This window comes from Somniosus microcephalus, unplaced genomic scaffold (genome assembly GCF_052327205.1).
Source record: "Somniosus microcephalus isolate GS21.2 unplaced genomic scaffold, FLI_Smic_1.0 scaffold578, whole genome shotgun sequence".
Taxonomy (NCBI): domain Eukaryota; kingdom Metazoa; phylum Chordata; class Chondrichthyes; order Squaliformes; family Somniosidae; genus Somniosus; species Somniosus microcephalus.
Window position 1 is genome coordinate 14,450 of NW_028225765.1, and position 71,531 is coordinate 85,980.

The following is a 71,531-nucleotide window of genomic DNA, read 5'->3' on the forward strand; positions in this document are numbered from 1 at the left end:
ATACATTTGGCTTGTAATACATTAACACAAACATAACCATAATAAAGTGCATTGGCAGATGTGCAGGCTTTAGAGTTTATTTGTGGAGTTCAGTAGGATGACAGCCCTGGGAAATTATTTATTTATTTATAGTTGATTTAAATAGTGTGATTTTTTCCCAAATTTATTTTAAGGTTAAGTACTGTTTTGGGCGCCTGGAGTTTTCATGAGTTTGACAGTTCTTTCTGTCAAACTCATGAATGGAGCTTTCCCTCCTCCGATTGGTTGCCCAGTGCTCACGTGATCCCAGCCGACGTATCGCACTAACTACGTCGCTGGACCACGCAAGCACAGCGCGCCGGGAGCTGGAGCGGGCCACAGACCGGAAATGCACGCAGGCCCAGGCCTCAACGGCCGGCACGCTAGGTAAGTGCAGGTCGGGGGCTTGCACCCGCGGGAAGCCCCCGACCTGAATTTCTGGGCCTCTGAGTTCTCCTCACAGCTTACTGTCCCACCTAGCTTTGTATCATCAGCAAACTTGGATTCATTGCACTCGGTCCCTTCATCTAAGTCATTAATATAGATTGTAAATAGCTGAGGCCCAAGCACTGATCCTTGCGGCACCCCCACTAGTTACAGCCTGCCATCTGGAAATGACCCGTTTATCCCTACTCTGTTTTCTGTCCATTAACTAATCCTTTATCCATGGTAATATATTACCCCCAACCTCATGTGCCCTTGCATTGTTCCACGGAAGCTCAGCGTAAACTCGAGGAACAGCACCTCATCTTCCGATTAGGCACTTTACAGCCTTCCGGACTCAATATCGAGTTCAACAATTTCAGATCTTAACCTCGACCCCCGTTACATTTTTACTTATTTTTTATCCCCACCTTTGTTTTGGCCCTTTCCTCCCCCACTTTTTTTCTTCTCTCTCTCCCACATGGCAGCTGTCTCCCATTCTGCCAGCACATTTCACACCTAATCTAGAGCCGTCTTCTGTCTCCACTAGTCCTATCACCATCTCGTCTCATCTCGAATACCTCTTAATGTCTCTTCAATTCTCTTTTGTTCTCTCCCAGCCTAGCCTTCAGTCCATTTCATTTCCTGTGCCTTTCCAGTCTTGACAAAGGGTTTGATTCGAAACCTTGACTCTATTTTCTCTCCACGGATGTTGCCTGGCCTGCTGAGTTTTTCCAGCATTTTCTGTTGTTATTTCATGTGCCCTTATCTTGCTTAAGAACCTTTTATGTGGCACCCTGTTGAATGCCTTTTGGAAATCCAAATATAATACATCTACTGGTTCCCCTTTATCTACCCTGCCAGTTACATCCTCAAAAACCTCTAACAAATTTGTCAAACACGATTTCCCTTTCATAAAACCATGTTGACTCTGCCTAATCACATGATTTTCTAAGTGCCCGGTTACCACTTTCTTAATAATGGATTTGAAAACAAGGATGAGCATTTTAAAAATCGAGGCATTGCTGGACTGGGAGCCAATGTAGGTCAGCGAGCGACAGGGGGGTGATGGGCAGACGGGACTTGGTGCGAGTTAGGACACTGAGCAGCCGAGTTTCAGATGAGCTGAAGTTTAGGTGGGAGGCCAGGAGAGCTTTGGAATAGTCGAGTCTGGAGGTAACAATGGGCACAGAGCAGATGAGGAAGTCCTCTTACAACTGTACAGGGCATTGGTGAGACCACACCTGGAGTACTGCATACAATTTTGGTCTCCTTATTTAAGGTGAAGGGATAATTACTAGTCTTAGCCGCTTTAGGGCTACCCCAGATCAGGCATATTCCTCAGACGTTCACTTTCAACTAAAGTTTGAGGTAGCCGAATCCTAAAGATGCTTAATTGGGTCTAAAGGTCCGGACCATCTCCCCCTAAAGGAAAGGAACAACCTGAAAATGTTACCGCCCTCGAGATAGCACTTTTAATAAGTTTAGCTAGACTGTAACGTTTCGGATATTATGAGGGTCTGGAAAATTCCCCCAGAATTCTGCAACCCCTCACCAAAGAGTGTACAGAGATTGAGTTCGCAAGTTTGATACAGAAGTCTTATGTGAGACAATTCTAAAAATATATAGGTTTAAAGAACCGACATATAATTTACAGTTGGTGAGTCAATCGCAACATTTACAGTTCCAAAAAGAGAAAGCTTACAATTCTATTATCAGAGAACCCACTGTCAAATCTTAACTTCGCTACAGTTTTACAGTTCTTAATTTTCTACAGGATAGCCACCAAAATCAAATACCTTTGAAACCCGAGGTACAAAGAGTTGGAGACTTACAGAGCTGCCTCTGAATCACCTTGCCCCTTTAAAGCGAGTCTACTATCCCATTTGAGAGTTCAATATTTATACCCTTTTCCAGTGGTATTTCCTTTAAGGTTTTCTGCTGATGTAAGCTAATTATCTCTAGTCATTTTTCTGCTGACCCCTGCAATCTTTACAGTCACCTCAGCTGGTAGCACTACAGAATCATGTCTCTCCTCTAGGTGTTCTAAGTTTATCATAAAAAATGGTGTAACAGCAGCTGCGTTTTACTTGATGTCATTTTTACAAAGGCAGATGTTTGTGCTTCTTTACGAAGTGTAAATTAGAACACCTTGTACAGGGTGAACTATTGTCTTGTTCCCAAAGGTTCAGACTGTCAGGAGACTTTAACCTTCTGTTTCAATAAGGTTATTGATTCAGTGTCAACAACTTATCTTATCCTAATAGCCAGAATGCTATCCCAGCTTTTTCATAGTTAGGTTTCTAGATTTCCAGACCCAGTTTGTCATGTTTTAATAAGACCAGAATTCTTTCATAGAATGGTGTATTTTTCTGAATGGGTTATATAGTTTATTCCTTCACAAAGAAAGGATATACTTGTATTGGAGGCAGTTCAGAGAAGGTTCACGAGGTTGATTCCGGAGATGAAGGGGTTGTCTTATGAAGAAAGGTTGAGCAGGTTAGGCTGATACTCATTGGAGTTTAGAAGAATGAGAGGTGATCTTATTGAAGCATAAGATTCTGAGGGGGCTCGACAGGGTAGATGCAGAGAGGATGTTTTCCCTCGTGGGGGAATCTAGAACTGGGGGCATAATTTCAGAATAAGGGGGCACCCTTTTAAATCAGAAGTGAGGAGGAGTTTCTTCTCTCAGAGGGTCGTGAATCTTTGGAATTCTCTTCCCCAGAGAGCTGTGGAGGTTGGGTCATTGAATATATTTAAGGTGGAGATAGACAGATTTTTGAACGATAAGGGAGTGAAGGGTTATGGGGTGCGGGCAGGGAAGTGGAGTTGAGGCCAAGATTAGATCAGCCCTGATCTTATTGAATGGCGGAGCAGGCTCGAGGGGCTGAATGGCCGACTCCTGCTCCTACGTCTTATGTTCTTATGAGCGGAGAAAATATAAAGAGAATCAATCACAGTATAACATTCACAGACTTCAGGATATTCTGATTAACCCTTTCTCTACAGAAGCAAAAAAAAACACACAAGCATAAATTATTAAATAACAAGATTAATAAATTAACGCTGTTCCAAGGCTGATTTGAGAGCTGAATGCTCCAGAATAACAGCACAGAATTATCCCTTAAACAGCATCGAATGAGGAGGTCAGTGGACCAAGGTCCCTCTGCGTGTATCGCCCAGGACTGTGGCGAGGAACAGTAGAGGCCAATTCATTAAATATATTCAAGAAGTGTAAGGATTTGGGGTTTCTTTAAACTGGTTTAAAGTAATTTTCCTGGTCTGCAGCCTATGCCTGCACTCAGACCAATTTTAAAATAAAACCAATTTTAAAACAGCGGTTTCAAATCGCTACCCCACCTTCCAGTTCTGACTGCAGGGCTTATAATTATTGATATTAAAACAGACACGTAGTTTGGATGAGAGAAAAAAATCAAGTTTTATTAACTAAAAGAAACTATAATCAAAATATCAAACTATCCCACACGAACACAGTAAAATTGTAAAACTATACAGCAGGGGGGTTGCAGACGGTGAAAACAAGGGATGCAATGGCTACAATGTTATTTAAACAATCTTAGCAATTCCCTTAAATCACCACCCATTAACTCCTGCTCGGTTGCCTTGTTGAGGAGTCAGAAACTCTGCTCACCTGTGGTCCAGCGAAGAGAGAGAGAGAGAGAGAGAGAGAGAGACTCACCTATGGTCCCAGGAAGTCAAGAGAGCGAGATAGCTTCAGCATCTATTTTTATACCTGGTGAGCCCCCCCTGCCGTTCTGCCTTGCAAGGGCTGTGTGCAAAATTCCCAACCCAAAAGGGTCCAATAACAAAAGGGAAATACAACTGCTCTATTGTCCAGCGCTGGGTGATTTAAAACCCATTCAAATCTTGAACGATTCCCATTCAAGGTGCAAAAGTCTCTTCTGCAGTTTCCTTTGTATCCACTCGATATACAAACAAATGCTAATAGCATTCAGTTGCTTTGTAAACAAAGCATTGTCCTTTGTCTTCATTGAACCTTACTTCCAGACACAGAAAGCTGCATTCCAAGCCTCTTTGTCTCGGCCATGTGGTGACTGCCATTTTATCCCTGGAAATTTAAAAGCACATCGCTCAGGGATCCTTCAATCAAAAAAATGAATCTTCAGAACTGTAAACTATTGCGAATTCTTACAGAAGGAGTTGGATATATTTCTTAAGGCTAAAGGAATCAAGGGACCCTGTCTGTGTGGAGTTTGCACAGTCTCCCCGTGTTTGCGTGGGTTTTCTCCGGGTGCTCCGGTTTCCTCCCACAGTCCAAAGATGTGCGGGTTAGGTTGATTGGCTATGATAAATTGACCCTTAGTGTTAGGGGGATTAAATACATGGGGTTACGGGGATAGGGTGGGATATGTGTTGGTGGAGGGGTTATGGGGATCGGGTGGGATATGTGTCGGTGCAGGCTCGATGGGCCGAAATGGCCTCTATCTGCACTGTGGGGTTTCTGTGATTCTGTGATATGGAGAGAAGGCAGGGACAGGGTACTGAATTTGGATGATCAGCCATGACCTTATTGATTGGCGGAGCAGGCTGGAGGGGCCGAATGGCCTACTCCTTCTTCTATGTTTCTATGTTTCTATGTTTCCTCGCTTAACTCCCTGACCCATTCCCCGTCCCTAAGGGCGAAAGGCTGCCAGAGTGACAGAGCGTGGTGTCTGGGAGCGATCGCGTCTCCACACAGCAGCGAACCCCAGGGGTGTGAGGCACACCAGAGGACAGCCGGTGAGTTTGATCCCCGGACAGCTTCCTGCTCCCACTGGCTGTGGCGTGTCTGGTTCCCAGACCCATTGCCCCAGATCAGGAGCCCCCGGTTTAGCACATGGAAAGAAGCAAAGAATGGGAATGATCCCCCACACCTACAGGAGTCACTGGGCAGTGAGTGCACAAAGGCACACACACACACACACGTACGTGCATACAAACACAGACCCTTCTACTTAGGCGGCCCCTCGGAACCGAGGATGACTTGCTTCCACATTAAAAATGAGTTCTCAGGTGACTGCTGAGTCCAATGCGGGACCTACAGTCTCTGTCACAGGTGGGGCAGATGGTGGGTGGGGTGCTTGGGTTGACGTGCGCTCCTTCCGCCGTTTGCGCTTGGCTTCCGCTTGCTCCCGGCGAAGAGACTCGAGGTGTTCGGCGGCTTCCCGGATGCTTCTCCTCCACTTTGTGCGGTCTTGGGCCAGGGATTCCCAGGTGCGCACTTATGCACACGTATATGCACGCACTACCTCACAGACTCCTGGTAAAAGTTAATTCTCTGTGAAGCCCTGAGTGGTGGAGATGATGAGAGAGAGAGCACGATGTGAAAGATTTTCACCCGATTATTAAACCCGCTAACCACCGATCTTGGAGCCAATCCTGGCAACTTGACGATCTTCTGAATGGTGAGCAGGACAGTCAGTGGGAGTAGGAAAAGTCCCAACCTTCTTCGATATATATCCCTGGCACCTTCTGGTACTCCGTGAGTCCCAGAGTGACGTCAGATTGTGATTGGCCAGTGACTTGACGTCTTGGTATCTGATGGCTGGAGCTTCACTCCCGACGACACACTCACTTCCTACGTATCCATACAAGTGCCATTTAGTCAAGGCAACACTTCCATTGCCTCCTGACCCTCAGTCAATGTGAACTGTCCGGGCGACCCCTGACCTTTGGCCTCATTGATGAGATGCACACCATTTTCACCAATGTGATGTGCTGGCTATGAATATTCAGCAAAACCAGCAACAGTCGGGGAATAAAGGTCATTCGATCTTGAACAGCCCATGGACACTCTCCCCTATCACGGCCTCTACCCACCCATTAAATCTCCTCCCACAGCCCGTGTCCACTCTCCCCTATCACGGTCTTTACCCACCCATTTAATCTCATCCCACAGCCAAGAACACTCTCCCCTATCATGGACTCTACCCACCCATTTAATCTCCCCCCACAGCTCATGTACACTCTCCCCTATCATGGACTCTACCCACCCATTCAATCTCCTCCCACAGCCCATGTACACTCTAACTTATCATGGACACTACCTGCATTGATTTCTTTGTGAGTTCAATGACGAGACATTTATGAAAGAGAATGAGTTTTAATCTAAAGTCTGTTCAACTCTTTCTGCAGCTTTACAGGAGACACGATGCTTGTGATGCATCTAGAATGAAACTGAAACCAAACTTAACTGCCTTGCTTGTCTCTGTCACATGCCCTCTGCTGGTCAGGCACAAGCAATCAATACATGCAATTATGCTGGTAAGGCATGATAATCAAACAGGCAAATAACATCACTATTTGCTGATATCATTACATCTCCCTTTCTTAAAACAAAAGTATTTTACTTTTAACTAACAACATGTTTTCTTTGTATTAATCTGCATTTTAACTGTAACACTTAATGAACTTACATTATCATTATCATGATCAAGGTTTTTTAACCTTGTTTTGTGTGTTCACATGAAATATGTCAATACACTAGAACTTGAAGAAAGAATAAGATAACATTACTTCCTTCTATAACAATAGTCCTTAAATTTGCTCAATGAGTCTCTCAGGAGGCTTCACATGTCTTGAGGATTTTCTGATTGATTGTCTTTGAATCTGAGTTGTTGCCTCAGATGATTGGTTCTCAGCTGTGTGATCAGGTTGTTCAACAGTATCAGTCTCTTGACCTGCTGTGGCTGGTCCCATGAGAAGATCTCGACCATTTCTTCTCAGAACAGCACCCTCATCTGTCTGAATGGTGTATGATCTTGGTTGAACTTCACTCAGGACAGTTCCCTTCTGAGTCCATGTGTTTGTTTTGTCTTTCAACCTTACTTGGTCACCAGTGTGGAGTTCAGGTAAGTTTTGTGTTCCTCTGTCATAGTAGTACTTTTGCTTTTCTTTCTGTTGTTACATAGATACATAGATACATAGAAGATAGGAGCAGGAGTAGGCCATTCGGCCCTTCGTGCCTGCTCCGCCATTCGATGAGATCATGGCTGATCCTTTAATTCAGTATCCCGTCCCCGCCTTCTCTCCGTAACCCTTAACCCCTTTTGCCCGTAGAAATATATCTAATTCCCTCTTAAATATATTTAATGAGCTGGCGTACACTGCCCTCTGTGGCAATGAGTTCCACAGGTTCACCACTCTCTGAGTGAAGAAATTCCCCCTCATCTCTGTCCTAAATGGTTTAGCCCTTATCCTTAAATTATGTCCTCTAGTTCTGTTCTCACCCGCCAAGGGAAACATTCCTTCTGCATCCAGTCTGTCTAGACCTGTCAGAATTTTATACACTTCTATGAGGTCCCCTCTCAATCTTCTAAACTCCAGTGTGTACATCCCTAAACTACATAGTCTCTCCTCATAGGTCATTCCCGCCATTCCTGGTATCAGCCTGGTGAATCGCCGCTGCACCCCCTCCATGGCAAGAACATCCTTCCTCAGATGAGGCGACCAAAACTGTACACAGTACTCGAGGTGTGGTCTCACCAGTGCCCTGTACAGCTGCAGCAAGGTATCCCTGTTCCTGTATTCTAACCCTTTTGCTATGAAGGCCAGCATACCGTTTGCCTTCTTGACCGCCTGTTGCACCTGCATGCTCGCCTTCAGTGACTGGTGTACAAGAACACCCAGGTCTCTCTGTACTTCCCCCTCTCCCAATCTATTGCCATTTAAATAATAATTTGCCCTCCCGTTCCTGCACCCAAGGTGGATAACTTCGCACTTGTCCACATTATAGTGCATCTGCCATTTATCCGCCCAATCGCCCAGTCTGTCCAAATCGCTCTGGAGCTTCCTGGTCTCTTCCTCTGAGCCCACCCCCCCTCCTAGTTTAGTGTCGTCTGCAAATTTGGAAATGCTGCATCCGACTCCCTGATCCAGGTCATTAATGTAAATTGTGAACAGCTGGGGGCCCAGGACAGATCCCTGTGGTACCCCACTTGTTACTGCCTGCCATTCAGAAAATGAGCCGTTTATTCCAACTCTCTGTTTTCTATCTGACAGCCAGTTCCCTATCCACGCCAAAACTTTCCCCTTTATCCCATGAGCCTCAATTTTCCATGCTAATCTTTTATGTGGGACCTTATCGAAGGCCTTTTGGAAGTCCAGGTACACCACATCTACTGGCTCTCCCCCATCTATTCTACCAGTTACTCCCTCAAAAAATTCCAATAGATTAGTCAAGCACGATTTACCCTTTGTAAATCCATGTTGACTCTGTCCTATCCTGTCCCCATTTGCTAAGTGCTCCGCTATTTCATCCTTAATGATGGACTCCAGCATTTTGCCCACAACTGATGTAAGGCTTACAGGTCTGTAATTACCTGCTTTGTTCTTTGAACTTCCTCACTTTCTCCCCCTCTTTTGTTTTCAGGAGGTTCTCCGGGATGGATAGGTTTGACTTTAGCTGACGTCCCATCAGGAGTTGGGCTGGTGACATACCACACTCGAGCGGCGTTGTGCGGTATACAAGCATGCTCTGGTAGAAGTCAGTTCCACTGTCTTTTGCCTTGTACATCAGTCTTTTCACTGTGTTTGCGGGCTCTCCTGGGTCAACAGCTCTGGACAACGTGTCTGCTGTATACATCAGCTTACCCAGTGTGTACGCAACATTCAGTTCATCATAGACTGTCTCTCCTTCGCTTTCCACAACGAGGACTCTCTTTACCAGGTTCAGTCTCTCACAGGCTTTTAAACCTAGTATGGCTTGCACATCCTTTGGCACCACGATTAATGCTAGCGTGTGCTCTCTGTCCTTGTGTGTTACTTTGACAATGCACCTTCCTTTCACTGGTATTTCAGTACCTGAGTATCCTGTCACTTTCACTTTGATTCCATGTATCTTTGGTCTGGGTCTAATTTTCTTAAAATCAGTCTCTGATATCACATTAACTTGTGCTCCAGTATCCAATTTAAATGGAATGTGTATGTCATTCACTTTTAGTGTCAACATCCAGTCTCTTTCTTCTTTTTTGTTTTCAAACACAACATCTACATAGAACTCCTCTATCTCGCTTTCATCTACTGTATGGACCTTGCTTTGTTGCACTTGGTTCTTGCAGCAACGGGCATAATGGTTGTTTTTGTTGCAACTATTGCATTTTTTACCATATGCTGGACACTTTTTTGGTGGATGCTGTGTACCGCATCGACTACATGACTTTCGATTGTCCCTTTCATTTTCATTCGCTGGCCACGCCTCTTTTTTCACATTGGCGCTCGTTTTGTTAAACGGTTTGTATCCATTCTTTCTCACTGCATCCACGTTGCAGCTATTGTCACTGAACAGCTCCTTTGCCTGCAACTTCACAGTCTCTGTAGCCCTACACAGTGCTATGGCTTTTCCCAGGTCTAGATCTTGCTCTCTTAGCAGTCTTTCCCTTAGACCATTATCCGGAATACCACACACCAGTCTGTCTTTTATCAGCGAGTCTGTCAGTCCCCCAAATTCACACAATTTGTTTCTGTTTCTCAGTTCAGTCACATACTGATCAATAGTCTCACCCGTTTTCTGTACACGTGAAAAATCTGTGCCTCTCAAACGTCACGTTACATTTAGGTATGCAGTAGGCCTCAAACTGTTCCATTATTTTATCTAGCTTCATTTTGTCTCCATTAGCAGCGAATGTGAAGTTATTATACACCTCCAGCGCTTCATCACCCACGACATGTAAGAACAGTGACGATTTCCTTTTATTACTTTTCTCGTCAGCTCTGATTGCCGCTAAATACAACCCCACATGTTGTTTGAATCTCCTCCAATTTTCAGCCACATTACCTGTTAACTGAAGCTTCGCCGGTGGGAGTAAACCTTCCATTTTTCACTTCGTTAGCTATTCTCTAATGGTAAGTAACGATGTTCTCTTTTGGCTTGCTAATCTGTGGAGAGCTGATTTAACTTCAGATTTTTTCTCTTCATCTCTTTCAGTCACTTCTGACACCATGTATTGATTTCTTTGTGAGTTCAATGACGAGACATTTATGAAAGGGAATGAGTTTTAATCTAAAGTCTGTTCAACTCTTTCTACAGCTTTACAGGAGACACGATGCTTGTGATGCATCTAGAACAAAACTGAAACCAAACTTAACTGCCTTGCTTGTCTCTGTCACATGCCCTCTGCTGGTCAGGCACAAGCAATCAATACATGCAATTATGCTGGTAAGGCATGATAATCAAACAGGCAAATAACATCACTATTTGCTGATATCATTACACTACCCATCCATTTAATCTCCACTGCAGACAATCCCAATAGACCCAAAACCCTTCCCATTCACTCCCACTGTACACAATCCCAATGGACACAAACCCCTTCCTGTTCACTCCCACCTACAGCCCATGTACACTCTCCCCTATCATGGACTCCATCCACCCATTCAATCTCCTCCCACAGCCCATGTACACTCTCCCCTATCACGGACTCTATCCACCCATTTAATCTCCTCCCACAGCCCATGTACACTCTAACTTATCATGGACACTACCCATCCATTTAATCTCCACTGTAGACAATCCCAATAGACCCAAAACCCTTCCCATTCACTCCCACTGTACACAATCCCAATGGACCCAAACCCCTTCCCGTTCACTCCCACCTACAGCCCATGTACACTCTCCCCTATCACGGACTCTACCCACCCATTCAATCTCCTCCCACAGCCCATGTACACTCTCCCCTATCACGGACTCTATCCACCCATTTAATCTCCTCCCACAGCCCATGTACACTCTCCCCTATCACGGACTCTACCCACCCATTCAATCTCCTCCCACAGCCCATGTACACTCTCCCCTATCACGGACTCTAGCCACCCATTTAGTCTCCTCCCACAGCCCATGTACACTCTCCCCTATCACGGACACTACCCACCCATTTATTCTCCTCCTGGAAGATTCTATTTATCACTCTTGATGATCTCCGAAGATTATCAATCAATATTAGTCTGTCCTCAACATCTCTGCTGTTGATCCTGGTTTCCTAACCGCCACACACGGAGCGCCTCCTTCCATGTCACACGTTACTATTCCACCCAACCCTCAGAACGTTAGATCGTGGATTGGATGACTGCCGCCTCACTTCCAGACAGGCAGAGGTGCCCAAGTGAATGAGGCTGCTGATCATATCGTAGGCCCGTTCCTTCCAAACCCATGCCTTGGGGATCAGGTCAACGTAGGTCAGATGCTCCACCGCATAGTGCATGGGTGTCAGCCCTAGAGTGGAGCAGCAAGATACAAAGTGTTTCACTTAGTCATACAGATGTTCAACATATCTTCTTAATGCAGGCTGACTTTTGTAAAACCCCTTCTCATTCACTCCCACTGTACACAATCCCAATGGGCCCAAACCCGTACCCATTCACTCCCACTGTACACAATCCCAAAGGACCCAAACCCCTTCCCGTTCACTCCCACTGTACACAATCCCAATGGACCCAAACCCCTTCCCATTCATTCCCACTGTACACAATCCCAATGGACCCAAACCCCTTCCCATTCATTCCCACTGTAGACAATCCTAATGGACCCAAAACACTTCCCGTTCACTCCCACTGTACAGAATCCCAATGGACCCAAACCCCTTCCAATTCAATCCCAGTGTACACAATCCCAATGTACCCAAATTCCTTCCCATTCACTCCCACTGTACACAATCCCAATGGGCCAAAACCTTTCCTATGCACTCCAGTGAGAGTCAGTGTGTGTGGAACCCGTACTCCAGTGAGAGTCAGTGTGTGTGGAACCTGTACCCCAGTGAGAGTCAGTGTGTGTGGGACCCGTACCCCAGTGAGAGTCAGTGTGTGTGGAACCTATACCCCAGTGAGAGTCAGTGTCTGTGGAACCTGTACCCCAGTGAGAGTCAGTGTGTGTGGAACCCGTACCCCAGTGAGAGTCAGTGTGTGTGGAACCTATACCCCAGTGAGAGTCAGTGTCTGTGGAACCTGTACCCCAGTGAGAGTCAGTGTCTGTGGAACCTATACCCCAGTGAGAGTCAGTGTGTGTGGGACCTGTACCCCAGTGAGAGTCAGTGTGTGTGGAACCTGTACCCCAGTGAGAGTCAGTGTGTGTGGGACCCGTACCCCAGTGAGAGTCAGTGTCTGTGGAACCTATACCCCAGTGAGAGTCAGTGTGTGTGGAACCCGTACCCCAGTGAGAGTCAGTGTGTGTGGAACCCGTACCCCAGTGAGAGTCAGTGTGTGTGGAACCTGTACCCCAGTGAGAGTCAGTGTGTGTGGAACCCGTACCCCAGTGAGAGTCAGTGTGTGTGGGACCCGTACCCCAGTGAGAGTCAGTGTGTGTGGAACCCGTACCCCAGTGAGAGTCGTACCCCAGCAAAGATCCAAACATCAGGGACCCAAAATAAATTTCACAGTAGGAACAACCAAAATTGAACAAACCACTAACTACACATACTTGGGCTTAAAAATCAGTTCTACGGGAAACTTCAAACTGGCTGTGAATGAACTGAAAGAGAAAGCAAGAAGGGCTTTCTATGCCATCAAAAAATCAATCCAAATAGAAATCCCAATTAGCATTTGGCTCAAAATTTTCAAATCAGTAATTGAACCAATTGCACTCTATGGCAGTGAAGTATGGGGACCACTAACTCAACAAGAATTTGCAAAATGGGACAAACACCCAATTGAGATCCTACATGCAGAATTCTGTAAAAGTATCTTCCGGACTCAAAGGAAAACAGTAAACAATGCATGCAGGGCGGAACTAGGCCAATATCCATTAATAATCACTATCCAAAAAAGAGCCACCAAATTTTGGAATCACCTACAAATGAGCAATCCCCAATGCTATCACTACGACGCCCTGAAATGCCAAGAGCTGACCATAAAGAAGAATACCCTCAGTCAACTAGTCCTGGGACTCAGTGAAGTAACTACTAACAATACTAACAATAACCAGCCCCAGGACAGTGACAGGGTAACACAAAGAATTCGACCCAACACAATCGTCGCTAAGCAAAAGGAAAAATATCTGACATACTGGGCAGAAACAACAAAAACCCAAAGCAAACTCAATTGCTACTTGGCCCTAAACAGACAATACAACATAGCTGATTACCTGACCATGGTAAAGGATAACAAACTGAGAAGAACCTTGACAAGGTACAGACTTAGCGAACATAGCCTAGCGATCGAAAAAGGCAGACACAGGCAGACCAGGCTGCCAAGAGAGGACAGGATATGCTCTCACTGCAGTCAGGGAGTGGTGGAGACAGAGATGCACTTCCTCACAGCTTGTGGAAAATATCAGGGCATCAGGGAGAATTTCTACCAAAAATTCTCACAAATATGCCCTGATTTCAGAAATCTGAGTGACAACCAAAAACTCCCATTCCTACTGGGAGAGGAGAGAAACTGTATAACACTGGCGGCACACTATGTTACAGCTTGCCATGAACAGAGGGACAACCAGTAAACTAAGAAAAGAATATATATAAACAATGCGAATGTATATTTATACACTCAGGGATATACCTGTTTATACACTGTATGAATAGAACTGCGTTTATGTGCTAAACCATAAATGTATTTTGATGCTTTGGCAACATAAGATGTAACTTATCATGCCAATAAAGCGATTTGAATTGTGAATTGTGAATTGTGTGTGGGACCCGTACCCCAGTGAGAGTCAGTGTGTGTGGAACCAGTACCCCAGTGAGAGTCAGTGTGTGTGGGACCCATACCCCAGTGAGAGTCAGTGTGTGTGGAACCTATACCCCAGTGAGAGTCAGTGTGTGTGGAACCTGTACCCCAGTGAGAGTCAGTGTGTGTGGAACCCGTACCCCAGTGAGAGTCAGTGTCTGTGGAACCTGTACCCCAGTGAGAGTCAGTGTGTGTGGAACCGGTGCCCCAGTGAGAGTCAGTGTGTGGAACCCGTGCCCCAGTGAGAGTCAGTGTGTGTGGAACCCGTACCCCAGTGAGAGTCAGTGTGTGTGGAATCCGTACCCCAGTGAGAGTCAGTGTGTGTGGAACCTGTACCCCAGTGAGAGTCAGTGTGTGTGGGACCCGTACCCCAGTGAGAGTCAGTGTGTGTGGAACCCGTACCCCAGTGAGAGTCAGTGTGTGTGGGACCCGTACCCCAGTGAGAGTCAGTGTGTGTGGAACCCGTACCCCAGTGAGAGTCAGTGTGTGTGGAACCCGTACCCCAGTGAGAGTCAGTGTGTGTGGGACCCGTACCCCAGTGAGAGTCAGTGTCTGTGGAACCTGTACCCCAGTGAGAGTCAGTGTGCGTGGGACCCGTACCCCAGTGAGAGTCAGTGTGTGTGGAACCCATACCCCAGTGAGAGTCAGTGTGTGTGGGACCCGTACCCCAGTGAGAGTCAGTGTGTGTGGAACCTGTAGCCCAGTGAGAGTCAGTGTGTGTGGAAACCGTACGCCAGTGAGAGTCAGTGCGTGTGGAAGCCGCACCCCAGTGAGAGTCAGTGCGTGTGGAACCCGTACCCCGGTGAGAGTCAGTGTGTGTGGAACCCATACCCCAGTGAGAGTCAGTGTGTATGTGGGACCCGTACCCCAGTGTGAGTCAGTGTGTGTGGAACCCGTAGCCCAGTGAGAGTCAGTGTGTGTGGAACCCGTACCCCAGTGAGAGTCAGTGTGTGTGGAACCCGTACCCCAGTGAGAGTCAGTGTGTGTGGAACCCGTACCCCAGTGAGAGCCAGTGTCTCTGGAACCCGTACCCCAGTGAGAGTCAGTGCGTGTGGAAGCCGCACCCCAGTGAGAGTCAGTGCGTGTGGAACCCGTACCCCGGTGAGAGTCAGTGTGTGTGGAACCCGTACCCCAGTGAGAGTCAGTGTGTGTGGGACCCGTACCCCAGTGAGAGTCAGTGTGTGTGGAACCTGTACCCCAGTGAGAGTCAGTGTGTGTGGAACCCGTACCCCAGTGAGAGTCAGTGTGTGTGGAACCCGTACCCCAGTGAGAGTCACTGTGTGTGGGACCCGTACCCCAGTGAGAGTCAGTGTGTGTGGAACCCGTACCCCAGTGAGAGTCAGTGTGTGTGGAACCATACCCCAGTGAGAGTCAGTGTGTGTGGGACCATACCCCAGTGAGAGTCAGTGTGTGTGGAACCATACCCCAGTGAGAGTCAGTGTGTGGAACCCGTACCCCAGTGAGAGTCAGTGTGTGGAACCCGTACCCCAGTGAGAGTCAGTGTGTGTGGAACCCGTACCCCAGTGAGAGTCAGTGTGTGTGGAACCCGTACCCCAGTGAGAGTCAGTGTGTGTGGAACCATACCCCAGTGAGAGTCAGTGTGTGTGGGACCATACCCCAGTGAGAGTCAGTGTGTGGAACCCGTACCCCAGTGAGAGTCAGTGTGTGTGGAACCCGTACCCCAGTGAGAGTCAGTGTGTATGTGGGACCCGTACCCCAGTGTGAGTCAGTGTGTGTGGAACCCGTAGCCCAGTGAGAGTCAGTGTGTGTGGAACCCGTACCCCAGTGAGAGTCAGTGTGTCTGGAACCCGTACCCCAGTGAGAGTCAGTGTGTGTGGAACCCGTACCCCAGTGAGAGTCAGTGTGTGTGGAACCCGTACCCCAGTGAGAGTCAGTGTGTGTGGAACCCGTACCCCAGTGAGAGTCAGTGTGTGTGGAACCCGTACCCCAGTGAGAGCCAGTGTCTCTGGAACCCGTACCCCAGTGAGAGTCAGTGCGTGTGGAAGCCGCACCCCAGTGAGAGTCAGTGCGTGTGGAACCCGTACCCCGGTGAGAGTCAGTGTGTGTGGAACCCGTACCCCAGTGAGAGTCAGTGTGTGTGGGACCCGTACCCCAGTGAGAGTCAGTGTGTGTGGAACCATACCCCAGTGAGAGTCAGTGTGTGGAACCCGTACCCCAGTGAGAGTCAGTGTGTGGAACCCGTACCCCAGTGAGAGTCAGTGTGTGTGGAACCCGTACCCCAGTGAGAGTCAGTGTGTGTGGAACCCGTACCCCAGTGAGAGTCAGTGTGTGTGGAACCATACCCCAGTGAGAGTCAGTGTGTGTGGGACCATACCCCAGTGAGAGTCAGTGTGTGGAACCCGTACCCCAGTGAGAGTCAGTGTGTGTGGAACCCGTACCCCAGTGAGAGTCAGTGTGTGTGGGACCCGTACCCCAGTGAGAGTCAGTGTGTGTGGGACCATACCCCAGTGAGAGTCAGTGTGTGGAACCCGTACCCCAGTGAGAGTCAGTGTGTGTGGAACCCGTACCCCAGTGAGAGTCAGTGTGTGTGGAACCCGTACCCCAGTGAGAGTCAGTGTGTGTGGAACCCGTACCCCAGTGAGAGTCAGTGTGTGTGGAACCCGTACCCCAGTGAGAGTCAGTGTGTGTGGAACCCGTACCCCAGTGAGAGTCAGTGTGTGGAACCCGTACCCCAGTGAGAGTCAGTGTGTGGAACCCGTACCCCAGTGAGAGTCAGTGTGTGTGGAACCCGTACCCCAGTGAGAGTCAGTGTGTGTGGAACCCGTACCCCAGTGAGAGTCAGTGTGTGTGGAACCCGTACCCCAGTGAGAGTCAGTGTGTGTGGAACCCGTACCCCAGTGAGAGTCAGTGTGTGTGGAACCCGTACCCCAGTGAGAGTCAGTGTGTGTGGGACCATACCCCAGTGAGAGTCAGTGTGTGGAACCCGTACCCCAGTGAGAGTCAGTGTGTGTGGAACCCGTACCCCAGTGAGAGTCAGTGTGTGTGGGACCCGTACCCCAGTGAGAGTCAGTGTGTGGAACCCGTACCCCAGTGAGAGTCAGTGTGTGTGGAGCCCGTAGCCCAGTGAGAGTCAGTGTGTGTGGAACCCGTACCCCAGTGAGCGTCAGTGTGTGTGGAACCCGTACCCCAGTGAGAGTCAGTGTGTGTGGAACCCGTACCCCAGTGAGAGTCAGTGTGTGTGGAACCCGTACCCGAGTGAGAGTCAGTGTGTGTGGAACCCGTACCCCAGTGAGAGTCAGTGTGTGTGTGGGACCCGCACCCCAGTGAGAGTCAGTGTGTGTGGAACCCGTACCCGAGTGAGAGTCAGTGTGTGTGGAACCCGTACCCCAGTGAGAGTCAGTGTGTGTGGAACCTGTACCCCAGAGAGAGTCAGTGTGTGTGGAACCCGTACCCCAGTGAGAGTCAGTACTCTCGGGATGGGAGGGCGGAATGGGGACAGCAAGGGTCTAATCCAGGTGCTCTGTGTAACTGAGCCAATTCCCTCTCTGTGGTAACTGTGTGTGAGGTTGGGATGTCTACTCACCATTTACATCCTCTGTGTTCACAGCCACCATCGCTCCTTCCAGTCCCGCCGACTGGATTGCCTGAAATTAAAAATATAAAACTTCCTCAGTCTCACCGCCTTGTTATTGATGCAGGAATTGGCCCTTCTGCCCAGGATCCAGTCCCCACGGAGCAGGTTAGGCCTGGTCTGGCTCAGTGAGTTGATACACTGCCCAGGATCCAGTCCCCACGGAGCAGGTTAGGCCCGGTCTGGCTCAGTGAGTTGATACACTGCCCAGGATCCAGTCCCCACGGAGCAGGTTAGGCCCGTTCTGGCTCAGTGAGTTGATACACTGCCCAGGATCCAGTCCCCACGGAGCAGGTTTGGCCCGTTCTGGCTCAGTGAGTTGATACACTGCCCAGGATCCAGTCCCCACGGAGCAGGTTAGGCCCGTTCTGGCTCAGTGAGTTGATACACTGCCCAGGATCCAGTCCCCACGGAGCAGGTTAGGCCCGGTCTGGCTCAGTGAGTTGATACACTGCCCAGGATCCAGTCCCCACGGAGCAGGTTAGGCCCGTTCTGGCTCAGTGAGTTGATACACTGCCCAGGATCCAGTCCCCACGGAGCAGGTTAGGCCCGTTCTGGCTCAGTGAGTTGATACACTGCCCAGGATCCAGTCCCCACGGAGCAGGTTAGGCCCGTACTGGCTCAGTGAGTTGATACACTGCCCAGGATCCAGTCCCCACGGAGCAGGTTAGGCCTGGTCTGGCTCAGTGAGTTGATACACTGCCCAGGATCCAGTCCCCACGGAGCAGGTTAGGCCCGTTCTGGCTCAGTGAGTTGATACACTGCCCAGGATCCAGTCCCCACGGAGCAGGTTAGGCCCGTTCTGGCTCAGTGAGTTGATACACTGCCCAGGATCCAGTCCCCACGGAGCAGGTTAGGCCCGTTCTGGCTCAGTGAGTTGATACACTGCCCAGGATCCAGTCCCCACGGAGCAGGTTAGGCCCGTTCTGGCTCAGTGAGTTGATACACTGCCCAGGATCCAGTCCCCACGGAGCAGGTTAGGCCCGGTCTGGCTCAGTGAGTTGATACACTGCCCAGGATCCAGTCCCCACGGAGCAGGTTAGGCCTGTTCTGGCTCAGTGAGTTGATACAGTGCCCAGGATCCAGTCCCCACGGAGCAGGTTAGGCCTGGTCTGGCTCAGTGAGTTGATACATTGCCCAGGATCCAGTCCCCACGGAGCAGGTTAGGCCTGGTCTGGCTCAGTGAGTTGATACACTGCCCAGGATCCAGTCCCCACGGAGCAGGTTAGGCCTGTTCTGGCTCAGTGAGTTGATACACTGCCCAGGATCCAGTCCCCACGGAGCAGGTTAGGCCCGTTCTGGCTCAGTGAGTTGATACACTGCCCAGGATCCAGTCCCCACGAAGCAGGTTAGGCCCGTTCTGGCTCAGTGAGTTGATACACTGCCCAGGATCCAGTCCCCACGAAGCAGGTTAGGCCTGGTCTGGCTCAGTGAGTTGATACACTGCCCAGGATCCAGTCCCCACGGAGCAGGTTAGGCCCGTTCTGGCTCAGTGAGTTGATACACTGCCCAGGATCCAGTCCCCACGGAGCAGGTTAGGCCCGTTCTGGCTCAGTGAGTTGATACACTGCCCAGGATCCAGTCCCCACGGAGCAGGTTAGGCCTGGTCGCCACGCCCGCCCTGTGCTGAGTTACCGGATCTCAGCCACGGTCTGGGGGCCCTTTAATTGCCCTCAGTGCCCCTGGGTTAGCGAGGAGGAAGCACTAGTGTCTGCGTTGGCATGTGTCTTTACTGTGCTCTGATTGGCTGCTTGTTTCAGGTCTATACCCATGCTGTGATTGGCTGGTTGTGTGCGGTTTGTACCTGTGCAGTGATTGGCTGGTTGTGTGCGGTTTGTACCTGTGCAGTGATTGGCTGGTTGTATGGGATCTATACCTGTGCTGTGATTGGCTGGTTGTGTGCGGTTTATACCTGTGCTGTGATTGGCTGGTTGTGTGCGGTTTATAACTGTGCTGTGATTGGCTGGTGGTGTGCGGTTTAGATCTGTGCTGTGATTGGCTGGTTGCTTTGGGTCTATACCAGTGCTGTGATTGGCTGGTTGTATGGGGTCTATACTTGTGCTGTGATTGGCTGGTTGTGGGGAGAGTGATCTATACATGTGCTGTGATTGGCTGGTTGTGTGCGGTCTGTACCTGTGCTGTGATTGGCTGGTTGTGGGGAGGGTTATCTACACCTGTGCTGTGATTGGCTGGTTGTGAGAAGGGTGATTTGCACCTGTGCTGTGATTGGCTGGTTGTGGGGAGGGTGATCTACGCCTGTGCTGTGATTGGCTGGTTGTGGGCAGGGTGATCTACACCTGTGCTGTGATTAGCTGGTTGTGGGCAGGGTGATCTACGCCTGTGCTGTGATTGGCTGGTTGTGGGCAGGGTGATCTACATCTGTGCTGTGATTGGCTGGTTGTGGGCAGGGTGATCTATACCTGTGCTGTGACTAGCGGTTGTGCGGGATCTTTACCTGCAGTACGGAGATGAGGCTATTCTCTGCACAGGTGTGCAGTGGTGTTTTCCCAAAGCCATCCTGGATACAGACACTCGCCCCCAAGCTGAGCAGATCATGAACCATCAGCGGCTTGTCTCCCTCTGCAGCCAGGTGTAGAGCGCTCTGTGGGAAAAACAGACATTTCACAAACACATCATCAACCTCCAATCCCCTCCTCACCCACTCACACTGACACTCACTGGGGTACGGGTTCCACACTCACTGACTCTCACTGGGGTACGGGTTCCACACACACTGACTCTCACTGGGGTATGGGTTCCACACACACTGACTCTCACTGGGGTGCGGGTTCCACACACACTGACTCTCACTGGGGTACGGGTTCCACACACACTGACTCTCACTGGGGTACGGGTTCCACACACACTGACTCTCACTGGGGTACGGGTTCCACACACACTGACTCTCACTGGGGTACGGGTTCCACACACACTGACTCTCACTGGGGTACGGGTTCCACACACTGACTCTCACTGGGGTATGGGTTCCACACACACTGACTCTCACTGGGGTACGGGTTCCACACACACTGACTCTCACTGGGGTACGGGTTCCACACACACTGACTCTCACTGGGGTACGGGTTCCACACACACTGACTCTCACTGGGGTAAGGGTTCCACACACACTGACTCTCACTGGGGTAAGGGTTCCACACACACTGACTCTCACTGGGGTACGGGTTCCACACACACTGACTCTCACTGGGGTCCCGGTTCCACACACACTGACTCTCACTGGGGTAAGGGTTCCACACACACTGACTCTCACTGGGGTACGGGTTCCACACACACAGACTCTCACTGGGGTACGGGTTCCACACACACTGACTCTCACTGGGGTAAGGGTTCCACACACACTGACTCTCACTGGGGTACGGGTTCCACACACACTGACTCTCACTGGGGTCCCGGTTCCACACACACTGACTCTCACTGGGGTAAGGGTTCCACACACACTGACTCTCACTGGGGTACGGGTCCCACACACACTGACTCTCACTGGGGTACGGGTTCCACACACACTGACTCTCACTGGGGTACGGGTTCCACACACACTGACTCTCACTGGGGTACGAGTTCCACACACACTGACTCTCACTGGGGTACGAGTTCCACACACACTGACTCTCACTGGGGTACGGGTTCCACACACACTGACTCTCACTGGGGTACAGGTTCCACACACACTGACTCTCACTGGGGTACGGGTTCCACACACACTGACTCTCACTGGGGTGCGGGTTCCACACACACTGACTCTCACTGGGGTGCGGGTTCCACACACACTGACTCTCACTGGGGTACGGGTCCCACACACACTGACTCTCACTGGGGTACGGGTCCCACACACACTGACGCTCACTGGGGTACGGGTTCCACACACACTGACTCTCACTGGGGTACGGATTCCACACACACGGACTCTCACTGGGGTACGGGTTCCACACACACTGACTCTCACTGGGGTACGGGTTCCATACACACTGACTCTCACTGGGGTACGGGTCCCACACACACTGACTCTCACTGGGGTACGGGTCCCACACACACTGTCTCTCGCTGCACCTACCTTCCCGCTGACATCTTGGTCGTCTAGTTTGCGCAGTTCTGCCATCTTCTGAGCCAGTGCGTACACCACAGTGCGGTTGCTCATCAGGACCGCTCGGTGCAGGAGTCTGTGGGAGGAAAGGGGAATAAGGACATTACACACAGTCCTGGGATCCTCCATTGGTCTCCCACACCTCTCTGCAACACGGCCCGCACCCTACATTCAGGTTTCGACACGCCAAGGCATCCCAGAGGCCATTTCCCCAAATCATAGAATCACACTGCACAGAAAGAGGTCATTCGACCAAACGTGTTTAAATCTTAGAGGGTTTGACAGGGTAGATATAATGTCCAGTTCCACCAATAGTTATAATGTAATTGAGCTGTTTATGAAATAGCTGACCCCCTTGATTAGATTACCAGCTTTTAATCACAGCGTTTTGAATTGTTCTCACTTGAGAAACCAGTTACGTAGCAATTTCATCTTTACAGAACTAGCCTGTAATAGAGCTGGATGCAGTCCCTTGCAGTCATTTTACAAGCAATTACATTGCTCTCTCACAGCTGCCTGGGACCAGCTAGGGGCAGTTTTCGTGGGTGATTCTCTGTCTCTCTTTTTCCTCCTTCAAGTTACCTCTTAGACTAGGTGCAGGGAGGATGTTCCCGATGGTCAGGGAGTCCAGAACCAGGGGTCACAGTCTAAGGATAAGGGGTAGGCCATTTAGGACAGAAATGAGGAGGAATTTCTTCACCCAGAGAGTGGTGAACCTGTGGAATTCTCTACCACAGAAGGCAGTAGAGGCCAATTCATTAAATATATTCAAGAAGGAGTTGGATATATTTCTTAAGGCTAAAGGGATCAAGGGATATGGGGAGAAAGCAGGGACAGGGTACTGAATTTGGATGATCAGCCATGATCGCATTGAATGGCGGAGCAGACTCGAGGGGCCGAATGGCCTACTCCTGCTCCTATCTTCTATTTTTCTATGTTAAATCTTTCTGCTTAGGCCCTGCTTTTGATCGCCTGTCCTAATACCTCCTTATGTGGCTCGATGTCAACTTGTGTTTGATAATCTTCTCAGAGGGCTTGACAGGGTAGATGCGGAGAGGTTGTTTCCCCCTGGCGGGAGAGTCTAGAACCAGGGGTCACAGTCTCAGGATACGGGGTCGGCCATTGAGGATTGAGATGAGGAGGAATTTCTTCACTCAGAGTGTGGTGAATGTTGTGTATGTAACCTGTTCCACCTTAAGAGAGCTTAAGCCTGTTCCACCTTAAGAGATGTACTACTTTCTCAGGCTGCTGTAGACGTAATACCGGGGGTGAACACACCGGTATATAAGCACTGTGCAGTAATCTTGTATTCAGTATAGTCCCTACCTCCAACCAGTAAAGACCTGTTTTTATTGTTACTCATTAGTCTGTGTCTTAATTAACTAAATAATTCACAGACTTAACAGTGAACCTGTGGAATTCTCTGCCCCAGGGGGCTGTGGAGGCTCAGTCGTTGGGTATATTCAAGGCTGAGATCGATAGATTTTTGGATTCTAGAGGAATCAAGGGATATGGGGATCAGGCGGGAAAGTGGAGTTGAGGTCGATGATCAGCCATGATCTTATTGAATGGCGGAGCAGGCTCGAGGGGCCGAATGGCCGACTCCTGCTCCTAATTCTCATATTCTTATGAGCCTGTGCCAGCGGGTTCAAAGAGCTCGCCAATTAGTCCCACCAGTCATGGTGTTGACACCGTCGGCACTGAACACCCTCCTCTAGGAGTAGGAAGTCTCTAGAATCCATCGCCCAGTCCCTGTTATTAGCGGACATCTGAGTTATTGGGGGTTAGAGAGAGGAGGAAATCAGCCAGGGTTCCTGCTCCTGATCATTGTCTAGTGACCCCTGGGTTAGAAAGAGGAGGAAATCAGCCTGGGTTCCTGCTCCTGATCACTGCCCAATGACCCTTGGGTTAGAGAGAGGGGAAATCAGCCAGGGTTCCTGCTCCTGATCACTGTCCAGTGACCCCTGGGTTAGAGAGAGGGGAAATCAGCCAGGGTTCCTGCTCCTGATCATTGTCTAGTGACCCCTGGGTTAGAGAGAGGAGGAAATCAGCCTGGGTTCCTGCTCCTGATCACTGCCCAGTGACCCCTGGGTTAGACAGTGGAGAAATCAGCCAGGGTTCCTGCTCCTGATCACTGCCCAGTGACCCTTGGGTTAGAGAGAGGGGAAATCAGCCAGGGTTCCTGCTCCTGATCACTGCCCAGTGACCCCTGGGTTAGAGAGAGGGGAAATCAGCCAGGGTTCCTGCTCCTGATCACTGTCCAGTGACCCCTGGGTTAGAGAGAGGGGAAATCAGCCAGGGTTCCTGCTCCTGATCACTGTCCAGTGACCCCTGGGTTAGAGAGAAGGGAAATCAGCCAGGGTTCCTGCTCCTGATCACTTTCCAGTGACCACTGGATTAGAGAGAGGGGAAATCAGCCAGGGTTCCTGCTCCTGATCACTGTCCAGTGTCCCCTGGGTTAGAGAGAGGGGAAATCAGCCAAGGTTCCTGCTCCTGATCACTGTCCAGTGTCCCCTGGGTTAGAGAGAGGGGAAATCAGCCAGGGTTCCTGCTCCTGATCACTGCTCAGTGACCCTTGGGTTAGAGAGAGGGGAAGTCAGCCAGGGTTCCTGCTCCTGATCACTGTCCAGTGACCCCTGGGTTAGAGAGAGGGGAAATCAGCCAGGGTTCCTGCTCCTGATCACTGTCCAGTGACCCCTGGGTTAGAGAGAGGGGAAATCAGCCAGGGTTCCTGCTCCTGATCACTTTCCAGTGACCCCTGGGTTAGAGAGAGGGGAAATCAGCCAGGGTTCCTGCTCCTGATCACTGGCCAGTGACCCCTGGGTTAGAGAGAGGGGAAATCAGCCAGGGTTCCTGCTCCTGATCACTGCCCAGTGACCCCTGGGTTAGAGAGAGGGGAAATCAGCCAGGGTTCCTGCTCCTGATCACTGACCCCTGGATTAGAGAGAGGGGAAATCAGCCCGGGTTCCTGCTCCTGATCACTGTCCAGTGACCCCTGGGTTAGAGAGAGGTGGATCGGGGGCTCTGGGAGGGTGGGTTGAAGGGGTGGTGGACAATACGAGGAGGCTGAGTTAAGGAGGGTGGAGAGACTCACGTTCGTTTGTTGGAGTCGGTGGTGAGGATCTGCTGGTGACTCATTTGCTCCAGGTTGAGTTTGACCTGCTGAAGCTGTTGCAGGAAGTGAGAGTCATTGGGAGGGCACACTGGCTGCCGGTCAATCGGTGGGTTGTGGGGGTGCGAGAGGTCAGCGGCCGTCACCCTGGGGTCCGGGAGGCACTTGTCCAAGACTCTTTGTGCGGTGACTGTCATGGCGTTGTGGAGAACGGAGATGTGTTGATTCACCAGGAGCTGGGAGCCCTGCGTACAATAAAGAAAGAGACTTGCATTTCTAGAGTGCCTTTCACAACCTCAGGACATCCCAAAGTTCCTCACAGCCAATGAGTTACACAGAATTAGAGCGAGTCCGCAGCCCAGAAACAGGCCATTCGGCCCAACCAGTCCGTGCCGGTGTTTGTGCTCCACACCAGCCTCCTCCCACCCTTCTTCATCTCACCCCGTCAACACCAGCCTCCTCCCACCCCTCTTCATCTCACCCCGTCAACACCAGCCTCCTCCCACCCCTCTTCATCTCACCCCGTCAACACCAGCCTCCTCCCACCCCTCTTCATCTCACCCCATCAACACCAGACTCCTCCCACCCTCTTCATCTCACCCCGTCAACACCAGCCTCCTCCCACCCCTCTTCATCTCACCCCGTCAACACCAGCCTCCTCCCACCCCTCTTCATCTCACCCCATCAACACCAGCCTCCTCCCACCCCTCTTCATCTCACCCCGTCAACACCAGCCTCCTCCCTCCCCTCTTCATCTCACCCTGTCAACACCAGCCTCCTCCCACCCCTCTTCATCTCACCCCATCAACACCAGCCTCCTCCCACCCCTCTTCATCTCACCCCATCACCATATCCTTCTATTCCTTTCTCCCTCGTGTGTTTATCCAGCTTCCCCTTAAATGTATCTCTGCTCTTCTCAACCACTCCCTGTGGTAGCGAGTTCCCCATTCTCCCCACTCTCTGGGGAAAGAAGTTTCTCCTGAATTCGCTATTGGATTTATCAGTGACTCTCTTATATTGATGGCTCCGAGTTCTGGTTTCCCCCACAAGTGGAAACATCTTCTCTACGTCTACCCTATGGAAGTACTTTGGAAGTGTGGTCGCTGTTATCCTGGAGAAAGCAGGGTAGACATTCTGGGATGTCCTTTCTGAGGAAGGGTCAGGTCTCAATGCTTCAATAGGGTGCAGGCTCAATGGGACACCTGTTGATTCGCTGCCCGTTACTCTCATGTGTTGCTCTATGATTGAGGAGCGTGTACTGTACCTGGGCTCCTGGGGCTGGAGAGGGCCGGCAGGCGTGTGTGTCCGATGGGGTCCATGGTGTGACTGGAGCAGTCACTGCGCCAGAGAGCCGAGGGAAGGTGCCTGACCTCAGCTCATTCACGATCACGTCGTTCACTATCTCCAACTCGTCCAAAGCAGCAATGTCTTCAGCAATCAATGAGTCCTTAGAAAAGGAAAAGTAATCAGAGATATGTTCACAATTAGCAATTAAATTCAATCATGAGCAGCTAATAACTTGGGAATAGATACAGAGTAATGCTCCCTCTACACTCTACTGTCAAACACTCACAGGGCAGGTAAAGCACGGGTTAGATACAGAGTAAAGCTCCCTCTACACTGTCCCACCAAACACTCCCAGGGCAGGTACAGCACAGGTTAGATACAGAGTAAAGCTCCATCTACACTGTCCCCATCAAACACTCCCAGGGCAGGTACAGCACGGGTTAGATACAGAGTAAAGCTCCCTCTACACTGTCCCCATCAAACACTCCCAGGGCAGGTACAGCACGGGGTTAGATACAGAGTAAAGCTCCCTCCACACTGTCCCATCAAACACTCCCAGGGCAGGTACAGCACAGGTTAGATACAGAGTAAAGCTCCCTCTACACTGTCCCATCAAACACTCCCAGGGCAGGTACAGCACAGGTTAGATACAGAGTAAAGCTCCCTCTACACTGTCCCATCAAACACTCCCGGGGCAGGTACAGCACGGGTTAGATACAGAGTAAAGCTCCCTCTACACTGTCCCATCAAACACTCCCGGGGCAGGTACAGCACGGGTTAGATACAGAGTAAAGCTCCCTCTACACTGTCCCATCAAACACTCCCAGGGCAGGTAAAGCACGGGGTTAGATACAGAGTAAAGCTCCCTCTACACTGTCCCATCAAACACTCCCAGGGCAGGTACAGCACGGGATTGATACAGAGTAAAGCTTCCTCTACACTGTCCCATCAAACACTCCCAGGGCAGGTACAGCACGGGTTAGATACAGAGCAAAGCTCCCTCTACACTGTCCCATCAAACACTCCCAGGGCAGGTACAGCACGGGTTAGATACAGAGTAAAGCTCCATCTACATTGTCCCACCAAACACTCCCAGGGCAGGTACAGCACAGGTTAGATACAGAGTAAAGCTCCCTCTACACTGTCCCATCAAACACTCCCAGGGCAGGTACAGCACGGGTTAAATACAGAGTAAAGCTCCATCTACACTGTCCCATCAAACATTCCCAGGGCAGGTACAGCACGGGTTAGATACAGAGTAAAGCTCCCTCTACATTGTCCCACCAAACACTCCCAGGGCAGGTACAGCACGGGGTTAGATACAGAGTAAAGCTCCGTCTACACTGTCCCATCAAACACTCCCAGGGCAGGTACAGCACAGGTTAGATACAGAGTAAAGCATCCTCTACACTGTCCCATCAAACACTCCCAGGGCAGGTACAGCACGGGATTGATACAGAGCAAAGCTCCCTCTGCACTGTCCCATCAAACACTCCCAGGGCAGGTACAGCACAGGTTAGATACAGAGTAAAGCTCCCTCTACACTGTCCCATCAAACACTCCCAGGGCAGGTACAGCACAGGTTAGATACAGAGTAAAGCTCCCTCTACACAGTCCCATCAAACACTCCCAGGGCAGGTACAGCACGGGGTTAGATACAGAGTAAAGCTCCCTCTACACTGTCCCATCAAACACTCCCAGGGCAGGTACAGCACAGGTTAGATACAGAGTAAAGCTCCCTCTACACTGTCCCATCAAACACTCCCGGGGCAGATACAGCACGGGTTAGATACAGAGTAAAGCTCCCTCTGCACTGTCCCATCAAACACTCCCGGGGCAGGTACAGCACGGGGTTAGATACAGAGTAAAGCTCCCTCTACACTGTCCCATCAAACACTCCCAGGGCAGGTACAGCACAGGTTAGATACAGAGTAAAGCTCCCTCTACACTGTCCCACCAAACACTCCCAGGGCAGGTACAGCACAGGTTAGATACAGAGTAAAGCTCCATCTACACTGTCCCCATCAAACACTCCCAGGGCAGGTACAGCACGGGTTAGATACAGAGTAAAGCTCCCTCTACACTGCCCCCATCAAACACTCCCAGGGCAGGTACAGCACGGGTTAGATACAGAGTAAAGCTCCCTCTACACTGTCCCATCAAACACTCCCAGGGCAGGTACAGCACGGGTTAGATACAGAGTAAAGCTCCCTCTACACTGTCCCATCAAACACTCCCAGGGCAGGTACAGCACGGGGTTAGATACAGAGTAAAGCTCCCTCTACACTGTCCCATCAAACACTCCCAGGGCAGGTATAGCACGGGTTAGATACAGTGTAAAGCTCCCTCTACACTGTCCCAACAAACACTCCCAGGGCAGGGACAGCACGGGGTTAGATACAGAGTAAAGCTCCCTCTACACTGTCCCATCAAACACTCCCAGGGCAGGTACAGTACGGGTTAGATACAGAGTAAAGCTCCCTCTACACTGTCCCATCAAACACTCCCAGGGCAGGTACAGCACGGGTTAGATACAGAGTAAAGCTCCCTCTACACTGTCCCATCAAACACTCCCAGGGCAGGTACAGCACGGGTTAGATACAGAGTAAAGCTCCGTCTACACTGTCCCATCAAACACTCCCAGGGCAGGTACAGCACGGGTTAGATACAGAGTAAAGCTCCCTCTACACTGTCCCATCAAACACTCCCAGGGCAGGTACAGCACGGGGTTAGATACAGAGTAAAGCTCCCTCTACACTGTCCCATCAAACACTCCCAGGGCAGGTACAGCACGGGTTAGATACAGAGTAAAGCTCCCTCTACACTGTCCCATCAAACACTCCCAGGGCAGGTACAGCACGGGTTAGATACAGAGTAAAGCTCCCTCTACACTGTCCCATCAAACACTCCCGGGGCAGGTACAGCACGGGTTCGATACAGAGTAAAGCTCCCTCTACACTGTCCCAGCAAACACTCCCAGGGCAGGTACAGCACGGGTTAGATACAGAGTAAAGCTCCCTCTGCACTGTCCCAGCAAACACTCCCAGGGCAGGTACAGCACGGGTTAGATACAGAGTAAAGCTCCCTCTACACTGTCCCATCAAACACTCCCGGGGCAGGTACAGCACGGGGTTAGATACAGAGTAAAGCTCCCTCTACACTGTCCCATCAAACACTCCCAGGGCAGGTACAGCACGGGGTTAGATACAGAGTAAAGCTCCCTCTACACTGTCCCATCAAACACTCCCAGGGCAGGTACAGCACGGGTTAGATACAGAGTAAAGCTCCCTCTACACTGTCCCATCAAACACTCCCGGGGCAGGTACAGCACGGGTTCGATACAGAGTAAAGCTCCCTCTACACTGTCCCAGCAAACACTCCCAGGGCAGGTACAGCACGGGTTAGATACAGAGTAAAGCTCCCTCTGCACTGTCCCAGCAAACACTCCCAGGGCAGGTACAGCACGGGTTAGATACAGAGTAAAGCTCCCTCTACACTGTCCCATCAAACACTCCCGGGGCAGGTACAGCACGGGGTTAGATACAGAGTAAAGCTCCCTCTACACTGTCCCATCAAACACTCCCAGGGCAGGTACAGCACGGGGTTAGATACAGAGTAAAGCTCCCTCTACACTGTCCCATCAAACACTCCCAGGGCAGGTACAGCACGGGGTTAGATACAGAGTAAAGCTCCCTCTGCACTTCTTCTTAGGCAGTCCCTCAGAACCGAGGATGACTTGCTTCAACATTAAAAATGAGTTCTCAGGTGACTGATGAGTCCAATGCGGGACCTACAGTCTCTGTCACAGGTGGGGCAGACGGTGGTTGAAGGGGCAGGTGGAAGGGGTGCTTGGCTTCCGTTTGCTCCCGGCAAAGATTCCCGGACTCGCCTTTACCTGGGAGCTCTGCTCTCTTTCCCGGTGAAATTGCAGCAGTTGTTTGACAGTCCATTTTCGTTTGCGGCTTTCAATCTCTTTCTTTGTCCCGTTTACGTTCAATCTGGAGGAGACTGGGAGAAGAGACAGTGCGAATTAGATACTTCTCCGTTGTGCCTAAGGTTCCTAAAAAATTCCTTTTAATGAAAGAATGTGCAATTAAATTTTCAAGTGGTTACGTGGAAAGGGCAGAGTACTCGGCAGACAGTCTGCACTTCCACCACACAATTCTTGTGTTCCAATCCCTCCATGGCCTCCTCGCTCCCCCTCCCTATCCCTGTAACCTCTTCCAGCCTCTACAACGCTCCCTATCTCTGTAACCTCCTCCAGCCCCTACAACCCTCCCTATCTCTGTAACCTCCTCCAGCCCCTACAACCCTCCCTATCTCTGTAACCTCCTCCAGCCCCTACAACCCTCCCTATCTCTGTAACCTCCTCCAGCCCCTACAACCCTCCCTATACCTGTAACCTCCTCCAACCCCTACAACCCTCCCTATCTCTGTAACCCCCTCCAGCCCCTACACCCCTCCCTATCTCTGTAACCTCCTCCAGCCTCTACAACCCTCCCTAACTCTGTAACCTCCTCCAGCCTCTACAACACTCCCTATCTCTGTAACCTCCTCCAGCCTCTACAACCCTCCCTATCTCTGTAACCTCCTCCAGCCCCTACAACCCTCCCTATCTCTGTAACCTCCTCCAGCTCCTACAACACTCCCTATCTCTGTAACCTCCTCCAGCCCCTACAACACTCCTTATCTCTGTAACCTCCTCCAGCCCACTACAACCCTCCCTATCTCTGTAACCTCCTCCAGCCCCTACAACCCTTCCTATCACTGTAACCTCCTCCAGCTGCTACAACCCTCCCTATCTCTGTAACCTCCTCCAGCCCCTACAACCCTCCCTATCTCTGTAACCTCCTCCAGCCCCTACAACCCTCCCTATCTCTGTGACCTCCTCCAGCCCCTACAACCCTCCCTATCTCTGTAACCTCCTCCAGCCCCTACAACCCTCCCTATCTCTGTAACCTCCTCCAGCTCCTACAACACTCCCTATCTCTGTAACCTCCTCCAGCCCCTACAACCCTCCCTATCTCTGTAACCTCCTCCAGCCCCTACAACCCTCCCCATCTCTGTAACCTCCTCCAGCCCCTACAACCCTCCCTATCTCTGTAACCTCCTCCAGCCCCCTACAACCCTCCCTATCTCTGTAACCTCCTCCAGCCCCTACAACCCTCCCTATATCTGTAACCTCCTCCAACCCCTACAACCCTCCCTATCTCTGTAACCCCCTCCAGCCCCCTACAACTCTCCCTATCTCTGTAACCTCCTCCAGCCTCTACAACCCTCCCTATCTCTGTAACCTCCTCCAGCCTCTACAACCCTCCCTATCTCTGTAACCTCCTCCAGCCCCTACAACCCTCCCTATCTCTGTAACCTCCTCCAGCTCCTACAACACTCCCTATCTCTGTAACCTCCTCCAGCCCCTACAACACTCCTTATCTCTGTAACCTCCTCCAGCCCACTACAACCCTCCCTATCTCTGTAACCTCCTCCAGCCCCTACAACCCTTCCTATCACTGTAACCTCCTCCAGCTGCTACAACCCTCCCTATCTCTGTAACCTCCTCCAGCCCCAACAACTCTCCCTATCTCTGTAACCTCCTCCAGCTGCTACAACCCTCCCTATCTCTGTAACCTCCTCCAGCCCCTACAACCCTCCCTATCTCTGTAACCTCCTCCAGCCCCTACAACCCTTCCTATCACTGTAACCTCCTCCAGCTGCTACAACCCTCCCTATCTCTGTAACCTCCTCCAGCCCCTACAACCCTCCCTATCTCTGTAACCTCCTCCAGCTGCTACAACCCTCCCTATCTCTGTAACCTCCTCCAGCCCCTACAACCCTCCCTATCTCTGTAACCTCCTCCAGCCCCTACAACCCTCCCTATCTATGTAACCTCCTCCAGCTGCTACAACCCTCCCTATCTCTGTAACCTCCTCCAGCCCCTACAACCCTCCCTATCTATGTAACCTCCTCCAGCCCCTACAACCCTCCCAGATCTCTGCACTCCTCCAATTCCAGCCTCTTGCGCATCTCCCGATTTGCATCGCTCCACCATTGGCGGCCGTGCCTTCAGCTGCCTGGGCCCCAAGCTCTGGAATTCCCTCCCTAAACCTCTCCGCCTCTCCCTCCTCCTTGAATACGCTCCTTAAAACCCCCCTCTCTGACCAAGCTTTTGGTCACCTGTCCTAATAACTCCTTATGTGTTGCAGTGTTAGGATTTGTTTGATAATCGCTCCCGTGAAGCGCAGTGGGACTATTAAGCCTGTTCGGCCTTTTATCTTAAATCCATCTACCCGCCTTGCTTCTGTAACCCTTAATACCCTGAACCAACAAAACTCTATTAATCTCAGTTTTCAACTTCTCAATTAACTCCTAGTCACAGTGAGAGTCAATGTGTGTGGAACCCGTACCCCAGTGAGAGTCAGTGTGTGTGGAACCCGTACCCCAGTGACAGTCAGTGTGTGTGGAACCCGTACCCCAGTGAGAGTCAGTGTGTGTGGAACCCGTACCCCAGTGAGAGCCAGTGTGTGTGGAACCCGTACCCCAGTGAGAGTCAGTGTCTGTGGAACCCGTACCCCAGTGAGAGTCAGTGTGTGTGGAACCCGTACCCCAGTGAGAGTCAGTGTGTGTGGAACCCGTACCCCAGTGAGAGTCAGTGTCTGTGGAACCCGTACCCCAGTGAGAGTCAGTGTGTGTGGAACCCGTACCCCAGTGAGAGTCAGTGTGTGTGGAACCCGTACCCCAGTGAGCGTCAGTGTGTGGGGAACCCGTACCCCAGTGAGAGTCAGTGTGTGTGGAACCCGTACCCCAGTGAGAGTCAGTGTGTGTGGAACCCGTACCCCAGTGAGAGTCAGTGTGCGTGGGACCCGTACCCCAGTGAGAGTCAGTGTGTGTGGAACCTGTACCCCAGTGAGAGTCAGTGTGTGTGGGACCCGTACCCCAGTGAGAGTCAGTGTGTGTGGGACCCGTACCCCAGTGAGAGTCAGTGTGTGTGGAACCCGTACCCCAGTGAGAGTCAGTGTGTGTGGAACCCGTACCCCAGTGAGAGTCAGTGTGTGTGGAACCCGTACCCCAGTGAGTGTCAGTGTGTGTGGAACCCGTACCCCAGTGAGAGTCAGTGTGTGTGGAACCCGTACCCCAGTGAGAGTCAGTGTGTGTGGAACCCGTACCCCAGTGACAGTCAGTGTGTGTGGAACCCGTACCCCAGTGAGAGTCAGTGTGTGTGGAACCCGTACCCCAGTGAGAGTCAGTGTGTGTGGAACCTGTACCCCAGTGAGAGTCAGTGTGTGTGGAACCCGTACCCCAGTGAGAGTCAGTGTGTGTGGAACCCGTACCCCAGTGAGAGTCAGTGTGTGTGGAACCCGTACCCCAGTGAGAGTCAGTGTGTGTGGAACCCGTACCCCAGTGAGAGTCAGTGTGTGTGGAACCCGTACCCCAGTGAGAGTCAGTGTGTGTGGAACCCATACCCCAATGAGAGTCAGTGTGTGTGGAACCCGTACCCCAGTGAGAGCCAGTGTGTGTGGAACCCGTACCCCAGTGAGAGTCAGTGTGTGTGGAACCCATACCCCAATGAGAGTCAGTGTGTGTGGAACCTGTACCCCAGTGAGAGTCAGTGTGTGTGGAACCCGTACCCCAGTGAGAGTCAGTGTGTGTGGAACCTGTACCCCAGTGAGAGTCAGTGTGTGTGGAACCCGTACCGCAGTGAGAGTCAGTGTGTGTGGAACCCGTACCCCAGTGAGAGTCAGTGTGTGTGGAACCCATACCCCAATGAGAGTCAGTGTGTGTGGAACCCGTACCCCAGTGAGAGCCAGTGTGTGTGGAACCCGTACCCCAGTGAGAGTCAGTGTGTGTGGAACCCATACCCCAATGAGAGTCAGTGTGTGTGGAACCCGTACCCCAGTGAGAGTCAGTGTGTGTGGACCCCGTACCCCAGTGAGAGTCAGTGTGTGTGGACCCCGTACCCCAGTGAGAGTCAGTGTGTGTGGAACCCGTACCCCAGTGAGAGTCAGTGTGTGTGGACCCCGTACCCCAGTGAGAGTCAGTGTGTGTGGAACCCGTACCCCAGTGAGAGTCAGTGTGTGTGGAACCCGTACCCCAGTGAGAGTCAGTGTGTGTGGAACCCGTACCCCAGTGAGAGTCAGTGTGTGTGGAACCCGTACCCCAGTGAGAGTCAGTGTGTGTGGAACCCGTACCCCAGTGAGAGTTAGTGTGTGTGGAACCCGTACCCCAGTGAGAGTCAGTGTGTGTGGGACCCGTACCCCAGTGAGAGTCAGTGTGTGTGGAACACATGATGCTTTAATTTGAAGGTGACAGCAGTGAGGGAGAGGAGACTGTGCGGGGAGACCTGCTCTGGTGAAATGCCCTGAGTGCGATACTGATGTGACCTTGCTCCGGGTCCTGCAGGATTCAGGAGTATAATAGTTAGTGACATGCCATGTCTCTGCTGCTTTTGGTCGCTGCTTCCTGCTTGTCAGCGACCAGACCCGCTTCCCTTACCCGCTTTCCCTGTACTCACCCGCCTTTCTCTGTGGATGCAGTCCAGACCTGTGCTCCCTTCTGGCCTCACTCCTTCTGTCGGGAAGCTGCGGCCGGTGCAGGCACTGAACCGGAGGCTGGGCTCCCTGGCTCACTCTGCGCTCCATCGCTGCTGTCTGCTCTCTCCCAGCCTGCAGCCAGTCCAGCGGTTGGTGTTTTGAAGGGACTTTCACTGCTTCACACATACCATGCCCCCGACACATTTAAAAGCACCTTGTTTACCCCACGTGATAGGATTTCTAATCTAGGCTGGGTTCACAGTTTCACTCGCTGCCTACGCTTTCTCTCTCGCTGCTGAGCACAGACACGAAGAGACACGTTTGGGACCCAGAATCGAAGGATCCACTCCAGGATATCATCTCTTTATTATTATATATAATGTAATAATATAAGCTACGTGGGGAGACTGGAGAAGCTGGGATTGTTCTCCTTAGAGCCCAGAAGGTCAAGAGTGAGAGGGGATCTCATTGAAACTTATAAAATTCTAACAGGACTAGACAGACTAGATGCAGGAAGGGTGTCCCCGATGGTCGGGGAATCCAGAACCAGGGGTCACAGTCTAAGGGTAAGGGTAAGGGGTAAGCCATTTAGGACAGAGATGAGGAGGAATTTCTTCACCCAGAGAGTGGTGAACCTGCGGAATTCTCTGCCACAGAAGGCAGTAGAGGCCAATTCATTAAATATATTCAAGAAGGAGTTGCTAAAGGGATCAAGGGATATGGGGAGAAGGCAGGGACAGGGTACTGAATTTGGATGATCAGCCATGATCTCATTGAATGGTGGAGCAGGCTCGAGGGGCCGAATGGCCTACCCCTGCTCCTATCTTCTATGTTTCTATGTTTCTAAGAGGAGATTTGAGAGACCAAACACAGATTGGCTAACCGCTTTGCGGAACACCTCCGTTCGGCCTTCGAGACACACGACAATGCAAAATCGTCGAGCAGAAACTGATAGCCAAGTTCCGCACCCATGAGGACGGCCTCAACCGAGATCTTGGGTTCATGTCACGCTACATGTAACCCCACCTGACGCAGGGTCATCCAGACTCGAGTCGACATTGGTTTGTTCTCTCTACACAGATGCGGCCGGACCTGCTGCGATTTCCAGCAAAAAAAAATGTTTTTTTTCTGTTTTATTGTTTTTCATACAGATCCCAGCATCTGCAATATTTGACCCCTTGTGACCCCACCTCATTCTTCTTTGATGTAATGTTTTCCTGACTGACCTGTTTGGACACCATTCACGCCTTTGATTGCTGTGATTATCTCTCTGCCGAGGTGTGATAAATGGCAGTTAGAAAGATTACCTGTAAACATCTGACATTATTCTCTGACTATATAAGCTGTGTCTTTATGCATTTCTCCACTTCACCTGACGAAGGAGCAGCGCTCCGAAAGCTTGTGATTTCAAATAAAGCTGTTGGGCTATAACCTGGTGTTGTGTGACTTCTTACATTTGTCCACCCCAGTCCAACTCCGGCATCTCCAGACCATCCGTTCAGTCCGTAAGGTTGACCCCGAGCTTCTGGTCACCTGTCACTTTAATTCACCGCCCCATTCCCACTCGGGCCTCACCGTCCTCGGGCTCTTACATTGTTCCATGGAAGCTCAGCGTAAACTCGAGGAACAGCACCTCGTCTTCCGATTACGCACTTTACAGCCTTCCGGACTCAATATTGAGTTCAACAATTTCAGATCATAACCTCGGCCCCTATTACATTTTTACTTATATTTTTTATCCACACCTTTGTTTTGGCCTTCCCCCCCCTTTCTCTCTCTTTTCTTTCTCTCTCCCACATGGCAGCTGTCTCCCACTCTGCCAGCGCATTTCACACCTAATCTAGAGCCGTCTTCTGTCTCCACTAGTCCTATCACCATCTCGTCTCGTTTTGAATATCTCTTAATGTCTCTTCAATTCTCTTTTGTTCTCTCCCAGCCTGGCCTCTTAATCTATTTCATTCCCTGTGCTTCTTTAGTCTTGATAAAGGGTTTTGACCCGAAACGTCGACTCTAATTTCTCTCCACGGATGTTGCCTGGCCTGCTGAGTTTTTCCAGCATTTTCTGTTGTTATTTTGGATTTCCAGCATCCGCAGTATTTTGCTATCATGATAGAGAGAAACTGTTTCCAGTGGCAGGAGGGTCGGTAACCACAGGACACAGATTGAACAGGCCAAGCAGCATCCGTGGAGAGAGAAACAGAGTATACAGGGTACTGGTGAGGCCGCACCTGGAATACTGCGTACAGTTTTGGTTTCCATATTTAAGAAAATATATACTTGCTCTCGAGGCGGTTCAGAGAAGGTTCACTCGGTTGATTCCGGAGATGAGGGGGTTGACGTATGAGGTTGGGACTCTACTCATTGGAGTTCAGAAGAATGAGAGGCGATCTTATCGAAACATATAAGATTGTGAGGGGGCTTGATCGGGTGGATGCGGGGAGGATGTTTCCACTGATGGATGAGACTAGAACTAGGGGGCATAATCTTAGAATAAGGGGCTGCCCTTTCAAAACTGAGATGAGGAGAAACTTCTTCACTCAGAGGGTAGTAAATCTATGGAATTTGCTACCTCAGAGAGCTGTGGAAGCTGCGACATTAAATAAATTTAAAATGGAGATAGACATTGTCCTAGCAGATAAGGGAATTAGGAGTTACGGGGAGAGGGCAGGGAAGTGGACGTGAGTCTAGGTTCGGATCAGCCATGATCCTATTGAATGGCGGAGCAGGCCCGAGGGGCCGTATGGCCTACTCCTGCTCCTACTTCTTATGTTCTTATGTTCTTAACAGAGTTAACATTTCAGGTCTTCTGGAATACTGCGTACAGTTTTGGTTTCCATATTTAAGAAAAGATATACTTGCTTTCGAGGCGGTTCAGAGAAGGTTCACTCGGTTGATTCCGGAGATGAGGGGGTTGACTTATGAGGAAAGGTTGAGTAGGTTGGGACTCTACTCATTGGAATTCAGAAGAATGAGAGGCGATCTTATTGAAACATATAAGATTGTGAAGGGGTTGGATCGGGTGGATGCGGGGAGGATGTTCCCGATGATGGGTGAAACTAGAACTAGGGGGCATAGTCTTAGAATAAGGGGCTGCTCTTTCAAAACTGAGATGAGGAGGAACTACTTCACTCAGAGGGTGGTAGGTCCATGGAATATGCTGCCCCAAAAAGCTGTAGAAGCTACATCATTACATAAATTTAAAACAGAAATAGACAGTTTCCTAGAAGTAAAGGGAATTAAGGGTTACGGGGAGCGGGCAGGAATTTGGACATGAGTCTAGGTTCGGATCGGACATGGCCCTGTGGGTAGCGGAGCGGGCCCAGGGGCCGTGTAGCCTGATCCTGCTCCTATTTCGTGTGTCTAATTCTGTTAGATTCAGGAGATGGTTCTGTGATAGTGGATTGGCGGTTAGGATCAGATCAGCTATGATCTTATTGAATGGCGGAGCAGGCTCGAGGGGCCGATTGGCCTACTCCTGCTCCTATTTCTTATGTTCTTATGTTCTTCGAACTGAAACGTTAACTCTGTTTCTCTCTCCATGGATGTTGCCTGGCCTGCTGAGTTTTTCCAGCATTTTCTGTTGTTATTTCGGATTTCCCGCATCCGCAGTATTTTGCTATCGGACACAGATTGAAGATAATCGGCAAAAGGGGGAGATGAGGAGAATTGTTTTTCCGCAGCGAGTTGTTGTGATCTGGAACGCGCTGCCTGAAAGGGCGGTGGAAGCAGATTCAACAGTAACTTTCAAAAGGGGAATTGGAGAAATAATTGATGGGGAAAAATTCACAGGGCTGTGGGGAACGAGCAGGGGGGAGTGGGACTAATTGGAGAGCTCGTTCAAAGAGCCGGCACAGGCACGATGGGCCGAATGGCCTCCTCCTGTGCGGTGAGATTCTAAGACACATTGCAGAAAATTGAAATAATTGAGCTTTATTGGGAGGATTGTTCCTGAAATGTCTCCTGCCCCCCTTTGTGTGAAGAAGTGCTTCCTGAGATCACCCCTGAACGGCCTGGCTCTAATTTTAAGGTTCTGCCCCCTTGTTCTGGACTCCCCCCACCAGAGGAAATAGTTCCTCTCTCTCTCGACCCGATCGAATCCTTTAATCATCTTAAACACCCCGAGTAGATTGCCCCTTAATCTTCTAAACTCCAGGGAATAGAAGCTTAGCCTGGGCAACATGCCCTCATAATTTAACCCTTTTAGCCTTGGGTCCCCATAGTTCTCTGCTGGTCTACCCCCAGCCCTGCGGGAGTTCTCTGCTGATTTTCCCCCAGTCTCTGCATTTAGAGGTTTCCCTCCAGCCCTGCAGGAGTTCCCTGCTGGGACTCCCACAGCCCTGTGGGTGCCCAGAGCTTCTCCGCTGGGGGATGAGACAAGCAGCTGATGTAGGGAATTTGGTGGTCTGGCTGCATTGCCTCATAGGGTGAGAGGTTAAATATAGAAACATAGAAACATAGAAGATAGGAGCAGGAGTAGGCCATTCGGCCCCTCGAGCCTGCTCCGCCATTCAATGGGATCATGGCTGATCATCCAAATTCAGTACCCTGTCCCTGCCTTCTCCCCATATCCCTTGATCCCTTTGGCCTTAAGAAATATATCCAACTCCTTCTTGAATATATTTAATGAACTGGTCTCCACCGCCCTCTGTGGTAGAGAATTCCACAGGTTCACCACTCTCTGGGTGAAGAAATTCCTCCTCATTTCAGTCCTAAATGGCTTACCCCTTATCCTTAGACTATGACCCCTGGTTCTGGACTCCCCGACCATCAGAAACATACTTCCTGCATCTAGTCTGTCCGGGCCTGACAGAATTTTATAGGTTTCGATGAGATCCCCTCTCAATCTTCTAAACTCCAGTGAGTATAAGCCCAATCGACACAATCTCTCCTCATACGTCATTCCTGCCATCCCAGGTATCAGTCTGGTGAATCTTCGCTGAACTCCTTCCATGGCAAGAACATCCTTCCTCAGATAAGGCGACCAAAACTGCACACAATACTCAAGGTGCGGTCTCGCCAAGGCCCTGTACAACTGCAGCAAGACACCCTTGTTCCTGTACAACCAGGGTGCGGGGTGCGAGGGGGTTAAACGTTCTTCGGACACAATGCCCAGTGGGAGCGATAGGTAATGGCGGGTGAAGAGGAGAACATTGCCTGCGTTATGCCTTGGAATCCCCATGCCGCTGATCTCTGTCCCATTGGTTGCCTCCAATAATGGGAAGGCGTTGCTATGGATATCGGGCCTACTCTCAGACTGTTCTCCACAGGGGAGGTCGGAGGGAGCATGGATGTAGTGCTAGCTGGGGAAGGAGCAGCACGTCACTCCCTGTCAGTAATCAAGGACTCGGCAACTAAAGACTTCCAACCGAAGCAGTGAGTAAGGACATCTAACTCCTACATGCTACTACAGTATAGAGGAACAGAAGCCTGCAGTCTGAAGGTGGGTCGATGCGGCTGAGGGATTGGGGAGAAGGTGGGTGGGTGGGGTTGAGGGATATGGGGAGAAGGTCGGTGGGTGGGGTTGAGGGATATGGGGAGAAGGTGGGTAGGTGGGGTTGGGGGATATGGGGAGAAGGTGGGTAGGTGGGGTTGGGGGATATGGGGAGAAGGTGGGTAGGTGGGGTTGGGGGATATGGGGAGAAGGTCGGTGGGTGGGGTTGAGGGATATGTGGAGAAGGTGGGTGGGTGGGGTTGAGGGCTATGGGGAGAAGGTGGGTAGGTGGGGTTGAGGGATATGTGGAGAAGGTGGGTGGGTGGGGTTGAGGGCTATGGGGAGAAGGTGGGTGGGTGGGGTTGAGGATTATGGGGAGAAGGTGGGTGGGTGGGGTTGAGGGATATGTGGAGAAGGTGGGTAGGTGGGGTTGAGGGATATGGGGGGAATGTCGGTGGGTGGGGTTGAGGGATATGTGGAGAAGGTGGGTGGGTGGGGTTGAGGGCTATGGGGAGAAGGTGGGTAGGTGGGGTTGAGGGATATGTGGAGAAGGTGGGTGGGTGGGGTTGAGGGCTATGGGGAGAAGGTGGGTGGGTGGGGTTGAGGATTATGGGGAGAAGGTGGGTGGGTGGGGTTGAGGGATATGTGGAGAAGGTGGGTAGGTGGGGTTGAGGGATATGTGGAGAAGGTGGGTAGGTGGGGTTGAGGGATATGGGGGGAATGTCGGTGGGTGGGGTTGAGGGATATGTGGAGAAGGTGGGTGGGTGGGGTTGAGGGCTATGGGGAGAAGGTGGGTAGGTGGGGTTGAGGGATATGTGGAGAAGGTGGGTGGGTGGGGTTGAGGGCTATGGGGAGAAGGTGGGTGGGTGGGGTTGAGGATTATGGGGAGAAGGTGGGTGGGTGGGGTTGAGGGATATGTGGAGAAGGTGGGTAGGTGGGGTTGAGGGATATGTGGAGAAGGTGGGTAGGTGGGGTTGAGGGATATGGGGGGAATGTCGGTGGGTGGGGTTGAGGATTATGGGGAGAAGGTCGGTGGGCAGGGTTGAGGGATATGTGGAGAAGGTGGGTAGGTGGGGTTGAGGGATATGTGGAGAAGGTGGGTAGGTGGGGTTGAGGGATATGGGGGGAATGTCGGTGGGTGGGGTTGAGGGATATGGGGAGAAGGTTGGTGGGTGGGGTTGAGGGATATAGGGAGAAGGTGGGTAGGTGGGGTTGAGGGATATGGGGAGAAGGTCGGTGGGTGGGGTTGGGGGATATGGGGAGAAGGTGGGTAGATGGGGTTGGGGGATATGTGGAGAAGGTGGGTAGGCGGGGTTGAGGGATATGGGGAGAAGGTGGGTAGGTGGGGTTGGGGGATATGGAGAGAAGGTGGGTAGGTGGGGTTGGGGGATATGTGGAGAAGGTGGGTAGGTGGGGTTGGGGGATATGTGGAGAAGGTGGGTAGGTGGGGTCGAGGGATATGTGGAGAAGGTGGGTAGGTGGGGTTGGGGGATATGTGGAGAAGGTGGGTAGGTGGGGTTGGGGGATATGGGGAGAAGGTGGGTAGGTGGGGTTGAGGGATATGGAGAGAAGGTGGGTAGGTGGGGTTGGGGGATATGTGGAGAAGGTGGGTAGGTGGGGTTGGGGGATATGTGGAGAAGGTGGGTAGGTGGGGTTGAGGGATATGGGGAGAAGGTGGGTAGGTGGGGTTGGGGGATATGGGGAGAAGGTCGGTGGGTGGGGTTGAGGGATTGGGGAGAAGGTCGGTGGGTGGGGTTGGGGGATGTGGGGAGAAGGTGGGTAGGTGGGGTTGGGGGATATGGGGAGAAGGTGGGTAGGTGAGGTTGAGGGATATGTGCAGAAGGTAGGTAGGTGGGGTTGGGGGATATGGGGAGAAGGTGGGTAGGTGGGGTTGGGGGATATGGGGAGAAGGTGGGTAGGTGGGGTTGAGGGATATGTGGAGAAGGTGGGTAGGTGGGGTTGGGGGATATGTGGAGAAGGTGGGTAGGTGGGGTTGGGGGATATGGGGAGAAGGTGGGTAGGTGGGGTTGAGGGATATGGAGAGAAGGTGGGTAGGTGGGGTTGGGGGATATGTGGAGAAGGTGGGTAGGTGGGGTTGGGGGATATGTGGAGAAGGTGGGTAGGTGGGGTTGAGGGATATGGGGAGAAGGTGGGTAGGTGGGGTTGGGGGATATGGGGAGAAGGTCGGTGGGTGGGGTTGAGGGATTGGGGAGATGGTCGGTGGGTGGGGTTGGGGGATATGGGGAGAAGGTGGGTAGGTGGGGTTGGGGGATATGGGGAGAAGGTGGGTAGGTGAGGTTGAGGGATATGTGGAGAAGGTAGGTAGGTGGGGTTGGGGGATATGGGGAGAAGGTGGGTAGGTGGGGTTGGGGGATATGGGGAGAAGGTGGGTAGGTGGGGTTGAGGGATATGGGGAGAAGGTGGGTAGGTGAGGTTGGGGGATATGGGGAGAAGGTGGGTAGGTGGGGTTGAGGGATATGGGGAGAAGGTGGGTAGATGGGGTTGGGGGATATGGGGAGAAGGTGGGTAGGTGGGGTTGAGGGATATGTGGAGAAGGTGGGTAGGTGGGGTTGAGGGATATGGGGAGAAGGTGGGTAGGTGGGGTTGGGGGATATGGGGAGAAGGTGGGTAGGTGGGGTTGGGGGATATGTGGAGAAGGTGGGTAGGTGGGGTTGGGGGATATGTGGAGAAGGTGGGGTTGGGGGATATGGGGAGATGTTGGGTGGGCGGGGTTGGGGGATATGGGGAGAAGGTGGGTAGGTGGGGTTGGGGGATATGTGGAGAAGGTGGGGTTGGGGGATATGGGGAGATGTTGGGTGGGCGGGGTTGGGGGATATGTGGAGAAGGTGGGTAGGTGGGGTTGGGGGATATGTGGAGAAGGTGGGGTTGGGGGATATGGGGAGATGTTGGGTGGGCGGGGTTGGGGGATATGGGGAGAAGGTGGGTAGGTGGTGTTGAGGGATATGTGGAGAAGGTGGGTAGGTGGGGTTGGGGGATATGTGGAGAAGGTGGGTAGGTGGGGTTGGGGGATATGTGGAGAAGGTGGGTAGGTGGGGTTGGGGGATATGTGGAGAAGGTGGGGTTGGGGGATATGGGGAGATGTTGGGTGGGCGGGGTTGGGGGATATGGAGAGAAGGTGGGTAGGTGGTGTTGAGGGATATGTGGAGAAGGTGGGTAGGTGGGGTTGGGGGATATGGGGAGAAGGTGGGGTTGGGGGATATGGGGAGATGTTGGGTGGGCGGGGTTGGGGGATTGGGTCGAATGTTTGGTTTAGATAGCGGGTCAGAAATGGATGGGCTTGTCGGCCCACTGTTCTCTTCAGATTACATTGGACTTGATTCCCAGAAACATTCTCTGAGGTAAGGGTTGAAGTGTTACCACTAGCGATGGAAACGAGTGAGGAGGCAAATCATCCAAATATTATAGCCCGCTGTAGTGTCGGGTCAATATTTAGAGTTTCCTGGGCGATGACTGAGAATCATAACAAAGTGAATGTTTTTTTGATCACTACAGCGCCGTCAGCGATTAGTGGGAGGGAAGCCGCACTCAACAATAATTCTATCTACCTTCCCTGCTTTTGATTGACACATCCGCCCGCCTACCCAATACTCTCACTGTTCAACCCTTGCCTGGGTGCTCTCTGCAGAGTTCCCCTCTGCCTTGTCCCTGGGGAGTGTCTGAACAGTGGGGTCCCAAACCCCTTTCCCCACAAGGTCCATCCTGTTGTCGGAGAATGTCATCCTAGATCAGTCACAGATCAGTCCCTTTACTGCTAGCAGTTCTACAACTCAAATTGTGCTTGAATTTTCACAAGCCCTGAGCAGCTGCACTAACCACAATTAGATTCCAGCCTGTAAATCACCCTCTCAATTAGATTCCAGCCTGTAAATCACCCTCTCAATTACATTTGCCTTTAACACATCCATGCTGATTCTCCTTACTTAACCCATGCCTTTCCAAATGAAGGTTTATTTCGTACCTGATAATGATTTCATAAGAACATAAGACTTAGGAGCAGGAGTCGGCCATTCGGCCCCTCGATCCTGCTCTGCCATTCAATGACATCACGGCTGATCATCGACCTCAACTCCACTTTTCCGCCCGATCCCCGTATCCCTTGATTCCTCCAGAATTGAAAAATCTATCGATCTCAGCCTTGAATATACTCAACGACTGAGCCTCCACAGCCCTCTGGGGCAGAGAATTCCAACGATTCACCGCCCTCTGAGTGAAGAAATTCCTCCTCATCTCAGTCCTCAATGGCCGAGCCCTTATCCTGAGACTGTGACCCCCGGTTCTAGACTCCCCAGCCAGGGGGAAACAGCCTCTCAGCATCTACCCTGTCAATCCCCTTCAGAATCTTACATGTTTCAATGAGATCACCTCTCATTCTTCTAAACTCCAGAGAGTATCGGCCCATTCTACACAATCTCTCATCATAGGACAACCCTCTCACCCCAGGAATCAATCTAGTGAACCTTCGTTGCACCGCCTCCAAGGCAAGTATATCCTTCCTTAGATAAGGAGACCAGAACTGTGCCCAGTACTCCAGGTGTGGTCTCACCAAGGCCCTGTACAATTGGAGCAAGACTTCCTTACTCTTATACTCCAACCCCCTTGCAATAAAGGCCAACATGCCATTTGCCTTCCTTATTGCTTGCTGTACCTGCATACTAACTCTTGTGTTCCTTGCACGAGGACACTCAAATCTCTCTGAACACCAACGTTTAATAATTTCTCACCATTTAAAAAATATTCTGTTTTTCTATTCTTCCTACCAAAGTGAATAACCTCACATTTCCCTACATTATACTCCATCTGCCACCTTACTGCCCACTCACTCAGTCTATCTATATCCCTCTGCAGACTCTTTGTGTCCTCCTCACAGCTTACTGTCCCACCTAGCTTTGTATCGTCAGCAAACTTGGATACATTGCACTCAGTCCCTTCATCTAGGTCATTAATATAGATTGTAAATAGCTGAGGCCCAAGCATTGATCCCTGCGGCACCCCATTAGTTACAGCCTGCCAACCCGAAAATGACCCATTTATCCCTACTCTCTGTTTTCTGTTCGTTAACCAATCCTCAATCCATGCTAATATATTACCCTGAACCCCATGAGCCCTTATCTTGCATAGCAACCATTCATTGAACGGCACTTTATTGATTGCCTTTTGGAAATCCAAATGTACTACATCCACTGGTTCCCTTTTATCTATCCTGCTGGTTACATCCTCAAGAAACTCCAATAAATTTGTTAAACAAGATTTCCCTTTCATGTCCTTGTACACAAATCACTGAAAGTTAACATGCAGGTACAGCAAGCAATCAAGAAAGTAAATGGTATGTTGGCCTTTATTACACGAGGATTTGAGTATAAGAGTAAAGATGTCTTATTGCAATTATATAGACCCCTGGTGAGACCACACCTGGAGTATTGTGGACAGTTTTGGTCTCCTTACCTAAGAAAGGATATACTTGCCATAGAGGGAGTGCAACGAAGGTTCACCAGGCTGGTTCCTGGGATGGGGGACTGTCCTATGAGGAGAGATTGAGTAGACTGGGCCTATATTCTATAGAGTTTAGAAGAATGAGAGGTGATCTCATTGAAACATACAAAATTCTGACAGGGCTTGACAGGGTAGATGCAGGGAGGATGTTTCCCCCTGGCTGGGGAGTCTAGAACCAGGGGTCACAGTCTCAGGATAAGGGCTCGGCCATTGAGGACTGAGATGAGGAGGAATTTCTTCACTCAGAGGGCGGTGAATCTTTGGAATTCTCTGCCCCAGAGGGCTGTGGAGGCTCAGTCGTTGAGTATATTCAAGGCGGAGATCGATAGATTTTTGGTTAAGGGAATCAAGGAATGTAGGGATAGTGCAGGAAAGTGGAGATGAGGTATAAGATCAGCAATGAACTTATTGAATACCGGATCCAGCCTGTAACTCACTCCCGGGTATCTGTTACTCTATATATAAACCCCTGAACCCCTCGATTAGATTCCAGCCTGTAACTCACTCCCGGGTATCTGTTATTCTATATATAAACCCCCCGAACACCTCGATTAGATTCCAGCCTGTAACTCACTCCCAGGTATCTGTTATTCTATATATAAACCCCCCGAACCCCTCGATTAGATTCCAGCCTGTAACTCACTCCCGGGTATCTGTTATTCTATATATAAACCCCCCGAACCCCTTGATTAGATTCCAGCCTGTAACTCACTCCCGGGTATCTGTTATTCTATATATAAACCCCCCTGAACCCCTCGATTAGATTCCAGCCTGTAACTCACTCCCGGGTATCTGTTATTCTATATATAAACCCCCCGAACCCCTCGATTAGATTCCAGCCTGTAACTCACTCCCGGGTATCTGTTATTCTATATATAAACCCCCCTGAACCCCTCGATTAGATTCCAACCTGTAACTCACTCCCAGGTATCTGTTATTCTATATATAAACCCCCCGAACCCCTCGATTAGATTCCAGCCTGTAACTCACTCCCGGGAATCTGTTATTCTATATATAAACCCCCCGAACCCCTCGATTAGATTCCAGCCTGTAACTCACTCCCGGGTATCTGTTATTCTATATATAAACCCCCCGAACCCCCCGATTAGATTCCAGCCTGTAACTCACTCCCGGGTATCTGTTATTCTATATATAAACCCCCCGAACCCCTCGATTAGATTCCAGCCTGTAACTCACTCCCGGGTATCTGTTATTCTATATATAAACCCCCCGAACCCCTCGATTAGATTCCAGCCTGTAACTCACTCCCAGGTATCTGTTATTCTATATATAAACCCCCCGAACCCCTCGATTAGATTCCAACCTGTAACTCACTCCCGGGTATCTGTTATTCTATATATAAACCCCCCGAACCCCTCGATTAGATTCCAACCTGTAACTCACTCCCAGGTATCTGTTATTCTATATATAAACCCCCCGAACCCCTCGATTAGATTCCAACCTGTAACTCACTCCCGGGTATCTGTTATTCTATATATAAACCCCCCGAACCCCTCGATTAGATTCCAGCCTGTAACTCACTCCCGGGTATCTGTTACTCTATATATAAACCCCCCGAACCCCTCGATTAGATTCCAGCCTGTAACTCACTCCCGGGTATCTGTTATTCTATATATAAACCCCCCGAACCCCTCGATTAGATTCCAACCTGTAACTCACTCCCGGGTATCTGTTATTCTATATATAAACCCCCCGAACCCCTCGATTAGATTCCAGCCTGTAACTCACTCCCGGGTATCTGTTATTCTATATATAAACCCCCCGAACCCCTCGATTAGATTCCAGCCTGTAACTCACTCCCGGGTATCTGTTATTCTATATATAAACCCCCCGAACCCCTCAATTAGATTCCAGCCTGTAACTCACTCCCGGGTATCTGTTATTCTATATATAAACCCCCTGAACCCCTCGATTAGATTCCAGCCTGTAACTCACTCCCGGGTATCTGTTATTCTATATATAAACCCCCCGAACCCCTCGATTAGATTCCAACCTGTAACTCACTCCCGGGTATCTGTTATTCTATATATAAACCCCCCGAACCCCTCGATTAGATTCCAGCCTGTAACTCACTCCCGGGTATCTGTTATTCTATATATAAACCCCCCGAACCCCTCAATTAGATTCCAGCCTGTAACTCACTCCCGGGTATCTGTTATTCTATATATAAACCCCCCGAACCCCTCGATTAGATTCCAACCTGTAACTCACTCCCGGGTATCTGTTATTCTATATATAAACCCCCCGAACCCCTCGATTAGATTCCAGCCTGTAACTCACTCCCGGGTATCTGTTATTCTATATATAAACCCCCCGAACCCCTCAATTAGATTCCAGCCTGTAACTCACTCCCGGGTATCTGTTATTCTATATATAAACCCCCCGAACCCCTCAATTAGATTCCAGCCTGTAACTCACTCCCGGGTATCTGTTATTCTATATATAAACCCCCCGAACCCCTCGATTAGATTCCAGCCTGTAACTCACTCCCGGGTATCTGTTATTCTATATATAAACCCCCCGAACCCCTCGATTAGATTCCAGCCTGTAACTCACTCCCGGGTATCTGTTATTCTATATATAAACCCCCCGAACCCCTCGATTAGATTCCAGCCTGTAACTCACTCCCAGGTATCTGTTATTCTATATATAAACCCCCTGAACCCGTCGATTAGATTCCAGTCTGTAACTCACTCCCGGGTATCTGTTATTCTATATATAAACCCCCCGAACCCCTCGATTAGATTCCAGCCTGTAACTCACTCCCGGGTATCTGTTATTCTATATATAAACCCCCCGAACCCCTCGATTAGATTCCAGTCTGTAACTCACTCCCGGGTATCTGTTATTCTATATATAAACCCCCCGAACCCCTCGATTAGATTCCAGCCTGTAACTCACTCCCGGGTATCTGTTATTCTATATATAAACCCCCCGAACCCCTCGATTAGATTCCAGCCTGTAACTCACTCCCGGGTATCTGTTATTCTATATATAAACCCCCTGAACCCCTCGATTAGATTCCAGTCTGTAACTCACTCCCGGGTATCTGTTATTCTATATATAAACCCCCCGAACCCCTCGATTAGATTCCAGCCTGTAACTCACTCCCGGGTATCTGTTATTCTATATATAAACCCCCCGAACCCCTCGATTAGATTCCAGCCTGTAACTCACTCCCGGGTATCTGTTATTCTATATATAAACCCCCCCGAACCCCTCGATTAGATTCCAGCCTGTAACTCACTCCCGGGTATCTGTTATTCTATATATAAACCCCCCGAACCCCTCGATTAGATTCCAGCCTGTAACTCACTCCCGGGTATCTGTTATTCTATATATAAACCCCCCGAACCCCTCGATTAGATTCCAGCCTGTAACTCACTCCCGGGTATCTGTTATTCTATATATAAACCCCCCGAACCCCTCGATTAGATTCCAGCCTGTAACTCACACCCGGGTATCTGTTATTCTATATATAAACCCCCTGAACCCCTCGATTAGATTCCAGCCTGTAACTCACTCCCGGGTATCTGTAATTCTATATATAAACCCCCCGAACACCTCGATTAGATTCCAGCCTGTAACTCACTCCCGGGTATCTGTTATTCTATATATAAACCCCCCGAACACCTCGATTAGATTCCAGCCTGTAACACACTCCCGGGTATCTGTTATTCTATATATAAACCCCCCGAACACCTCGATTAGATTCCAGCCTGTAACTCACTCCCGGGTATCTGTTATTCTATATATAAACCCCCCCGAACCCCTCGATTAGATTCCAACCTGTAACTCACTCCCGGGTATCTGTTATTCTATATATAAACCCCCCCGAACCCCTCGATTAGATTCCAACCTGTAACTCACTCCCGGGTATCTGTTATTCTATATATAAACCCCCCGAACCCCTCGATTAGATTCCAACCTGTAACTCACTCCCGGGTATCTGTTATTCTATATATAAACCCCCCGAACCCCTCGATTAGATTCCAGCCTGTAACTCACTCCCGGGTATCTGTTATTCTATATATAAACCCCCTGAACCCCTCGATTAGATTCCAGCCTGTAACTCACTCCCGGGTATCTGTTATTCTATATATAAACCCCCCGAACCCCTCGATTAGATTCCAGCCTGTAACTCACTCCCAGGTATCTGTTATTCTATATATAAACCCCCCGAACCCCTCGATTAGATTCCAGCCTGTAACTCACTCCCGGGTATCTGTTATTCTATATATAAACCCCCCGAACACCTCGATTAGATTCCAGCCTGTAACACACTCCCGGGTATCTGTTATTCTATATATAAACCCCCCGAACCCCTCGATTAGATTCCAACCTGTAACTCACTCCCGGGTATCTGTTATTCTATATATAAACCCCCCGAACCCCTCGATTAGATTCCAGCCTGTAAATCACTCCCGGGTATCTGTTATTCTATATATAAACCCCCCGAACCCCTCGATTAGATTCCAACCTGTAACTCACTCCCGGGTATCTGTTATTCTATATATAAACCCACCGAACCCCTCGATTAGATTCCAGCCTGTAACTCACTCCCGGGTATCTGTTATTCTATATATAAACTCCCCGAACCCCTCGATTAGATTCCAGCCTGTAACTCACTCCCGGGTATCTGTTATTCTATATATAAACCCCCTGAACCCCTCGATTAGATTCCAGCCTGTAACTCACTCCCGGGTATCTGTTATTCTATATATAAACCCCCTAAACCCCTCGATTAGATTCCAGCCTGTAACTCACTCCCGGTTATCTGTTATTCTATATATAAACCTCCTGAACCCCTCGATTAGATTCCAGCCTGTAACTCACTCCCGGGTATCTGTTATTCTATATATAAACCCCCGGAACCCCTCGATTAGATTCCAGCCTGTAACTCACTCCCGGGTATCTGTTATTCTATATATAAACCCCCCGAACCCCTCGATTAGATTCCAGCCTGTAAATCACTCCCGGGTATCTGTTATTCTATATATAAACCCCCCGAACCCCTCGATTAGATTCCAGCCTGTAACTCACTCCCGGGTATCTGTTATTCTATATATAAACCCCCCGAACCCCTCGATTAGATTCCAGCCTGTAACTCACTCCCGAGTATCTGTTATTCTGTATATAAACCCCCCGAACCCCTCGATTAGATTCCAGCCTGTAACTCACTCCCGGGTATCTGTTATTCTATATATAAACCCCCCGAACCCCTCGATTAGATTCCAGCCTGTAACTCACTCCCGAGTATCTGTTATTCTGTATATAAACCCCCTGAACCCCTCGATTAGATTCCAGCCTGTAACTCACTCCCGGGTATCTGTTATTCTATATATAAACCCCCCGAACCCCTCGATTAGATTCCAGCCTGTAACTCGCTCCCGGGTATCTGTTATTCTATATATAAACCCCCTGAACCCCTCGATTAGATTCCAGCCTGTAACTCACTCCCGGGTATCTGTTATTCTATATATAAACCCCCCGAACCCCTCGATTAGATTCCAGCCTGTAACTCACTCCCGAGTATCTGTTATTCTATATATAAACCCCCCGAACCCCTCGATTAGATTCCAGCCTGTAACTCACTCCCGGGTATCTGTTATTCTATATATAAACCCCCCGAACCCCTCGATTAGATTCCAGCCTGTAACTCACTCCCGGGTATCTGTTATTCTATATATAAACCCCCCGAACCCCTCGATTAGATTCCAGCCTGTAACTCACTCCCGGGTATCTGTTATTCTATATATAAACCCCCCGAACCCCTCGATTAGATTCCAGCCTGTAACTCACTCCCGGGTATCTGTTATTCTATATATAAACCCCCCGAACCCCTCGATTAGATTCCAGCCTGTAACTCACTCCCGAGTATCTGTTATTCTATATATAAACCCCCCGAACCCCTCGATTAGATTCCAGCCTGTAACTCACTCCCGGGTATCTGTTATTCTATATATAAACCCCCCGAACCCCTCGATTAGATTCCAGCCTGTAACTCACTCCCGGGTATCTGTTATTCTATATATAAACCCCCCGAACCCCTCGATTAGATTCCAGCCTGTAACTCACTCCCGGGTATCTGTTATTCTATATATAAACCCCCTAAACCCCTCGAGTAGATTCCAGCCTGTAACTCACTCCCGGGTACCTGTTATTCTATATAAAACCCCCCCCGAACCCCTCGATTCGATTCCAGCCTATAACTCACTCCTGGGTATCTGTCATTATTCTATATATAAACCCCCTGAACCCCTCGATTCGATTCCAGCCTGTAACTCACTCCCGGGTATCTGTTATTATTCTATATATAAACCCCCGGAACCCCTCATAAATAATGAGCATCAATTGTCTGGTATATGGGGCATCCTCACTCTTCAAACATCAGCCTTACTAATGGCTGGGGGCAAACTGTCTGAATATGTGACCGGTAGCGACCGATAACCGGTCCGATCAATAACCAGCCGGCAATTGCGAAGTGTTCAGGGAGATTCTGGCTGGGAGCTGCTGATCGCCCGCTCGAAACCTAGAGGCCGATGGATATTGTGAAAGGCTTTCCCAGAGATTACCTACTCACCCAAACCTGCTGCTCTCTGAACCCAAACAAGCAGGAGCAGAAATCCCAGCAGTTTAACCACACAACAGAATCAACTACAACTCCTGCAGGCACACACAGGCTCCGCACATTCCAGGAGGATTCCCTCGACACAATTGGCAAGGTGAGTAATCTGACCCAGATTAGCCGAATAGTGATTTAAGGCACTCAGAGTACAGGCAACACAGTCCCCTTTACCCACTCCCCTTTAATCTGTCCCCATTAACCCAGTCCACTTTGAGTGTACAGGCCGCACACACAAGCTTCCAAGATGGGTTAGATACAGAGTAAAACTCCCTCTACACTGTCCCAATCAAACAATCCCAGGGCAGGTACAGCACGGGTTAGATACAGAGTAAAGCTCCCTCTACACTGTCCCATCAAACATTCCCACGGTAGGTACAGCACGGGTTAGATACAGAGTAAAGATCCCTCTACACTGTCCCATCAAACACTCCCAGGGCAGGGACAGCACAGGTTAGATACAGAGTAAAACTCCCTCTACACTGTCCCAATCAAACAATCCCAGGGCAGGTACAGCACGGGTTAGATACAGAGTAAAGCTCCCTCTACACTGTCCCATCAAACATTCCCACGGTAGGTACAGCACGGGTTAGATACAGAGTAAAGATCCCTCTACACTGTCCCATCAAACACTCCCAGGGCAGGGACAGCACGGGTTAGATACAGAGTAAAGCTCCCTCTACACTGTCCCATCAAACACTCCCAGGGCAGGGACAGCACGGGTTAGATACAGAGTAAAGCTCCCTCTACACTGTCCCATCAAACACTCACAGGGCAGGTGCAGCACGGGGTTAGATACAGAGTAATGCTCCCTCTACACTGTCCCATCAAACAATCCCAGGGCAGGTACAGCATGGGTTAGATACAGAGTAAAGCTCCCTCTACACTGTCCCATCAAACACTCCCAGGGCAGGTACAGCACGGGGTTAGATACAGAGTAAAGCTCCCTCTACACCGTCCTATCAAACACTCCCAGAGCAGGAACAGCGCGAGTTAGATACAGAGTAAAGCTCCCTCTACACTGTCCCATCAAACACTCCCAGGGCAGGTACAGCACGGGGTTAGATACAGAGTAAAGCTCCCTCTACACTGTCCCATCAAACACTCCCAGGGCAGGTACAGCACGGGTTAGATACAGAGTAAAGCTCCCTCTACACTGTCTCATCAAACACTCCCAGGGCAGGTACAGCACGGGTTAGATACAGAGTAAAGCTCCCTCTGCACTGTCCCATCAAACACTCCCAGGGCAGGTACAGCACGGGTTAGATACAGAGTAAAGCTCCCTCTACACTGTCCCATCAAACACTCCCAGGGCAGGTACAGCACGGGATAGATACAGTGTAAAGCTCCCTCTACACTGTCCCATCAAACACTCCCAGGGCAGGTACAGCACGGGTTAGATACAGAGTAAAGCTCCCTCTACACTGTCCCATCAAACACTCCCAGGGCAGGTACAGCATGGGGTTAGATACAGAGTAATGCTCCCTCTACACTGCCCCATCAAACACTCCCAGGGTAGGTACAGCACGGGTTAGATACAGAGTAAAGCTCCCTCTACACTATCCCATCACACACTCCCAGGGCAGGGACAGCACGGGGTTAGATACAGAGTAAAGCTCCCTCTACACCGTCCCATCAAACACTCCCAGGGCAGGTACAGCGTGTGCTAGATACAGAGTAAAGCTCCCTCGACACTGTCCCATCAAACACTCCCAGGGCAGGTACAGCGCGGGTTAGATACAGAGTAAAGCTCCCTCTACACTGCCCCATCAAGAACTCCCAGGATAGGTACAGCATGGGTTAGATACAGAGTAAAGCTCCCTCTACACTGTCCCATCAAACACTCCCAGGGCAGGTACAGCGCGGGTTAGATACAGAGTAAAGCTCCCTCTACACTGTCCCATCAAACACTCCCGGGGCAGGTACATCATGGGTTAGATACAGAGTAAAGCTCCCTCTACACTGTCCCATCAAACACTCCCGGGGCAGGTACAGCACGGAGTTAGATACAGTGTAAAGCTCCCGCTACACTGCCCCATCAAACACTCCCAGGGCAGGTACATCATGGGTTAGATACAGAGTAAAGCTCCCTCTACACTGTCCAATCAAACACTCCCGGGGCAGGTACAGCACGGAGTTAGATACAGAGTAAAGCTCCCGCTATACTGCCCCATCAAACACTCCCAGAACAGGTACAGTATGGGTTAGGTACAGCATGGGTTAGATAGAAAGTAAAGCTCCCTCTACATTGTCCCATTAAACCTAAGAACATAATCACATAAGAAATAGGAGCAGGAGTCGGCCATTTGGTCCTTCGAGCCTGCTCCGCCATTCAATGAGATCATGGCTGATCATCCAAACTCAGTACCCTGTCCCTGCCTTCTCCCCATATCCCTTGATCCCTTTAGCCTTAAGAAATATATCCAACTCATTCTTGAATATATTTAATAAATTGGCCTCCACCGCCCTCTGTGGCAGAGAATTCCAGAGGTTCACCACTCTCTGGGTGAAGAAATTCCTCCTCATTTCAGTCCTAAATGGCTTACCCCTTATCCTTACCCTGGTTCTGGACTCCCCGGCCATCAGAAACATCCTTCCTGCATCTAGTCTGTCCAGGCCTGACAGAATTTTATAGGTTTCGATGAGATCCCCTCTCAATCTTCTAAACTCCAGTGAGTATAAGCCCAATTGACACAATCTCTCCTCATACGTCATTCCTGCCATCCCAGGTATCAGCCTGGTGAATCTTCGTTGCACTCCTTCCATGGCAAGAACGTCCTTCCTCAGGTAAGGCGACCAAAACTGCACACAATACTCAAGGTGTGGTCTCACCAAGGCCCTGTACAACTGTAGCAAGTCTTCTCTTTTGAATATACCCAATGACTGAGCCTCCACAGTCCTCTGGGGTAGAGAATTCCAAAGATTCACCACCCTCTGTGTAAAGAAATTTCTTCTCATCTCAGTCCTGAATGGCCTAACCTTTATCCTGAGGCTGTGGCTCCAGGTTCTAGACTCCCCAGCTAAGGGAAACATTCTCCCAGCATCCACCCTATCAAGCCCTTTAATAATTGTGTATGCTTCAATGAGATCCCCTCTCATTCTTCTGAATTCAAGAGAATACCAGCCTAGTTTACTCAATCTCTTCTCATACGACTGTCCCGCCATCCCAGGGATCAATCTCGTGAACCTTCGTTGCACTCCCTCTATGGCAAGTATATCCTTCCTTACGTAAGGAGACCAAAATTGTACACAGTACTCCAGGTGTGGTCTCACCTAGGCCCTATATAATTGGAGTAAGACTTCTTTACTCCTGTACTCAAATCCTCTTGTAATTAAGGCCAGCATACCATTTGCCTTCCTAATGGCTTGCTGCACCTGCACATTCACTTTCAGTGACTCATGTACAAGGACACCCAGGCCCCTTTGAGCATCTGCATTCCCCAATCTTTCACCATTTAGGAAATACTCTGCCTTTCTGTTTTTTCTACCAAAGTGGATAACTTCACATTTATCCACATTATATTCCATCTGCCATGTTCTCGCCCACTCACTGAGCCTGTCGAGATCCCCCTTGAAGCCTCTTCACATCCTCTTCACAACTGACACTGCCATCTAGCTTTGTATCATCTGCAAATTTGGAAATGTTACATTTAGTCCCCTCATCCAAATCATTGATATAGATTGTGAATAGCTGGGGCCCAAGCACCGATCCTTGCGGTACCCCACTAGTCACAGCCTGCCATCCTGAAAAAGACCCGTTTATCCCTACTCTTTGTTTTCTGTCTGTTAACCAATTCTCAATCCATGCTAGTATATTACCCCCAATTCCATGTGCCCTAATTTTGTTTACCAACCTCTTATGTGGGACCTTATTGAAGGCCTTCTGAAAATCCAAATACACCACATCTACCGGTTCCCCCTTGTCTACTCCACTAGTTACATTCTCAAAGAACTCCAATAGATTTGTCAAACAGGATTTCCCTTTCATAACTCCATGTTGACTCTGCCCAATATTACTATTAGTTTCTAAGTGCCCAGTTATTGCATCCTTTATAATAGATTCCAGCATTTTCCTACTATTTCTCGGGCCACTTCCTTAAGTACCCTAGGATGTAGACCATCAGGCCCTGGGGATTTATCGGCCTTCAATCCCGTCAATTTCCCTAACACAATTTCCCTACAAATACTGATTTCATTCAGTTCCTCCCTCTCATTAGACCCTATGTTCCCCGACATCTCTGGGAGGTTATTTGTGCCCTCCTTTGTGAAGGCAGAACCAAAGTATGTATTTAATTGGTCTGCCATTTCTTTGTTCCCCATTATAAATTCCCCTGATTCTGACACCGCTCCACATAAGGATAAAATAGGGCAGATGACCAAAAGCTTGGTCATAGAGGTAGGTTTTAAGGAGCGTCTCAAAAGAGGAAAGAGAGGCGGGGAGGTTTAGGCAGGGAATTCCAGAGCTTAGGGCCCAGGCAACAGAAGGCACGGCCACAAATGGTGGAGCGATTATAATCAGTGATGCTCAAGAGGGCAGAATTAGAGGAGTGCAGATATCTCGGGGGTTTGTGGGGCCAGAGGAGATTACCAAGATAGGAGCGGGCGAGGGCTGTGGAGGGATTTGAAAACAAGGATGAGAATTTTGAAATCGAGGCACTGCTTAACTGGGAGCCAATGTAGGTCAGCGAGCACAGGGGTGATGGGCGAATGGGACTTGGTGCGAGTTAGGACACGGGCAGCCGAGTTTTGGATGACCTTAAGTTTACGTAGGGTAGAATGTGGGAGGCCAGCCAGGGGTGCGTTGGAATTGTCAAGTCTAGAGATAACAAAGGCAGGGATGAGGGTTTCAGCAGTGGATGAGCTGAGGCAGGGGCGGAGACGGGCTATGTTATGGAGGTGGAAGTGGGCGGTCTTAGTTATGCTGTGGATATGTGGTCAGAAGCTCATTTCAGGGTCAAATATGACACCAAGGTTGCAAACAGTGTGGTTCAGCCTCAGGCAGATGTTAGGGAGAGGGATGGAGTCAGTGGCTAGGGAACAGAGTTGTGGCGGGGACCAAAAACAATGGCTTCGGTCTTCCCAATATTTAATTGCTCATCCAGAACTGTATGACGGGCAAGCAGTCTGAAATTTAGACACCGTGGAGGGGTTGAGGGAGGTGGTATTGGGGGAGTGCTGGGTGTCATCAGTGTACATGTGGAAACTGACGCTGTGTTTTTGGATAATGACGCCAAGGGGCAACATGTAGATGAGAAACAGGAGGTCGAACTCCAAACCATCGTCAACACCTTCACCGAAGCATACAAGAGCATGGGCCTTACACCAAACATCTGTAAGACAAAGGTCTTCTACCAACCTGCCCCCACCACACAGTACTGCCCCCCCGATTATCAAAATCCATGACAAGGCCTTGGACAACATGGGCCACTTTCCATACCTCGGGAGTCTACTGTCAACAAGGGCAGACGTCGATGACAAAGTCCAACACCGCCTTCAGTGTGCCAGTGCAGCCTTCAGTCACCTGAGGAAGAGAGTGTTTGAAGGCCAGGGTCTCAAAACCGGCACTAAGCTCATGGTCTACAGAGCAGCAGTGATACCCGCCCTGCTGTATGCTTCAGAGACATGGACCGTGTACAGCAGGTCCTCAAAGCACTGGAGAGGTACCACCAACGCTGCCTCCGCAAGATCCTGCAAATCCATTGGCAGGATAGGCGCACCAACGTCAGTGTTCTTGCTCAGGCCAACATCCCCAGCATCGAAGCTTTGACCACACTCGATCAGCTCCGATGGACGGGTCACATTGGCCGCATGCCCGATACGAGACTCCCAAAACAGGCGCTCTACTCGGTGCTCCGGCATGGCAAGAGAGCCCCAGGTGGGCAGAGGAAACGCTTCAAGGACACCCTCAAAGCCGCCTTGAAAAAGTGTAACATCCCCACCGACACCTGGGAATCCCTGGCCCAAGACCGCACAAAATGAAGGAGAAGCATCTGGGAAGGCGCTGAACACCTCGAGTCTCTTCGCCGGGAGCAAGTGGAAGCCAAGCGCGGGCAGCGCAACGAGTGCATGTCAACCCAAGCACCCCACCCACCCGCCCATTCAACCACCGTCTGCCCCACCTGTGACAGAGACTGTAGGTCCCGCATTGGACTCATCAGTCACCTGGGAACTCATTCTTAATGTGAAAGCAAGTCATCCTCGGTCCGAAGGGACTGCCTAAGAAGAAGAAGAAGAAGGAGGCCGACGCTGAGTTTTCGGATGATGTCGCCATGGGGCAACATGTAGATGAGAAAGAGCAGGGGGCCAAGGATAGATTCTTGGGGGACACTAAAGGTAAAGATGCAGGAGTGGGAAGAGAAGCTGTTGCAGGTTATGATTAGATAGATAAAAATGGAACCAGGCAAGAGCAGGCAAGAATGGAGAAAAGGGCAGGTGGAAATTGTCGGAGGTATTTGGTGAGAGAGTCCGGGGGTTCCTTCTCTGCCCCAGGCGAGTTCCCCAGAGCGGTAGGCTGAAGTTTATGTCATCTTTGTGAGGTCATGGAAGCTACGAGTTCAGCCTTGTCACTAAGGTTACTCCACACTGACTGACTCTGGGATAACCTGGGCGTGTCTGTCTCGATTACAATGCCACAGCCGCAAAAGTGTCGACTCAGCTCACGCTGTCAAAAGCTCAGCAACTGAAATAAAAGGATCTGTGGGAGGTGGTGAGGACATCCCTTTCAAAGATTTTGAAATCAACAATTTCACTGCAGGTTTAACGCAAGAATTTCAATTCATCATCAATACTGACCCACTCAATCATGACAGGAAAATACTCAGAAACTGTGAGAGTCAGTGTGTGTGGGACCCGTACCCAAGTGAGAGTCAGTGTGTGTAGGATCTATACTCCAGTGAGAGTCAGTGGGTGTGGAACCCGTGCCCCAGTGAGAGTCAGTGTGTGTGGAACCCGTACCCTAGTGAGAGTCAGTGTGTGTGGAACCCATACCCCAGTGAGAGTCAGTGTGTGTGGAACCTGTACCCCAGTGAGAATCAGTGTGTGTGGAACCCGTACCCCAGTGAGAGTCAGTGGGTGTGGAACCCGTGCCCCAGTGAGAGTCAGTGTGTGTGGAACCCGTACCCTAGTGAGAGTCAGTGTGTGTGGAACCCATACCCCAGTGAGAGTCAGTGTGTGAGGAACCCGTACCCCAGTGAGAGTCACTGTGTGTAGGATATATACCCCAGTGAGAGTCAGTGTGTGTGGAACCCGTACCCTAGTGAGAGTCAGTGTGTGTGGAACCCGTACCCCAGTGAGAGTCAGTGTGTGTGGAACCCGTACCCCAGTGAGAGTCAGTGTGTGTGGAACCCGTACCCCAGTGAGAGTCAGTGTGTGTGGAACCCGTACCCCAGTGAGAGTCAGTGTGTGTGGAACCCGTACCCTAGTGAGAGTCAGTGTGTGTGGAACCCGTACCCCAGTGAGAGTCAGTGTGTGTGGAACCCGTACCCCAGTGAGAGTCAGTGTGTGTGGAACCCGTACCCCAGTGAGAGTCAGTGTGTGTGGGACCCGTACCCCAGTGAGAGTCAGTGTGTGTGGAACCCGTACCCCAGTGAGAGTCAGTGTGTGAGGAACGCGTACCTCAGTGAGATTCAGTTTGTGTGGAACCCGTACCCCAGTGAGAGTCAGTGTGTGTGGAACCCGTACCCCAGTGAGAGTCAGTGTGTGTGGGACCCGTACCCCAGTGAGAGTCAGTGTGTGTGGAACCCGTACCCCAGTGAGAGTCAGTGTGTGTGGAACCCGTACCCCAGTGAGAGTCACTGTGTGTAGGATATATACCCCAGTGAGAGTCAGTGTGTGTGGAACCCGTACCCTAGTGAGAGTCAGTGTGTGTGGAACCCGTACCCCAGTGAGAGTCAGTGTGTGTGGAACCCGTACCCCAGTGAGAGTCAGTGTGTGTGGAACCCGTACCCCAGTGAGAGTCAGTGTGTGTGGAACCCGTACCCCAGTGAGAGTCAGTGTGTGTGGAACCCGTACCCTAGTGAGAGTCAGTGTGTGTGGAACCCGTACCCCAGTGAGAGTCAGTGTGTGTGGAACCCGTACCCCAGTGAGAGTCAGTGTGTGTGGAACCCGTACCCCAGTGAGAGTCAGTGTGTGTGGAACCCGTACCCCAGTGAGAGTCAGTGTGTGTGGGACCCGTACCCCAGTGAGAGTCAGTGTGTGTGGAACCCGTACCCCAGTGAGAGTCAGTGTGTGAGGAACGCGTACCTCAGTGAGATTCAGTTTGTGTGGAACCCGTACCCCAGTGAGAGTCAGTGTGTGTGGATCCGGTACCCCAGTGAGAGTCAGTGTGTGTGTGACCCGTAACCCAGTGAGAGTCAGCGTGTGTGGATCCGGTACCCCAGTGAGAGTCAGTGTGTGTGTGACCCGTAACCCAGTGAGAGTCAGCGTGTGTGGAACCCGTACCCCAGTGAGAGTCAGTGTGTGTGGGACCCGTAGCCCAGTGAGAGTCAGTGTGTGGAACCCGTACCCAAGTGAGAGTCAGTGTGTGTGGAACCCATACCCCAGTGAGAGTCAGTGTGTGTGGGACCCGTACCCCAGTGAGAGTCAGTGTGTGTGGGACCCGTACCCCAGTGAGAGTCAGTGTGTGTGGAACCCGTACCCCAGTGAGAGTCAGTGTGTGTGGGACCCGTACCCCAGTGAGAGTCAGTGTGTGTGGAACCCGTACCCCAGTGAGAGTCAGTGTGTGTGGAACCCGTACCCCAGGGAGAGTCAGTGTGTGTAGAACCCGTACCCCAGTGAGAGACAGTGTGTGTGGATCCCGTACCCCAGTGCGAGTCAGTGTGTGTGGAACCCGTACCCCAGTGAGAGTCAGTGTGTATGGAACCCGTACCCCAGTGAGAGTCAGTGTGTGTGGAACCCGTACCCCAGTGAGAGTCAGTGAGTGTGGAACCCGTACTCCAGTGAGAGTTAGTGTCTGTGGAACCCGTATCCCAGTGAGAGTCAGTGAGTGTGGAACCCGTACCACAGTGAGAGTCAGTGTGTGTGGAACCCTTACCCCAGTGAGAGTCAGTGTGTGTGGAACCCGTACCCCAGTGAGAGTCAGTGTGTGTGGAACTCGTACCCCAGTGAGTGTCAGTGTGTGTGGAACCTGTACCCCAGTGAGAGTCAGTGCGTGTGGAACCCGTACCCCAGTGAGAGTCCGTGTATGAGGAACCCGTACCCCAGTGAGAGTCAGTGTGTGTGGAACCCGTACCGCAGTGAGTGTCAGTGTGTGTGGAACCAGTACCTCAGTGAGTGTCAGTGTGTGTGGAACCCGTACCCAAGTGAGAGTCAGTGTGGGTGGAACCCGTACCCCAGTGAGAGTCCGTGTGTGAGGAACCCGTACCCCAGTGAGTGTCAGTGAGTGTGGAACCCGTACCCCAGTGAGAGTCAGTGTGTGTGGAACCCGTACCCCAGTGAGAGTCAGTGTGTGTGGAACCCGTACCCTAGTGAGAGTCAGTGTGTGTGGAACCCGTACCCCAGTGAGTGTCAGTGTGTGTGGAACCCGTACCCCAGTGAGAGTCAGTGTGTGTGGAACCCGTACCCCAGTGAGAGTCAGTGTGTGTGGAACCCGTACCCCAGTGAGAGTCAGTGTGTGTGGGACCCGTACCCCAGTGAGAGTCAGTGTGTGTGGAACCCGTACCCCAGTGAGAGTCAGTGTGTGAGGAACGCGTACCTCAGTGAGATTCAGTTTGTGTGGAACCCGTACCCCAGTGAGAGTCAGTGTGTGTGGATCCGGTACCCCAGTGAGAGTCAGTGTGTGTGGAACCCGTACCCCAGTGAGAGTCACTGTGTGTAGGATATATACCCCAGTGAGAGTCAGTGTGTGTGGAACCCGTACCCTAGTGAGAGTCAGTGTGTGTGGAACCCGTACCCCAGTGAGAGTCAGTGTGTGTGGAACCCGTACCCCAGTGAGAGTCAGTGTGTGTGGAACCCGTACCCCAGTGAGAGTCAGTGTGTGTGGAACCCGTACCCTAGTGAGAGTCAGTGTGTGTGGAACCCGTACCCCAGTGAGAGTCAGTGTGTGTGGAACCCGTACCCCAGTGAGAGTCAGTGTGTGTGGAACCCGTACCCCAGTGAGAGTCAGTGTGTGTGGAACCCGTACCCCAGTGAGAGTCAGTGTGTGTGGGACCCGTACCCCAGTGAGAGTCAGTGTGTGTGGAACCCGTACCCCAGTGAGAGTCAGTGTGTGAGGAACGCGTACCTCAGTGAGATTCAGTTTGTGTGGAACCCGTACCCCAGTGAGAGTCAGTGTGTGTGGATCCGGTACCCCAGTGAGAGTCAGTGTGTGTGTGACCCGTAACCCAGTGAGAGTCAGCGTGTGTGGATCCGGTACCCCAGTGAGAGTCAGTGTGTGTGTGACCCGTAACCCAGTGAGAGTCAGCGTGTGTGGAACCCGTACCCCAGTGAGAGTCAGTGTGTGTGGGACCCGTAGCCCAGTGAGAGTCAGTGTGTGGAACCCGTACCCAAGTGAGAGTCAGTGTGTGTGGAACCCATACCCCAGTGAGAGTCAGTGTGTGTGGGACCCGTACCCCAGTGAGAGTCAGTGTGTGTGGGACCCGTACCCCAGTGAGAGTCAGTGTGTGTGGAACCCGTACCCCAGTGAGAGTCAGTGTGTGTGGGACCCGTACCCCAGTGAGAGTCAGTGTGTGTGGAACCCGTACCCCAGTGAGAGTCAGTGTGTGTGGAACCCGTACCCCAGGGAGAGTCAGTGTGTGTAGAACCCGTACCCCAGTGAGAGACAGTGTGTGTGGATCCGGTACCCCAGTGCGAGTCAGTGTGTGTGGAACCCGTACCCCAGTGAGAGTCAGTGTGTATGGAACCCGTACCCCAGTGAGAGTCAGTGTGTGTGGAACCCGTACCCCAGTGAGAGTCAGTGAGTGTGGAACCCGTACTCCAGTGAGAGTTAGTGTCTGTGGAACCCGTATCCCAGTGAGAGTCAGTGAGTGTGGAACCCGTACCACAGTGAGAGTCAGTGTGTGTGGAACCCTTACCCCAGTGAGAGTCAGTGTGTGTGGAACCCGTACCCCAGTGAGTGTCAGTGTGTGTGGAACCTGTACCCCAGTGAGAGTCAGTGCGTGTGGAACCCGTACCCCAGTGAGAGTCCGTGTATGAGGAACCCGTACCCCAGTGAGAGTCAGTGTGTGTGGAACCCGTACCGCAGTGAGTGTCAGTGTGTGTGGAACCAGTACCTCAGTGAGTGTCAGTGTGTGTGGAACCCGTACCCAAGTGAGAGTCAGTGTGGGTGGAACCCGTACCCCAGTGAGAGTCCGTGTGTGAGGAACCCGTACCCCAGTGAGTGTCAGTGAGTGTGGAACCCGTACCCCAGTGAGAGTCAGTGTGTGTGGAACCCGTACCCCAGTGAGAGTCAGTGTGTGTGGAACCCGTACCACAGTGAGAGTCAGTGTGTGTGGAACCGGTACCCCAGTGAGAGTCAGTGTGTGTGGAAACCGTACCCCAGTGAGAGTCAGTGTGTGTGGAGCCCGTAGCCCAGTGAGAGTCAGTGGGTGTGGATCCCGTACCCCAGTGAGAGTCAGTGTCTGTGGAACCCGTACCCCAGTGAGAGTCAGTGTGTGTGGAACCCGTACCCCAGTGAGAGCCAGTGTGTGTGGAACCCGTACCCCAGTGAGAGTCAGTGAGTGTGGAACCCGTACCCCAGTGAGAGTCAGTGTGTGTGGAACCCGTACCCCAGTGGGAGTCAGTGTGTGTGGAACCCGTACCCCAGTGAGAGTCAGTGTGTGTGGGACCCGTACCCCAGTGAGAGTCAGTGTCTGTGGAACCCGTACCCCAGTGAGAGTCAGTGTGTGTGGGACCCGTACCCCAGTGAGAGTCAGTGTGTGTGGGACCGTGCCCCAGTGAGAGTCAGTATGTGTGGAACCCGTACCACAGTGAGAGTCAGTGTGTGTGGGACCCGTACCCCAGTGAGAGTCAGTGTCTGTGGAACCCGTACCCCAGTGAGAGTCAGGGTGTGTGGGACCCGTACCCCAGTGAGAGCCAGTGTGTGTGGGACACGTACCCCAGTGAGAGTCAGTGTGTGTGGAACCCGTACCCCAGTGAGAGTCAGTGTGTGTGGGACCCGTACCCCAGTGAGAGTCAGTGTCTGTGGAACCCGTACCCCAGTGAGAGTCAGTGTGTGTGGGACCCGTACCCCAGTGAGAGTCAGTGTGTGTGGGACCCGTACCCCAGTGAGAGTCAGTGTCTGTGGAACCCGTACCCCTGTGAGAGTCAGTGTGTGTGGGACCCGTACCCCAGTGAGAGTCAGTGTGTGTGGAACCCGTACCCCAGTGAGAGTCAGTGTGTGTGGATCCCGTAACCCAGTGAGAGTCAGTGTGTGTGGAACCCGTACCCCAGTGAGAGTCAGTGTGTGTGGGACCCGTACCCCAGTGAGAGTCAGTGTCTGTGGAACCCGTACCCCAGTGAGAGTCAGTGTGTGTGGGACCCGTACCCCAGTGAGAGTCAGTGTGTGTGGGCCCCATACCCCAGTGAGAGTCAGTGTGTGTGGAACCCGTACCCCAGTGAGAGTCAGTGTGTGTGGAACCCGTACGCCAGTGAGAGTCAGTGTGTGTGGAACCCGTACCCCAGTGAGAGTCAGTGTGTGTGGAACCCGTACCCCAGTGAGAGTCAGTGTGTGTGGAACCCGTACCCGAGTGAGAGTCAGTGTGTGTGGAACCCGTACCCCAGTGAGAGTCAGTGTGAGTGGAACCCGTACCCCAGTGAGAGTCAGTGTGTGTGGACCCCGTACCCCAGTGAGAGTCAGTGTGTGTGGAACCCGTACCCCAGTGAGAGTCAGTGTGTGTGGAACCCGTACCCCAGTGAGAGTCAGTGTGTGTGGGACCCGTACCCCAGTGAGAGTCAGTGTCTGTGGAACCCGTACCCCAGTGAGAGTCAGCGTGTGTGGGACCCGTACCCCAGAGAGAGTCAGCGTGTGCGGGACCCGTACCCCAGTGAGAGTCAGTGTGTGTGGAACCAGTACCCCAGTGAGAATCAGTGTGTGTGGGACCCGTACCCCAGTGAGAGTCAGTGTCTGTGGAACCCGTACCCCAGTGAGAGTCAGTGTGTGTGGGACCCGTACCCCAGTGAGAGTCAGTGTGTGTGGAACCCATACCCCAGTGAGAGTCAGTGTGTGAGGAACGCGTACCTCAGTGAGATTCAGTTTGTGTGGAACCCGTACCCAAGTAAGAGTCAGTGTGTGTGGAACCCGTACCCCAGTGAGAGTCAGTGTGTGTGGAACCGGTACCCCAGTGAGAGTCAGTGTGTGTGTGACCCGTACCCCAGTGAGAGTCAGCGTGTGTGGAACCCGTACCCCAGTGAGAGTCAGTGTGTGTGGGACCCGTAGCCCAGTGAGAGTCAGTGTGTGGAACCCGTACCCAAGTGAGAGTCAGTGTGTGTGGAACCCATACCCCAGTGAGAGTCAGTGTGTGTGGGACCCGTACCCCAGTGAGAGTCAGTGTGTGTGGAACCCGTACCCCAGTGAGAGTCAGTGTGTGTGGGACCCGTACCCCAGTGAGAGTCAGTGTGTGTGGAACCCGTACCCCAGTGAGAGTCAGTGTGTGTGGAACCCGTACCCCAGTGAGAGTCAGTGTGTGTGGAACCCGTACCCCAGTGAGAGTCAGTGTGTGTGGAACCCGTACCCCAGTGAGAGTCAGTGTGTGTGGAACCCGTACCCCAGGGAGAGTCGGTGTGTGTAGAACCCGTACCCCAGTGAGAGACAGTGTGTGTGGATCCCGTACCCCAGTGCGAGTCAGTGTGTGTGGGACCCGTACCCCAGTGAGAGTCAGTGTCTGTGGAACCCGTACCCCAGTGAGAGTCAGGGTGTGTGGGACCCGTACCCCAGTGAGAGCCAGTGTGTGTGGGACCCGTACCCCAGTGAGAGTCAGTGTGTGTGGAACACGTACCCCAGTGAGAGTCAGTGTGTGTGGGACCCGTACCCCAGTGAGAGTCAGTGTCTGTGGAACCCGTACCCCAGTGAGTGTCAGTGTGTGTGGGACCCGTACCCCAGTGAGAGTCAGTGTGTGTGGGACCCGTACCCCAGTGAGAGTCAGTGTCTGTGGAACCCGTACCACTGTGAGAGTCAGTGTGTGTGGGACCCGTACCCCAGTGAGAGTCAGTGTGTGTGGAACCCGTACCCCAGTGAGAGTCAGTGTGTGTGGAGCCCGTAGCCCAGTGAGAGTCAGTGGGTGTGGATCCCGTAACCCAGTAAGAGTCAGTGTGTGTGGAACCCGTACCCCAGTGAGAGTCAGTGTGTGTGGGACCCGTACCCCAGTGAGAGTCAGTGTGTGTGGAACCCGTACCCCAGTGAGAGTCAGTGTGTGTGGAACCCGTACGCCAGTGAGAGTCAGTGTGTGAGGAACCCGTACCCCAGTGAGAGTCAGTGTGTGTGGAACCCGTACCCCAGTGAGAGTCAGTGTGTGTGGAACCCGTACCCGAGTGAGAGTCAGTGTGTGTGGAACCCGTACCCCAGTGAGAGTCAGTGTGAGTGGAACCCGTACCCCAGTGAGAGTCAGTGTGTGTGGACCCCGTACCCCAGTGAGAGTCAGTGTGTGTGGAACCCGTACCCCAGTGAGAGTCAGTGTGTGTGGTACCCGTACCCCAGTGAGAGTCAGTGTGTGTGGAACCCGTACCCCAGTGAGAGTCAGTGTGTGTGGAACCCGTACCCCAGGGCGAGTCAGTGTGTGTAGAACCCGTACCCCAGTGAGAGACAGTGTGTGTGGATCCCGTACCCCAGTGCGAGTCAGTGTGTGTGGAACCCGTACCCCAGTGAGAGTCAGTGTGTGTGGAACCCGTACCCCAGTGAGAGTCAGTGTGTGTGGAACCCGTACCCCAGTGAGAGTCAGTGAGTGTGGAACCCGTACTCCAGTGAGAGTCAGTGTCTGTGGAACCCGTATCCCAGTGAGAGTCAGTGTGTGTGGAACCCGTACCACAGTGAGAGTCAGTGTCTGTGGAACCCTTACCCCAGTGAGAGTCAGTGTGTGTGGAACCCGTACCCCAGTGAGAGTCAGTGTGTGTGGAACCCGTACCCCAGTGAGTGTCAGTGTGTGTGGAACCTGTACCCCAGTGAGAGTCAGTGCGTGTGGAACCCGTACCCCAGTGAGAGTCCGTGTATGAGGAACCCGTACCCCAGTGAGAGTCAGTGTGTGTGGAACCCGAACCGCAGTGAGTGTCAGTGTGTGTGGAACCTGTACCTCAGCGAGTGTCAGTGTGTGTGGAAACCGCACCCAAGTGAGAGTCAGTGTGGGTGGAACCCGTACCCCAGTGAGAGTCAGTGTGTGTGGAACCCGTACCCCAGTGAGAGTCAGTGTGTGTGGAACCCGTACCCCAGTGAGAGTCAGTGTGTGAGGAACCCGTACGCCAGTAAGAGTCCGTGTGTGTGGAACCCGTACCCCAGTGAGAGTAAGTGTGTGTGGAACCCGTACCACAGTGAGAGTCAGTGTGTGTGGAGCCCGTAGCCCAGTGAGAGTCAGTGGGTGTGGATCCCGTACCCCAGTGAGAGTCAGTATGTATGGAACCCGTACCCCAGTGAGAGTCAGTGTGTGTGGAAACCGTACCCCAGTGAGAGTCAGTGTGTGTGGAACCCGTACCCCAGTGAGAGTCAGTGTGTGTGGAACCCGTACCACAGTGAGAGTCAGTGTGTGTGGAACCGGTACCCCAGTGAGAGTCAGTGTGTGTGGAACCCGTACCCCAGGGAGAGTCAGTGTCTGTGGAACCTGTACCCCAGTGAGAGTCAGTGGGTGTGGAACCCGTACCCCAGTGAGAGTCAGTGTGTGTGGAACCTGTACCCCAGTGAGAGTCAGTGTGTGTGGAACCCGTACCCCAGTGAGAGTCAGTGTGTTTGGAACCCGTACCCCAGTGAGAGTCAGTGTGTGAGGAACGCGTACCTCAGTGAGATTCAGTTTGTGTGGAACCCGAACCCCAGTGAGAGTCAGTGTGTGTGGACCCCGTACCCCAGTGAGAGTCAGTGTGTGTGGAACCGGTACCCCAGTGAGAGTCAGTGTGTGTGTGACCCGTACCCCAGTGAGAGTCAGCGTGTGTGGAACCCGTACCCCAGTGAGAGTCAGTGTGTGTGGGACCCGTAGCCCAGTGAGAGTCAGTGTGTGGAACCCGTACCCAAGTGAGAGTCAGTGTGTGTGGAACCCATACCCCAGTGAGAGTCAGTGTGTGTGGGACCCGTACCCCAGTGAGAGTCAGTGTGTGTGGAACCCGTACCCCAGTGAGAGTCAGTGTGTGTGGGACCCGTACCCCAGTGAGAGTCAGTGTGTGTGGAACCCGTACCCCAGTGAGAGTCAGTGTGTGTGGAACCCGTACCCCAGTGAGAGTCAGTGTGTGTGGAACCCGTACCCCAGTGAGAGTCAGTGTGTGTGGAACCCGTACCCCAGTGAGAGTCAGTGTGTGTGGAACCCGTACCCCAGGGAGAGTCAGTGTGTGTAGAACCCGTACCCCAGTGAGAGACAGTGTGTGTGGATCCCGTACCCCAGTGCGAGTCAGTGTGTGTGGGACCCGTACCCCAGTGAGAGTCAGTGTCTGTGGAACCCATACCCCAGTGAGAGTCAGGGTGTGTGGGACCCGTACCCCAGTGAGAGCCAGTGTGTGTGGGACCCGTACCCCAGTGAGAGTCAGTGTGTGTGGAACCCGTACCCCAGTGAGAGTCAGTGTGTGTGGGACCCGTACCCCAGTGAGAGTCAGTGTCTGTGGAACCCGTACCCCAGTGAGTGTCAGTGTGTGTGGGACCCGTACCCCAGTGAGAGTCAGTGTGTGTGGGACCCGTACCCCAGTGAGAGTCAGTGTCTGTGGAACCCGTACCCCTGTGAGAGTCAGTGTGTGTGGGACCCGTACCCCAGTGAGAGTCAGTGTGTGTGGAACCCGTACCCCAGTGAGAGTCAGTGTGTGTGGAGCCCGTAGCCCAGTGAGAGTCAGTGGGTGTGGATCCCGTAACCCAGTAAGAGTCAGTGTGTGTGGAACCCGTACCCCAGTGAGAATCAGTGTGTGTGGGACCCGTACCCCAGTGAGAGTCAGTGTGTGTGGAACCCGTACCCCAGTGAGAGTCAGTGTGTGTGGAACCCGTACGCCAGTGAGAGTCAGTGTGTGAGGAACCCGTACCCCAGTGAGAGTCAGTGTGTGTGGAACCCGTACCCCAGTGAGAGTCAGTGTGTGTGGAACCCGTACCCGAGTGAGAGTCAGTGTGTGTGGAACCCGTACCCCAGTGAGAGTCAGTGTGAGTGGAACCCGTACCCCAGTGAGAGTCAGTGTGTGTGGACCCCGTACCCCAGTGAGAGTCAGTGTGTGTGGAACCCGTACCCCAGTGAGAGTCAGTGTGTGTGGAACCCGTACCCCAGTGAGAGTCAGTGTGTGTGGAACCCGTACCCCAGTGAGAGTCAGTGTGTGTGGAACCCGTACCCCAGGGAGAGTCAGTGTGTGTAGAACCCGTACCCCAGTGAGAGACAGTGTGTGTGGATCCCGTACGCCAGTGCGAGTCAGTGTGTGTGGAACCCGTACCCCAGTGAGAGTCAGTGTGTGTGGAACCCGTACCCCAGTGAGAGTCAGTGTGTGTGGAACCCGTACCCCAGTGAGAGTCAGTGAGTGTGGAACCCGTACTCCAGTGAGAGTCAGTGTCTGTGGAACCCGTATCCCAGTGAGAGTCAGTGTGTGTGGATCCCGTACCACAGTGAGAGTCAGTGTCTGTGGAACCCTTACCCCAGTGAGAGTCAGTGTGTGTGGAACCCGTACCCCAGTGAGAGTCAGTGTGTGTGGAACCCGTACCCCAGTGAGTGTCAGTGTGTGTGGAACCTGTACCCCAGTGAGAGTCAGTGCGTGTGGAACCCGTACCCCAGTGAGTGTCCGTGTATGAGGAACCCGTACCCCAGTGAGAGTCAGTGTGTGTGGAACCCGTACCGCAGTGAGTGTCAGTGTGTGTGGAACCTGTACCTCAGTGAGTGTCAGTGTGTGTGGAACCCGTACCCAAGTGAGAGTCAGTGTGGGTGGAACCCGTACCCCAGTGAGAGTCCGTGTGTGAGGAACCCGTACCCCAGTGAGTGTCAGTGTGTGTGGAACCCGTACCCCAGTGAGAGTCCGTGTGTGAGGAACCCGTACCCCAGTGAGAGTCAGTGTGTGTGGAACCCGTACCCCAGTGAGAGTCAGTGTGTGTGGAACCCGTACCCCAGTGAGAGTCAGTGTGTGTGGAACCGGTACCCCAGTGAGAGTCAGTGTGTGTGGAAACCGTACCCCAGTGAGAGTCAGTGTGTGTGGAGCCCGTAGCCCAGTGAGAGTCAGTGGGTGTGGATCCCGTACCCCAGTGAGAGTCAGTGTCTGTGGAACCCGTACCCCAGTGAGAGTCAGTGTGTGTGGAACCCGTACCCCAGTGAGAGCCAGTGTGTGTGGAACCCGTACCCCAGTGAGAGTCAGTGAGTGTGGAACCCGTACCCCAGTGAGAGTCAGTGTGTGTGGGACCCGTACCCCAGTGAGAGTCAGTTGGTGTGGGACCCGTACTCCAGTGAGAGTCAGTGTGTGTGGAACCCGTACCCCAGTGAGAGTCAGTGTGTGTGGAACCCGTACCCCAGTGAGAGTCAGTGAGTGTGGAACCCGTACCCCAGTGAGAGTCAGTGTGTGTGGAACCCGTACCCCAGTGAGAGTCAGTGTGTGTGTGACCCGTACCCCAGTGAGAGACAGTGTGTGTGGAACCCGCACCCCAGTGAGAGTCAGTGTGTGTGGAACCCGTACCCCAGTGAGAGTCAGTGTGTGTGGAACCCGTACCCCAGTGAGAGTCAGTGTGTTTGGGACCCGTACCCCAGTGAGAGTCAGTGTGTGTGGAACCCGTACCCCAGTGAGAGTCAGTGTGTGTGGAACCCGTACCCCAGTGAGAGTCAGTGTGTGTGGAACCCGTACCCCAGTGAGAGTCAGTGTGTGTGGAACCCGTACCCCAGTGAGAGTCAGTGTGTGTGGAACCCGTACCCCTGTGAGAGTCAGTGTGTGTGGGACCCGTACCCCAGTGAGAGTCAGTGTGTGTGGAACCCGTACCCCAGTGAGAGTCAGTGTGTGTGGAGCCCGTAGCCCAATGAGAGTCAGTGGGTGTGGATCCCGTACCCCAGTGAGAGTCAGTGTGTGTGGAACCCGTACCCCAGTGAGAGTCAGTGTGTGTGGAACACGTACCCCAGTGAGAGTCAGTGTCTGTGGAACCCGTACCCCAGTGAGAGTCAGT

At 51.5% G+C, this 71,531-nt stretch overlaps 1 protein-coding gene across 1 annotated transcript; it reads right to left on the reverse strand.

Annotated features, from left to right (window-relative positions):
* Positions 1–8,710: 8,710 nt before the first annotated feature.
* Positions 8,711–35,404, reverse strand: LOC147081296 (uncharacterized). Its single transcript, XM_085980838.1, has 8 exons — positions 34,721–35,404; positions 30,107–30,219; positions 26,189–26,371; positions 24,907–25,169; positions 21,783–21,888; positions 20,166–20,312; positions 17,663–17,723; positions 8,711–11,671 (listed from the first exon to the last, which is right to left on the reverse strand). The coding sequence occupies exons 1-8, from the start codon at positions 34,941–34,943 to the stop codon at positions 11,472–11,474; spliced, it is 1,296 nt and encodes a 431-aa protein (XP_085836964.1). The 5' UTR covers positions 34,944–35,404; the 3' UTR covers positions 8,711–11,471.
* Positions 35,405–71,531: the final 36,127 nt, after the last annotated feature.

Coding starts and splice junctions, on each gene's coding strand:
- LOC147081296 (XM_085980838.1), bottom strand. CDS start 34,943: ATGTGTCGGGGGCATGGTATGTGTGAAGCAGTGAAAGTCCCTTCAAAA. Junction 26,372..30,106: donor AAAGAGAGCAGAGCTCCCAG/GTAAAGGCGAGT, acceptor TCCTTTTCTAAG/GACTCATTGATTGCTGAAGA. Junction 21,889..24,906: donor ACCGACTCCAACAAACGAAC/GTGAGTCTCTCC, acceptor TTCCTCCCACAG/ACTCCTGCACCGAGCGGTCC.